Raw genomic sequence first — 72,089 nt, 5'->3', positions numbered from 1 at the left:
CACTGACTACGACTGCTCACTCTTTTAATTGGTTTTGGAGGGTGATTTAAGCGTTATCAACTTCCTTGGCGAGCTAAGACAAGCTCGTCGAACATGAAATTTCAGCCCAGTCCCTAATTTTCCCATATAAACCAACACATACAACTAATACTAGTTTCCCTCCAGCATTACAATCCACCTATATGCTTTTCTATCCTTGGGTACTCAGATTTCCCCCATCCATCACTAAGAATTGGACTCATTGACGATTTTCACTTAAGAAAGGAGTCACAATGTCTGTTATTAGGCAAAATCATGCAATTGGGTCAATACTGAGCTACTCAGATTTCACTCACATTAAATTAGGCATATACCCACCAATATTATCAATTCAATTCAGCAATTGAAGCAACACAATCATGATTCACATCTTTTATAGGCATTCATAATTAAAATCACTTGGGAAATGTTCAATTTCAACAATACAATGCTATCCATTGAAATTAGGCACCTAATCTCAATTAAAGGGATCAAGACCACACCCTATATGTATTCTAAACTCAAAAACAACAACAAGTCGAAAACCCAACCTTAATGCCAAAAAAAAATCAAGAAACTGAGAAATCGGGGTCGGGTTGACAAAAACGCCAAACAAATTCACTCTTGAAGAGACTCACAAAAGACTCACAAACATCCAAAATGTATGAAGCAAGAGAAATGAATCGGAAAGGCTCTCAAATTTCAAAAGTTTTAATTTTTGAATTCGAAAAGACCCCTTGTCTTTTTTATATTAGGCTCGTTTGGTGATCCCGACTAACGTCAATGAAAGTATTCGTTGAATCACCAATTTGAGCTTAAGCTAACCAAACATTCCTGAACAAACACCAAACCTGAAAGTTAATTTGGCGGACCCAATGGAGTCCACTTAGTGCACTTCGGTGAATCACCCTTTGGACTTCTGTTGTTGATATTGACAGTGAACCTTTCCATATTTTCAAGCTCAAAAGGCAAACAAGAATTAGTCCATATAATGCCTTCGGAGGATTTCCATTTGGGTTTTGCATCGCCTATGCTTTCCTTTTAAATTTTCCAACCTCTTCTCAACCTACAGTTATAACGCATGTTATTCGAAAACAATAAAAACAAAAGTAAAGACTTGGGTTGCCTCCTAAGAAGCGCCTTATTTAACTTCGTGGCACGACATATTACTCAAACTCAACAATCATTTTTGGGGTTTGGGATGGTATCACTAGGCAAAGTTCCTTTTTTCCTTGGATTAAGATGAGTGGCAATTTGACCCAGTTGGATCTCCAGCTGCTTGATAGAAACTGAGTGTGAAGTCACCGTCTGAGATAAAGTAAAGAAGTCATTTTTCAAATCCTTCAACACCTTATCTAACCCTACAACCTTGTTGTATATCCTTACAAGCATGTCTTCAGTCTGGCTTCCTTTTGTCCCAACTGGTTCTTTTGGTCGTGGATAACCATGGGGAGGCACGTATCTATCATTTTCCATCTCCTTATCTCTCCATTTTCCACCCCGCCAGTCTTTCCAACCTCCATCTTTATCCTTTTTCCAACTTTAGTTCCCACCTAGTCGTTGATAATTTGTGTGAGAACCCCCCATTTGATTTCCTAAGTATTGAACTTTCTCATTGTATAATGCCTCAAATTTTGTATCTTCCAGAACTGCCGATTGTTGGTTCCAACTGTATTTATCAACTTGGTTACACCTCCCATGACATATTTAGAAAAAAATCGATTTGGGTCATCATTTTGGCCATGTTTTCATCTCTTTTATGGTCCTTCTCGACTTAGTCATATCATCTAGCAACAATAAAACCACATCATACGGTTGTCTCATTAATCCACCTTGGACCAACTGATCAGCCACACATTTGTTAACCTAATCAAGGCTGCAATAGAAGTATTCCAGCAACAAATTGTCTGAAACGCCATGCATCGGACATTGCAAGAGCAACTTCTTGAACCTCAACCATGTTTCATCAAAGGCTCACCTCCAACACTCTTGAAATTTTGGATTTGGAGACGAAGTTTAACTATGTTCAAGGGTGGAAAGAATCTCTCCAAGAAAGCATCAATTAGCTCTTACCACGAAGTGATTGAATCATTTGGACACTCTACCAACCATCTTGTAGCCTCTTCCATTAAAGAGAATGGCAATAACCTCAACCTTATGGATTTTTGGGAGATATTCTTGAACACAAATGGTCCACATACCTTCTTGAAATTCCTAAGGTATTCAAGGGGATCCTTATGAGCTAGACCCCCAAAAATTCCTTTCATCTGGAACAATTGTTTGATAGTTCCAGTGATGTGAAACACAATTCTCCTGGTTGTAGGAGGTATCCAGATTGCTCCCATTGTTTGAATGACATTAATGAGCATATCATTTAGATCACCCATGTTGTCGTTTTGACTATAGTGATTGTCATTGTCACTCTTATGGTCACTCATTTTGTCAACCTGCAAATCATCCAACAACAACACCAAACAACAAGTCTAATACAAATAAACCAAATTTAAAATCTAATTTCTCAATTAGAATTCGCAACCACCACTCCTCGGCAGCGGCGCCATTTTTTATAACGCTCAAATCACTCCTCAAAACTATTAAAACAGTGAGCGATCGTCGTTAATAAAAATACCCAACTAAGATTCGGGGTCGATTCCACAAGGAACAATGTAACGAAAATTGAAAAGATAAAGGCTAACTAAATACTAGTTTGAACCTAGACATACAAGGTACACAAATATCAAATAGAAGGCAATTTTTATAACTACACTTCTAATGGGGGCAAAGACGATATCATGCAAGAGATGTATAGAAATTAGGAAAAGTAGATATTCAATTAACAATCAATGATCCATTGTAATTCAATCCAAGATCATTCACTAATAGGTAGGCTAGGTCATCATCAGTTACGCTAATTATATATCGATCTCAAAGCGTTTTATTGCGATGTCTCCTTTCGGTCTCAATCACACAAATAAAAAATAACCCACCACCTTAACTTAGACCTATTTTTAAAGGAAGCCTTGCACCCAACAATGAAATCCTATTCTCTCATCTCGGTCTAAAATTCAAAATTCAAAGTCAAAATGTTATTATCAATCTAATTCTCCACTCTAATCAATCTGTTTCGAGCATCCATCGGAGATCGGAAGGTAAGATTGAGAATGCACTCTCAACCTAAAAATTCAAACTTGAAAACTAGAGTGAACTTATTTCATGAAATCAAGCATGGAAACAAGGAGCTACAAAAGCAATAGAACAATTAATAAAACACCCAAATAGCTTTGTCTATTTGTAGTACAAATTCCCCAATTTCACACAAGAATTACACCCATACTTATAACAATTTAAGAACAAGGAAATGAAGAAAGGTAAAAGATATTTACTTAGATTGAAACACAATCTTCAAATCCACAATTGATATGCGAGGTGACTTGCCTTCAATGTCTCAACCCCAAATTGAAATCTACAAATTAGTCTTTAAAAAGTAAGCTAATCTATGAAGAATTCTCTATAATCTAATATGGAATATTTTCTCCCTTTGAAAAATGATTGCTTATTCATGTAAGAAGGGGTATGGGAATATGTTTGGTGAAATTCCTAATTTGTCCAGGTGCCAAGTAGTTTACCCTCGCATTCGTGAAAACATGTTCACGCAATTGCGATGAGTAATGTCGTTGGTCAAGCAATCACAACCCCTGGCCATGCGATAGCAAGATCCAAATACTTGTGCAACCCGATTGTGACCTTTTTATCATGTGGTTGTGATGAGTCATTCCCCAGTTCTACTTTCTTCCAATTTAACCTCTTTGTGCTCCCATTCCACATAGTTTCTTCAATGATATTGTAAATCCATTCTCCATTTAATTTTCTAGCAAATATGAAGAAAATCTAATTAAAAGTGAAGATTCTAAACCAAATGAAGCAAAAATAACTAAGAAAAGAGCCTCAAATGAGTGGAAATTCATCACTTATCATGGACCTGTGACCGGTCGAGTGCTGGCCAGGCGTGCAACAATTGTAGCCTTGGTTGGGCACACTGGCAGCACGCCGGTCCAGGCACACAGTCGTGCATGCATTGGATAGGTGCTAGCTAGGCGTGCTCTACCATGTTCCAGGTTACTACATCCCATTTCAGGCATATTGGCGGCGCCTCACGCTCGCTATCCCTTCCTCCAATTTTTTTATTTTCAAAATTTTATGGGACCCGCTCAAAATTCCACCTTAAGTGGTATACCCAACAAAATTAAACCTCACTTTATCTCTATCCCAACCCTACCCGCCACCCCATTTCCCTACAAAAATCAAAAAAATGCTCGATTGTTTCTCCCCCAATGATTTTTCTAACCACAATTCTTCCACCACCAACCAACAAAATTCATAAATCACCAAAGAAAAATCAAACCCACCAAACCCCACCCCTTACTACCTACCCGAACCCCTCTCCCACACCCAATTTTTCTTCTTCCTTTTCTTCAACTTTGTGGGTTCTAATTGCACCTAAAGGAAATAAGTTTGAGGTTGGAGTGGGTAGAAAGTGAAATAAAAAAGGGTCCTTAATCGGAATTTTTAGTCGAGCACCTACCAGATTTCCACCACAAAAATTTGGTAAACAAGCGGTGGAACACATTGGAGAAGAGTGGTATGATTGGTAACGAGAATCAAAGTATTTGAGTGATGAATATGTCAATGAGGGGCTTTTGCAAGCCAAATTTCCCTAAATTTATGCCAAAGTATAGGCCTTGGGGATCTAATACATCTTCTTCGACCAAGGTTAGTGTAACTTGAGTATTATGCGTGAATTTTATGCTAATTGAAATACATATCATTTGAATTGAAGTAGGGGTGATATAAGGGGTAGGCTTGTGTGTTTTGAGTTGGAGTGTTGAATGAATTTTTGGGTACCCCTGATTGTGATCATTCTAAATTTCAAGCTATGAAAGACAGACCTCATTATAGAGATATATACCATACTCTTTATGGTGTAAACTCAACTACAAGTTGGGAAAGAACTAGACATTGCTACTCTACATTACACCCACTTAAATCAAGAGACACGTGTTTGGTTGAAAATTGTGTTTAGTACCTTGTTACCTTCCAACCACACCTCAGAAGTCACTAGATAAATGGTAGTGCTAATATATAGACTCATGAAAGGGCTAACAATTAATGTGGGCACAATTCTACGTCAAATATGCTAAAATTGTAGTAATGAGAAAGGGTGTTTTTGTTATGGGAGCTTGTTAACTCGGTACTTACGTGCATTAGAGATTGAGGAGGAGGTTCATGATGTGTTTCCACCCCGTGCCCCTCATTTAGTGTGTCATCTAGTTGATGTTACAAAGACCAAGACACAAGATGTGTCACATGGACCAGTTTAACGGCTATGGATGGGCAAGCGAGGGAAGATAGTTGGATGAGACAGATGTATGGTATAGTTGAGCTACAATTTCAGATTGGTGGTTGTCTGATCACTAAGGAATTGATGGCACAACATTTCAAGAACTTATTACTGATGACGATGCCACTAGTAGTGATGAGCATGATGGTGAGGAGGATGAGACTGATAATGATGGTAATGATGATGATGATGATGAAACTGATGTTGGTGGTGGTAATACAACCTTGATGACTGCGGATTTTGCCGCGATTGTGGCAACTGCTGATTGAGAGCCTGTGGCCTAGAGGCATAAAGGGAGCTTTCTTTCACTCTTTACTTATGTTTTAATAGTTGCACAGGGGAAAATGCTTGCTTTAAGTGTGGGGTGGGAGATATACTTCCTTGTAAATATTTTACTGCTTTATCGAGTCTTTTTTGTGTTTTAGGTTGGGTTAATCAGCTTTTGTTTTTAGTTATTTTCCTAAGGATAGTCCCTTTGAACTGATTCGAACTAGATTGCTTTTGTTTTATTTTGTTTTGGTAGTTTGAGTTGATTTAGTTGTAGAAGTGACTGATCCCAATGATGGATGGATGACGACCATCTTAAGGGAAAATTAGTCATAGAATTGGTAGATTGTGAAACTGGACTTTTGGTATTTTGAAACCTTGCTTAAAGAGTTAGCCAGACGTCATGGGTAGTTCACACTTGAATATGCAATTATAATGGAAATAGTAACCTTAAGACAAACGCAAGTTCTTTATTTTGACTCTAAATTGATAAAGTTGGGCTTAATTGTGTGGGAAACATGCAATGTGATTTATATGAGTATGCTAAGTTGTTTTTTTTCTTTTGTGTATGTCATGATGCCATGTGTGGTGAGTGTTTGATTGGTTCTTCCATAGAATGGTGTCTAGAACTTTCCCTGTGTGTGCTTAACAAGTAACTTGAATAAGTTACGGAATAAGATTGAGGAATTTCTTTGAATAGCCGATTTAACACTCTTATGTGCCTCCGTTGAGCTGTTTAGCCTATATTTCTTTGATTAACCGTATAATGAGCCAAATTCCTTTTTGTTGATACCATTATTTTGTTTGATCCAAAAATTAGTCCTTAATGCACTATGTCAATGAGCAAGGGTAACATAATGATAGAAGTGAAGTATGGTGAAATGTATTATCTAGTGAAATTAGATAAAAGAGGTGAAATAGCCCATGATAAAATTGGATAGGCACTTGTATGTATAAAAAAAGAAAAAAAAAAAGAAACAAGTCTTGAAAAAGGTCTTAAATAAATAAAAGGTAAAAGATTGAAAAGTGAAATGATTCGAATTTTTGAGGTGTGCACCAAAAAAATAGAAGTGGTTGAAGATGTCTGAAAAATAAAACAAGTGCATTAAGGAGGAATAGTCACTAATTGTATCCTAAATATACCCCTCCCTATCCCAAAGCCAACATTACAACCAAGTTAAGTCCTCTTGATTCCGTGATTAATTTATTGTGAAAGTTAAAGTACACTCAGGTAAAGCCTATGGTATGTTTGATGTGCAAAAATATCTTTTGTGAGAGTGGAAGATTAATTTTTGAAAATAGGTCGTTTGTAAAATAAAATATGTGAACATGATGTATGTATGAGTAAAAGGCTATACCAGAAATAGAGAGGGCATTCATGACATATATTTGGACATATTTTAGGTTGGTTTGTTCTTATATGTTTACATTGGTCCGGAAAAATTAGTGATGAATCATTCATTGAGGTTGTGTTGTGTTGATTGGTATACTAACATAGCAAACTAAATTGTTGCATAAAATGCTACTAACAAAAACATAATTAAGTGTGTTTGATTGATTTTAATAAGGGTAGATAATTCCAAAGGTAGTAATGATGAGTTGATAGTTTAGAGCTTGTTTGAGAATAAACAAAGGTTTAAGTGTAGGGCGGTGATCTTGGGCGTATTTATATGCCCATTTACTACGATTTTTCCGTATTTACTTTAAGTTTTAAGAGCATTCACTATTCTAATTTATATGGTTAGACAATTATTGTGATGATTGCACACTAACCTACATGATTAGCTTTACACAGGATTCCTAAAGATGTATGTGCATAATGGAAGCAAAGGAAACGATGGTAAAGAAAATACTCACCTTGAGGAAGGTTGGCGCACCACGCCTAGGCAGAAACAATTGAGGCATGATTGTGGCGCCCTGCACCTAAATGTGCCCAGATCCTTCCTAGCGCGATTCTGGCGCAGTGCCCTCGATCATTCTGGTGAAATTTCAATCTTTTTAGGTTTTCCAAAGCGACTAGGAGTAAGAATTATTTTCCTAAACTCTATAAATAGGACCTTGGGGTTATTTTGTAAGGCAATAACTTATTTTTCAAGTGCAAGAGCAAGGGAAGAACAATTTGTCTTAGGTTTCAATGTTCTACTCTTTCTTTAATTTCGAATTTGATGAAAATAATTGTATTTGTGTTGTTGATTATTATAAGTGGCTAAAATCCTTTGTTCTGGGGCTGAGCTACAGGCAATTGTTCATAAATTTTTATGAATGTATTTTGTTTATCGTTGTTATATCCCATTTTAACTCGTGTCAAATAGTGTACACCATATTGGTGATTCCTAAATGAATTAACTTAAGGAGTCGTCACTTAATTATTTTTTAGGTAAATTAGGATACTTATGTATCAAACTAAGGTAATGCTAAAATTAATTGAACTTAATAGTCTACTTAACTTATTCGATTCTACGTAAGTATTCTAGCGATCTTGAATGAACGCTTGGACTTCTCCTTTTTCTCCTCTTGAACTTCTCTCTAAAACCCTAAGTGTGTTTAGGAATGACTAATGTTGATACCCAATTTGGGACCTCCACATTATAGATTAATCATCAAGCTACTTCAATTTCAACGATATAAAATAATTAGTTTTATAAAAAAAAAATTAAAAATAAAAATAAAATATATATATATATATATATATATGTAGTTTGCAAAGTTAATTTAATTAGTTTCGTCACTTTCTATAACTTTTAAATAATATATATGTTTTATATAAATATGTATATAATTAATGTATTGTATGAATATTCAAAAATCATCTTAAAAGATTTTATATTTTAAATATTTTATCAGTGATGGTTATAATTTTGAATTAATGAGTTTTATGGAATTCAAAATACTTTCAAGTTATTTTTAAAGTAATTTTTTTCATTTTAATAATTTTAAATAATGAATATGTATATTTTTACAATCACATTATTTTTTAAAATATTTGAAAATAATCACAAATATTTTTCATTTTAGTTAAATATTTTATTAATTTACTTTAAATTATAGTTATAATTTTGAGTTAATTAGTTTGTAATTAAATTAATTATTTTATAATACAATTAATTATTATATTTTATTAAGATTAAGAAACTCATTAATTAATTAATATTAATTCTTCTTATTTAAGTTTTAGTGAAATTTGCTAATTAAACCCAATTTGGCTAACTTCTCAATTTCAATTGGCTACGATTATAATTCATTAGGCCATCTTTTTGCCTTACATTAAAGGGTAAATCACATAGATATGCTATATTGAGAAAATATTTACCATATATGATAATAATTTCTTTTTAACTAAATTTATCAGTTTCATGGAACTAAAATTGTACAACTTCGGACCCATTTTCTTTTCTATTTGTTCGTCTCTTTCTCTACATATGATTTCTCTTTCTTTTTTTCTCTTCTTCTTCTTCAAATTTTTAATTCAAATAACTATCTTTAAATATTCATTTCTTCAAACTTTTAATTCAAATAACTATCTTTAAATATTCATCTCTTCAAATCGATTTATACCCATGTTGCATGATTTACACCGAAAATATCACAAGGAGAAGAATACAAAGACCCAAAAATTATACAAAATCGTGTGCATAAATTGAGATTTCAAATCTCTAAAATTGCAGCAGCAAGCCATTGATGACCATTAAAAAGTTTCAAGCTTTGAATTCATTATTTAGGTTTTACGAAATTGTGATGCTTTTGTGTAAGTTGTTCTTCCATATTATTGAAAATAACAATTTGGAGTTTATATCTTAATTTCAAGGGAGATTCATTAACTTTAGCATTGATTTTAGGAGAAATTTCAAATTAAAACTCGAAGAAGATGAAGAGTTCGGAATTATCTTGCAATTGTATTAAAGTTGAATTAGATCTATTTCATAATTGTATTAAAATTGAATTAAATCATGAACAATACATTTATAATACATATTTCAAATATATCCTCTTCTTGGTGATACAAATTAGAATAATTTAGGTAATTCACTTATAATATATTTATAATACATGCACAACACATATTTAATGCATATTACAAACATCACTTCTTTCTTAATGATATAAATCAAAATAATTTATAAGACACATATAATACATGTTTTATTCACGAACAATGATATAGTTTAATTTAGTTTATAGATCATTGTCTTGTCTTTCGTTAGTTACGTTTTCCATTCATTCTTAATTCTCTCTTCTAATTCAACTTTAATAATGTGTAATACAATTTTAATGCAAATTAAATTTATTTTTGCAGTTTTTTTATTTATTTGTTACTATTGGATACTTGTTTAATTCATTATTGATACAAGTTTAATTCACTCTATAGATCACTGTCTGGTCTTTCATTAGTTACGTTTTTTTATTCATGCTTAATTCTCTCTTCTAACTCAACTTTAATATTTGTGTAATACACTTTTAAATACACGTTTAATTCATTTTGCAATTTATTGGTTGATTTGTTACGATTGGATTACTTGTTTAATTCATTGTTGATACAAGTTTTATTCAGTTTACAGATTAAAGAATGCTCTTCCGTTTGCTACATGTTGCATTCATGTTTAATTCTCTTCTAATAATTCAACTTTAATATGTGTGTAATACAAGTTTAATTCATTTTGCAGTTTCTTATGTCTCTTCATTTGTTACGATTAGATTACTTATCTAATTAGTTATTGATACACGTTTTATTCAGTCTAGAATCATTGACAATTCTACGAAAGAAAGTAGAGAGAAAGAGAAAGAAAGGGGAAAAGAGCAATAGTAAGAAAGGGAGAAAGAGCAACAAAAAATAAAGCAAGCGAGAAAGAACAGCAAAAAGAAAGAAAAAAAGAAAGAAATGGAGAAAGAGTGAGACAGAGAAAAGCGAGAAATTAAAATAGGCGTGAGAGAAAGACAAATCCAATAGTTATATATTGCTATAAATGGTAATAATTAAAGAGTATATTTAAAATAAGTAATTATTTTTTAAAAAAGATCCACACAAGTAATTAATCCTACATTAAACCCATTTTCAAACTATTTTTAGGGCAAAACCCAGCCAAATCGGCCCAACTTACAACATAAATTTCCCCCAATAACCCCAGACCCGGCCCAATACAAAAATAAATCCAAACCCATTTAATTTCCAGCGTACAACAACAATACACACGCGTACAACAATTTTCAACAAACCCCTGTACATCGTTTTCTTCCAGCGAAGAATGCATTCAAATCCAGCAGTTCATCAACGAACCCAGAAAATCTTGGTAAACCCGGACCTCGAGCCCAGCGCATCCTCGTCCTCTCCCTCTCTCCTTATCCTTTCCGTACAAGAGCCATTTGAGAATCGTGAGGTGTCGAAATCTCACACCTCACTCGTCCTTCACTTGAAATCGGACTATCCTTCCCTATTTTCCGTTGAGAATTAGTACAAAACCAGCTTGCAACCTTATCCTCAAGGGGTTTGAATTTTGAATTAAAAATCTCTCAAATTTTCCAACGGATCCCCCCAAAAAATATTGCTCCATTTTTTCCTATAAATAATTCTTTTACACTCAAGTGATTGGAGGAGGCTTTGAGTTCGGTTCTTTGGCAATAGTCGTTTTACACTTAAGAATCTTGTATTTAGCTTTTTGATTCTACGTTCCGAGAAGGTCATCACTCAGATTTTCTTAGCTTGCTGTTCATATTCGAATTTTGTGGTGGAAGTTTCTTCGAGTAGCTCATTCGTCCTAGTCACTGCCCAAAAAAAGGTAAACGACTCTTCTCTACTTCACTGTTTTATCCTCTTTTTTCTGTAATGTTTAAAACCTCTTGTTTCCTCGATGTTTTATTTTCTCAAGATTTCTTATTTTTATCTATTATCTTGTTTGAGCCTTGATACAAATCCATCAATAGCCTAGTTATTTTTTTGGTCTGAACATGTATCTCTTGGTCAAATCCATCAATAGCCTAGTTAGCGATGTCGAAACTTTGTTTTCTTGTAAATCTGGTTCGAATTTGTATCATGAATATGCATTCAGCTCAATCGTTCATATTGTGACCCATTTTCATTCTTAAATGGCATGTTGTCGCAACTAACAACCTATTTTCTGTTTAAGTTAAGATTACCTCATACCCATGACATTATAGTATAGCTAAAACTCCTTTCTCATAATCAACTTCAGACTTGTGGTGATAGAATATGGTGTTAAAAGTTTTCTGGTTCATACTTTCGATTTTATTCTCATAAAATCTTGAATCTGTGACTTGATATAAAAATGATCAAAAATCATTGTATACATATGATTTGATAATACAAGTTGATAGTTTATGTTACATCTTTATAGTATTGTAAGCTGTCTTTCTCACTTGCTAGAATAAATAATAAGCATTATTTGTTGCTCGTATGAATTTTGGTATTGCTAATTGTTTTAGCTCAACTTGTCGAACTTATAAATAGATTAAAATCTTGGTTCTCGATGTGTTTAGTAATCTGTCTTTTATCTGTAGTTACAGCGAAGCATAATTATTGTCCATTTCATAAGAAGGCGTCTTTAGCTCTAGTTAGTTTCTTTTAAAATAAAAAAATCAGTAAGCATGTTAGTACACTTAACCAAATTAATTCTTTATTTGCTTACTTGCATATTCAGTTAATTACTTTAAGTTTTTTTTGTCTAACCTTGGCATAAGATCTTGTCACCTCTCTCGTCATCACTCTCCTCTACTATGCTATTTCATGCTTCGAATACTATAATCATGTTTTGTTAGCTTTTATGTTTGGATTGGTGTGCATATTGCGGTTTATATTTATGCTTTGTTAGAAATTAGTAGCTACTTAAATGTTATATGCGGCCGAGCATATTCAGTCTAATTCTTCTCCTTTCCTTTGTTTACATGTGACATTGGCCAAGTCTATTTGACTCTAATCCTTGCATTTTCTGAGTTGAATTCCTTTCGAGTCAGCCTAGTCAATGTCTGAAGATATTGGAAGCTGAAACAGGTCTCGAAAAGCAGAAAAATGGGATGTATACATCCGATATAAAATGATATACAACAAGTGTATACAAAAACAAAAATTGAACTTTAAGGCTAAAACACAACAGAATTTAGGCCCAAAGAGGCCCAAATCAGCGATAGTTTAGGCCCCAAAAGGCCCAAACTCATCTCTTTTCTCTCCCTTACTCTTAAATTATTTGATTGTGATTATTTATTGTTTCATTGTTTATTAACTCTAATTTTAAAATTGTTAATCAACTTAATTGAAATCCCCAAAGGATGAACTATTTTTTGTGTTGTTTTTTTTTAACAAATTTCAATTTTATCAACTCTAGTATTCTTTACATATTTAAATATTTCTAGTCAAAACTTTCACTTGTCTTTAATTATTTTTAAATTTCTTTATTAACTAAATTGGTTTAAATTATATATCTTTAAAATGGTTCAAATAATGATTACTTAATCTATTTTTGTTAAGGTCATAATTATCTTCATTTATTTCTAGTCCTTAAGTTAAAATTTTCCTTAAGAAAATGTGTCATTTATAACTATTTTCTCAAAGTTAATCGAATATTGTAAATTATTATATATTTTTATTAAAATTATTTCCTAAAAATAGTCAAAAATATTTAACCAAGTCATAGGATAACCGCGTGTTAGCAAACACTTCAAATACTTTTAAAACCTTCTTGAAGTGTAAATAAGAACTTTTTACTCATTTTCTCTAAATTTTTAAAGGTTTATCTGCTAAAATATTTTTAAATTAAGTTTTCTTATGTTCTTTAAAAAATTAAGTGGCAACTCTTCTTTAAGTAGTTTTCTCAAATTACAGTATACTTAGAACATTTCAAAAGTAATTTTTCTAAAGATAGTAAAATTACGGCGTAACAGAAATGGCAACTCTTTTCTAAGTATTTTTCTTAAATCGTTTTATACTTAGAACATTTTTGAAAAGTAATTTTTCTAAAGATCGTTATATTACGGCGTAACAACTAAAATTGATTCCAATCAGTTTAGACCCCTAAAAGATTAACAAAAACGAGCTAGGCTATAGGAGGTATGGAAAAGACCAAAATATCCCTCTTTGAAACAAATGAATTTTCTTAATCGGACAGGCTAAACTCAAACGAGCATATATCCCTCATTCGAACTCGAAATTTAGTAAACTTGGTGGCGTTTGAAAGAGGACTGATCAGAGATCTTTTATTTGAAATCTGATGGGCAACCTAACTCATGGTTTTGAAAGTTATGGTCGTTTGAAGTTAACCCAAAACTCACAATTGAAGTCTAACTTGCACAAATCTCAAATTAGCTCTTTACAATTTAGTTCTTTCTAAAATTAGTTGTTTCTAAGATCGAGGTGTTAGAATATCTCTCCATTGGGAACATTCATCCTCGAATGAGATCACTCTGATTAGAACTAAGGGTGTCAATATCTAACACCCAGCTCAAACACCCAACATGCAATTTAACACAACATATCATACGATTTAAAGAGTGTTTTACAAAAAGTCATTACCTTGGTCTGGAATTTCTTCGGAAGGAAAGAGATGTGGGTATATCTTCTTCATAACCTCTTCAAGCTCTCAAGTAGTTTCCTCAACAAAGTGATTCCTTAAACCTTGACTGATGCTACCTCCTTGGATCTCAACTTGCGAACCTGACGATCAAGTATCTCAACGGGTACCTCCTCATAAGATAGGTTGTCCTTAATACTAATATTTTCAGTAGGTATAATAAGTGAAGGATCACCCATACACTTCTTCAACATAGAAATATGGAATACTGGATGGACAGTTGCTACTTTGACGGTAGCTCCAACTCATAAGCTACATTGCAAATTATTTTGGATATCCTGTAAGGACCAATATACCTAAGACTAAGCTTCCCCTTCTTGTCAAACCTCATAACACCCTTCATGGGTGAAACCTTCAAATAAATCCAATCGTCCACCTCAAACTCCAAGTCTCTTCCCCTAACATTGCGTTGTTTTCAACCTTTCTTGAATGATCATCACTTTCTCCATAGCTTGATAAACCAAGTATGGCCCTATCAACCCAGCTTAACCAACTCCAAACCATCCAATAGGATATCTACATCTTCTTCCATAAAGAGCCTCATAAAGAGCCATCTGGATGCTAGAGTGATAACTGTTGTTGTAAGAAAACTTAATGAGAGGTAAGTTTGATCATCCAACTATCCTTGAAATCGATCACACTTACCCTCAACATATCTTCTAAAGTATGAATTGCTCTCTGCTTGACCATCAGTCTGAGGATGGAAAGTAGTTCTCAAATTTACCTTCGAACCCAAACCTTCTTTCCAGAATTGTGCGGTGAATTTCGCACCTCTATCTGAAATGATGGACACCAGAATTCCATGAAGTATGACTACCTCTTGAATATACAATCTGGAATAATCTTCTGTTGAATAGGTATTCCTTATTGGCAAGAAAAGGGTTGATTTAGTCATTCGATCTACAATCACCCAAATCGAATCATGTTGCCTGCGAGACCATGGCAAACCAGTAATGAAATCCATATTGATCATCTCCCACTTCCATTCTGGAAGATCTATGTTCTGAGCCATACCATTGGGCCTCTGGTGCTCTACCTTGACTTGTTGGCAATTCGGGCACTTAGCAATGAACTCTGCAATACACATCTTCATACTACTCTCCACCAATAGACTTCTCTCAAGTCATGGTACATCTTTGTGGAACCCAGATGGATAGAGTATCTAGAGTTATGAGTTTCCTCCATGATCCTCTCTTAGAATTCATCCACCTTTTGCATACACAATCTACTTTGATAACTCAATATACCATCTCCCCCTTGTTTAAAAGCCGTCACTTTCTGCTTATGAACATTTGCCTTTAATTCAAGAAAAATAGGGTATTGATCTTGTTTCTCTTTCACTTCGGACACTAGTGATGATTCAGCCCCTCTCATTACCATTACTCTTCCTTCATTGGAATCCATTAATTGGACTCCCAATCGTGCAAGTCTGTGCATGTCTTTGGCTAACTCTTTCTTGCCTTCCTGAACATGGGCAGTACTACCCATAAATAATCTGCTCAAAGTATCAGTAACAACATTAGCCTTATCTGGGTGATACAGAATACTCATGTCACAATCATTGAGTAACTCCAATCACTTCCTCTAAGCTCTTTCTGACTGAATACATATTGAAAACTCTTGTGATCGGTGAACACGTCAACATGAACACAATAGATATAATGACACCATATTTTCAAAGCAAACACTACAGCAACCAACTATAGATCATGGGTTGGGTAACTCTTCTCATGAATTTTAAGATGTCTAGAGGCATAAACTATAACTTTGTCATTCTACATCAATACACAACTAAGTCCAACTCTGGACACATCACAATAAACAACAAAGCCTTGGGTACCTTATGGTAGGGTCAACACTAGGGTAGTCGTTAATCGAGTTTTCAGTTCCTGAAAGTTTTTCTCACAAGCTTCAGACCATTGAAACTTTGTTATCTTCTAAGTCAACTTTGTCAACGAAGATGAAATAAATGAAAACTCCTCGACAAACCTTCTATAATAACTAGCCAATTCCAAGAAACTCCTAATATTAGTTGGAGATGTGGGTTTGGGCCAGTTCTGCACTGCCTCAATATTTAGAGTGTCAACTCAAATCCCATCACCAGAAACAATGTTGCCTAAGAACGCCACTAACTCAAGCTAAAACTCACACTTAGAAAATTTATTATACAACTCTCTAACTTTGAGAGTTTGGAGAACTACTTTGAGATACTAGCATGATCTTACTCATTTCTCGAATAAATCAGAATGTCATCAATGAATACGTTAACAAACATATCAAGATAAGGCTTAAACACTATGTTCATAAGGTCCATGACGTTGCAGGAGCATTATTCAAACCAAAAGACATGACTAGAAACTCATAATGACCATAGTAGGTCCTGAAAGCTGTATTTGGAATATCACTCTCTCTTACTCTCAACTGATGATAGCCCGATCTAAGTTAGTCTATTTTAGAAAAGCAAGTGGCACCCCGAAGTTGATCGAAAAGATCATCAATTTTCAGAAGGGGATACTTATTCTTTATGGTAACATTGTTCAATTGGTGGTAGTCAATACAACATCCTAAGAGAACCATATTTCTTCCTCGCAAATAAGACCAAAGCGCCCCAAGGTAAGACACTTGGTCAAATGAAACCTTTATCAAGAAAGTCTTTCAACTGCTCTTTTAACTCTTTCAACTCAGCGAGAGCCATTCCATATGGCAAAATAGTGATAGGTCGAGTATTAGGAAGAATATCTATATCGAAGTCTATTTTTCTCTCAGGAGAAGATCATCTAGAAAGACCTCTGGAAACGCACTCACAACTGGAACTGACTGAATAGGCAGTGTCTCAACACTAGAGTCATTAACTCGGACTAAGTGATAGATGTACCCCTTGGAAACTAACTTTCTGGCCTTAAGGTACAAAATAAAATGACCCTTAGGCAATGCTGAACTACTTCTCCATTCTATAATTAGCTCATTAGGAAACTGGAACTTAACTACTCGAGTTCTATAATCAATTGAGGTATAACAAGCATAAAACCAGTCCATACCTAGAATAACATCAAAGTCCACCATATCTAACTCGACTAAGTCAGCCATGGTGTCCTTCTGAATAACAAAAATAGTACAATCACGATAAACTCTCTCATCTAGAATAGACTCACCAATAGGTGTGGAAACACTTAAGGGCTCAAGACGTTGCTCGGGAAGAATATCAAAATTCATAGCAATATATGGAGTCACAACAGATAGACTCGCACTTGGATCATGCAATGCATATACATCAAAAGTAAAGACTTTGATCATACCAGTGACAACATCAGGTGAATTCTCTTGCTCTTGGCGGCTGGTAATACCATACAGATGGTTTGCTCCTCCATTTGTTCCTTAAGTAGCTCTTCTAGGTGCAGCTCTGTCTGGCGGAGCTACTAAAGAAAATTGGGCTTTATTGCCCATTACCACTACCCTGTCTATTCTTAGGGCACTCTATCATGAAGTGACTTATCTGACCACACTTGAAACAACCAGTGGATCCATCACGACATGCTCCTGGGTGGTTCCTACAACACTTAGCACATGCATGAGTCAAGTTAGCCCCTTGTGCCACACTACCTTGAAATTGAGCAGGTCTAGCTCTAAAGTTCTGCGAATTTTGATTCCTGAACTCACCTCAGTTCTTCGGTGTAGGTGCGGTAGCAGATAATGGGGCAGTTCCATTTGTCTTTTGTTGAAAAGATGACCAATTCACATTACCCTTCTGCTGCCCGAACTCATTTCATGTTGTCTTAGCCTTCTTCCTGCGGAACTCTTCCATATCTCTCAACTTATCCTCCTCAACTTGCTGCACTTGGATCATAAGCCTTTCTATGTCCTTGTCCCCTATCAACTTAGCAGCCTTACCATCTTTGCTTGACAGACGAGACAACCCAGACACAAATAAGCTCATCATGCTCCTCATATGAGCAACCATCTCCGGGAAATAGCGGGACAGTTGAGTGAACTTGAGATTGTACTCATGCACACTCATGGATTCATTCTTAAGAATAAGGAATTCTTTTACCTTTGCCTTTCTCCGTTCATGGGGAAAGAAATTCCCCATGAAGGCCTCTTCGAGCATAGCCCAACTCACAATTAATACCCCTTCGGCTCTACCCTTTTTCCATTGGTCGTACCAGACTCTAGCAACACCCTTGAGTTAGTATGCAGCTAGTTCCACATGCTCAGCATCTGCAGCATGCATCACCTCAAATACTTTCTGCAACTCTTCCACAAAGTTTTATGGATCCTCAGTGACACTTGAACTAGTGAAGTCTGAAGGATTCATCCTCAAAACTCGCGGATCCTGGATGTATCAGCCACATCCTATTGATTCCCTCTATGTTGCCCATCTTGGTTGGTCACAACTTGACTCAACATCCGGATAGCATCCCAGAACTCAACGTTAGTGACCTCTCCTTGGGGTTGCACTTTTGGTGCATTGGGAACCCCTTGATCGTGGGGATCAACATTCCTCCTAACAAGAAGACCTCGAACAACTCTTCGTGGAGGCGTGATCTGAAAGATACGCGCAAGCACGAATTAGAAGAAAACTTTCATAGAATTGAACTTTATCGCAAGAAAAGAGTATGAAAGAAGTGTGATAGTTCCTAAATGTTGTAGCCTCCTAATTATAGATATGGCGCGCTTCATACCAATAAATAGGACTCTACAAACACGGCTTCATAGATACCCTAGGGCTTTTGAACTCTGTGCTCTGATACCAAGTTTGTCACGCTTCGAGCCTACACCATTGACGTAACTAGCACTCGAGAACTATTGTTGGCCCTAAGCGAACCCTTGGCCTGATGCAACTCTCAGAGGAAGACTTACTCGACAATAAATTATGAACCTTAAAAGTAAAGATTTAACTCAATGTCTCAAAATAGATACTCAAAATATTTTAAAGAAAACATTCAATTGGCCTAAAGAGGCAACTCAAGTCTTAAACATTTAAAAATGGAAATGAAGAGACTCTTCAACTACTACTGTCTATAAAGCCTCTAATAACTATGATAGATGTCGGGACAAGCCCAACGACATATTAGTAAGGTTGAAAATAAAAGTTGAATCCTCTGAAAGCAAGGAGGCTCACCAAAGAAACTCTGGAAATGCAAATGGTATCAATGAAGCGTTGTTGATGACCCTGGTTACTTGTATCTGCATCATGAAAGATGCAATCCAAATGATGTCAGTACATGGAATGTACGAGCATGCAAGGGGAACTCTAAAGCACATATATAAGCTTGAACTGATAAAAAGGAAGAACATACTCACCTCATCTCAACTCAACTCAAGGATACTCAAACTCAGAAATACTAAACTCAATTCAATATAAAAGCAACAATAAAGATACGACATATAGAGAGCTTTTAAAATAGTAGATAATAACTCAATGTATTTAAAAATACAATAATAACTCTTAACCGACAACATCACTATGAGCTATGTGATGATATAGGGTCTCGCCCACGCTGCTAGAATTGTCCTATACCTTGCCAAAGTATAAGACATCCTCAACTAAGTGGAACCACTAAGTTATGGTTGAAAAGCAATAAGGAATCATCTAAATAATATGACCCTTTTTACCCATGTTGGCATGCATGGTTTATGAGGACTTTGAGTTGTCTGAACTCGTCCCCATATTAGTCCTCAATACTACTCCCAATAATAAAACTCATGCTCATATGTTTATAAACATTTCCTCATCCTCAAACTTTGAGATTATTACTCAAAAGGTTCTTTTAAAAGAGATAGTGCTCAGAACTCCTCATGAACTCATTTGGAAATCGAAGTTTCCTCTCATTTTAAATGTAAAAACATTTACTATTAGGAATACTTAGTTCCCTTATATTCATTTTTAAAACATGAATTCAAATCTTCTCATCCTCATACTCCAGTACTCAAGTATTAAAACTAGTTTTAAGAGTTTGAAAAAAACTCTCAAAAAGACTCGAAAGGTTCTCTCAAACTTGACTCTTAATCTTTTCTTGAATTTGAAATTTGAATTCAAGAGTTATGACTCATGATATACATGATCTCTCGATGATTAACGAAGGTTTAAATAGTTAGGATTAAGAAAGGAATGAAAGCTCGACTCAAAGGAACAAGTGCGGAGTGAAAACGAACAAGAAAAGTGGTATGACACTTTGTGGCACCGGGGTGGCACGCCGCGCTAGACCGTCCCTTACTGGGGCTGGTTTCTGGTGCATCAGGGGCACGGCACCCTTGCCCTTTTCCAGAAAATTCAAACGAATTTTTCTTCTCGAATTTTGGCCCTAATTCACCTAGAATCGATTGATTTCTTCTAAACTCTCGTAGATTCGTATACCCAACATACGAAAATGAAAATCTATTCAAAAACAACCTTCAAACTCAAGCTCTCGCCTCAAGAACTCATCAAAACCCCATTTACAAAGAATGAAGAACGAAACTATCAAGAAACTGATCACGAACTTCAATACATGGATTTTCATGGACGAAATTTAATCAAGAAACTCATGATTGGCGTGAGGGTGAACGAACCCATCACTATGAAAGCTTACATACCTCGTAAGGATCAAATCCTTGGCGAAATTCCTCGAAGATCGGAAGAATCTTGAATGAACGCTTGAACTTCTCATTTTTCTCCTCTTGAACTTCTCTCTAAAACCATAAGTGTGTTTAGGAATGACTAAAACTGATTTCAATCAGTTTAGACCCCTAAAAGATTAACAAAAACGAGCTAGGCTAGTGGGGGTAAGGAAAAGGCCAAAATACCCCTCCTTAAAACGGATGAATTTCCTTAATCGGACTTTCCAATCAAGAAACATGTGAAAGCAAAAGTAATTTGCAACTTAATTCTATTCCTATTCAATTTATATACAAATATATGCTCATAATCCTTAATTCAAGTGTCACTTATTATTTAATGATAATCTCTCTTTCACTAATTAATGACAACCTTTACAGATCCTATATATGCTTTCCTATTGGCTGTGGCAATTCAATTATATACTACCTTATCTACCTATCATCTCCAAAATGCCTTTTGTCTTTCTCCATTAGCACTTAGAAATGACAATTTAATTTTATAAATATTTCTCCTGCAATTCACTCACTAAAAGCAATCATCAATAATCGCCACATATGATCCCTTAACTTGCAGCTTTCAATCTTTTAATTTTCTTTCACTATTCAACATGCGCAGCCAGTAACACTAATCAATCAAAATATCTATGATTAATATATGCTAAAAAGAATTAAAGTTAAAAGGAGTTACTTGAAGCCGTCCTTTCGATCTTTCTTTACGATCGTGCGATTATTATATTTTCTTTTTTTCTACAGATTATTTACTACCCTAATTATTATACATGATTCATTATGGGAGTGGAATTAGTGATCCACTACTAATTTTAATGTTATTTTCTTTAACCACTAATTAAATTAATTATTAAAATTACCCTATTAATTATATAATTATAGTTACGAATAATCTAAAATACCATTTAGAATCTATTGAAAAAGTCTTTTATAAAATAAGAAGCTCTGGTACTCAAAATAACCTAATAGGTCGTTACCTTAAATACTCATGTTGTTGAATTTTTTTAGGATAGGGAAAAATTATGTAAAGCACACCATATGAATCTTTTTAATTGGTTAGACTTTTTCGTCTTCGTTACTCTTGAAAGTGATGCATAGAATTAGAAGTCAATGAGAGTTATTGAGAAATGACAAATATGCTACTTGAGTGGTGTGAACTTGAAATTAGGAATGTAGAGCACACAAATTTCAACTCTTGACACCGCGTTAAGAAAACAAAGAACTAGAAATTAGAATGCAGCCGTTTAAATTGACAAAATAAATAACAGTACATAATAATTTAATAATGATAAGGAAATGATTTGCAAGAATACACCCCCACTTTTCATTTAATACAAATTTGCCTCCACTCTTACGAAGAAACTATTTATCCGCAAAATTGGTGGCATGGGCGGATTTATATGTATGGGTGGGGTGCTACGGCACCCGATGATTTTGGTTAAATTTTGTATATATATGACTAGGGGTGTTCACGGGTTGGTTTGGATCGGTTACTGGTTAAAATCAAAACCAAACCAATTTAATCGGTTTTAAAATTATCAAAATCAAACCAAACCAAATTTAATATAGATTTATCGGTTTGGTTGTTATCGGTTTGGTTAGGTTATTAACCATAGACAAAAATAAAAGAAACAATTCATTCAAAACGTGAAAAAGTGACAACAACCAATTCAAAACAAAAATAGACATTACACAACTTTCAATCATTGAATTTACTAGGCATAAAACTTCAAAATTCATTATTTTGGCCTAGAAGGAAGAGACATTGACATTTTCAATCTCATAAAGAATTGTCATAGACACCGTGAAACCAATAAGATAAATATTCTCACTTTAGTATTTTTGCTTTCATAAATAAATTATAAATAAATTTTGATTAAAATACATATAAGATCTTTAAAATTGTTTATGAAAATAATATATTATGTATGTATAATAATAAAATATATGTATATAATTTGTCGGTTCAATTTGGTTATTTCTTCGGGTTTTTTTCGAACAAAATCATAACCAACCCAAATAATATCAGTTTTTAAAAATCTAAAATCTAACCACACCTAACACAAATAAAATCGATTTATTTAATGGATTTGGTTTAGTTTTTTCGGTTTGAATCGATTTTTATCCAAACCGTGAACACCCCTATATATGACAAATCAATTATATATTATACTTGCCACCCTTTGAACTAAATGGTGAATATTGCGAGTGTTAAAAGACTTAATACTACACGTGAGTGTGGGTTTCACTTTAGTTTTTTGCCCCATTAGTTCTTTTATATTTATTATTATTTATTTATCTAATTAACTATTTTTTGCCTGACTTGGTTCTTGAATATATTTTATTGACTCTCTCTTTCACTAAGTATTAATCTTTAATTGATACGAGTGTAATGTGTGTATTCTATATTTATTATAAGTTAATATTAAATTTTGAAAGTCCCATAAATATTAATAGAAGTATTTTAGATAGTATTTATTTTTTAAAATAATGGATATTATTATCTTAAAGCTTTTGAATTTAAAAGTTCTTCGATCTTTGACATCACTCTAAGTGGAGATAATTGGGTTGAAGCTATTTTTTTTATCTTAAAGCTTTTGAATTTAAAGGTGCTTTCGATCTTTGACATCACTCTAAGTGGAGATAATTGGGTTGAAGCTATATTTTTTTTAAAAAAAAAAAGAACTACCTAGGTGAATATCTTTAATATTAGAATATCTAAAAGAAAACATTACTGGATATGCACATTTGATCAATTTGTTTATAAAAATCGAAAAAACTAAGTAGCTCGAATTATAACCTAAAATTGAAGGAACCAACTCGTTTACCCTCTTTAGACAATATGACATTCATAACCTTCGAATCTTGAATCCGCTTCTGATTATTTGATGGAATATATGGCTTGTCTATAATAGGTTATGAATTTGGCTCCTCTTCATCTTCTTTTTCTCCATTTTTTCAAGTTCTTGTTTGGATGAAAGACACACATCATAAATTTAAATCAGTGATGGAGATCTAATAAATTAAGAATAAATATTAACCATGATTAAAATAATTAATTACTCTCATATATTTGTTTTCAAACTATTTTTTTAGTCCCACAATTTTAGTTGTACATAATATCTTCTAAATATATTTAAAACTTTTCTTACTTTGCCTTCAGTAGAAAAGAATTGTACTAACTATAGAATTTTCTCAATTTTCTTTTCTGCTACTTTTTTTCATTTCAAATTGTTTTTAATCTAATTTGGATGCTTTAGAAAATAATTGCAATGTTTAATGAAAAGATAAATTTGGATCCTTTATACTTTAAATGGGAAAAGGACAAATATACCTCTGAACTATCGTAAATGGTATGCAGATACCCTCCGTCATACTTTTGGGACATTAGTGCCCCTACCGAACAAAAACTAGAGCATATATGCCCTTCACACTAACAGAATACTAAATAGGGACACGTGGCACAATCTTATACGTTGATCTGATATTTAATAAATGTCAGGTCGGTGGATAAGATTGTGACACGTGTATGTCCGTTAGTATAAAGGGTATATATGCTCTAGTTTATGGACAACAGGGGCACTAATGTCCCAAAAGTATGACGGAGGGTATATGCATACCATTTATGATAGTTTGGGGGTATATTTATCCTTTTTCCCTACTTTAAATAAATATATAACTAAATTTTAGTGTAACTTTTTTTTAGTCGGTTATATGTTTTAAAGAATATTGTAATCAAATATTTGACAAAATAGTTATTAATACAATAAATCTTCGAAGTTTTCTGATTGCGCTACTTTAAAAAGAGAAAAATAAATAAAGAATAAATTTAGTAGCTAAAATTGTGGGATTATCTTATATTTTGGAAGTAATTATTAAATAATTATCATCTTAATCATGATTAAGACGTATCTTTAATTTATTAAATTCCAACCATTGATTTAAATTTGTGGCGTGTGTCTTTCATCCAAATAAGAACTTGGGGAAAATAGAGAGAATGGAAACAAAGAGGACCAAAATCCATTACATATATGCCAACATTTCCTGAGGAGAAAGAGTAAGTAAATGGTGAACTCACAAAATATTCTTTTATTCCTGTTCAATGGAGGCAAAAAGACTTGAGTTCGGAACCTAAAGGACAAACTTTTTTTTGCTAATATTCCAAAAGGGCAACAAGAAAATGGTAGAAACCAAAGGGACAAAGGCTGTCACAACCCAAAGTATACCTAGACATGACATGGCGTATAAGGCCCCGAGAGGTCCTACACAAGCTGTCACGATCCGAGCCTATACCCTGGACGTGGCCGGCACTCGAGAACCATTGCTGGTCCCCAAGAGAACCCTCATCCTGGCTGACTACAAGCGGAAGACTAACTCAAGCATACATAAGCATCAAATTGAAAGAAACATTTAAAAACAGTTTACTGAATCTCAAAACTTCACTAAATATACTGAGTATGAAGCATAAGATTTAAATGAAATATCTGAAATTGAAAAACTCTCGAAAATTGTCTATCTATTAAGCCTCTACTGTATAAAGATCGGTGTCGGGACAAGACACACCACTCCTCAAAAACTGTTACTAATAACTCACAAAATTGGAGTCCTCCGGAAGCAAGGAGGTCTTACTCAAAAGTTGACGAGCGGATGAAGTGATCTCAAAAGACTCTTGTTGAGGATCCTAAGAACATGTATCCACATCATTAAAAGATGTAGGTCGAATGGCATCAGTACATTGAATGTACGAGTATGTAATATAGTTGAATAACAAATAACTGAATGAAAGGATTGTTGTAGATATAGATATATACTCAATTGAATGTAAATAAATAAAGAAGTGTAATCATTAAAACTTTACAAAAATATTTACTCATCTCGGAACTCAACATATTAAGTGATATAATAAAAATACATTTTTAACTCTATTTGGGATTTTCTCTAACCGACAACCATCACTATGAGCTATGTGATAATACAATGTCTCGCCCACGCTGCCAGAATTTTCCTATACTTATCAGGATATAGGACACCTCAACTAAGTGGATGCACTAAGCTCTGCCCGAAGGCACTTAAGATTCATCAAAAAAGTATGATCATGTACCCATGTTGACATACATAGTTTATGAGAAATGTGAGTTGTCTGAACTCATCCCCATATCGGTGCTCAATACTACTCCCAATAATATATACTCATGCTCAATGTTTAAAAAGCATATTCTTTCTCTGGTTTGAGATAATTGCTCAAACTGTCCTCTTAAAAGAGCTAACTGCTCTTGAAATATCGTTGAGTTCATAACTCATTTAGAAATCAAAGTTTCTCTTTTATCAATGTAAAATTGATATCTTTGGAAATACTTAGTTCCCTTATACTCTTACTCAATTCATATTTGAAAACTCTTTCTCAAAATTATATCAAAATCATATTGTGATATGATCATTGATGACTCGGGAAGTCATACTGCATATACATTGATGACATAACTAGATACCATATTGCTTAAACATTGATGTCATACTCGATTGTCATACTAATCATGTTTTAGAAACTCTTTCTCAAAACTCATCTTTACTTCCTCAAAAACTCAGTTTAAAACTCAAGTGTTGGCTTTAAAAAGCTTCTCAAGATTTATAACTCAATTCATAGGGTTCATGCGGAATAATGGACACGAATGACTCAACTCAGGGATCTTGATAGCAATATGGAAACTCGGTACTCAGAACTCAATGATACTACTCATCTAAAAAAATACTTAATTCATAGGATTCATGCTGAAATATAGACATGAACATATCAACTCAAGGATCTCAATAACATATAGCAATTCAATTATTAGGAATAGAATTTCAAAAAGAATCTGAAACTCAAGAACTCAAAATCAACTTATTTCAAGAATACAAATCTAGGGATAGAATCCTAGATTACTCTTTTACTCATTTGAAAATAGATGTAGGGCATGAGGACGAACTAGTCCAACACTGTGATAGCCTTACATACCTAGAAGAACAAGGTTTTTGAAGAATCTTAAATAAGAAATTGATTAGAAGCCTTGAAACCCTAGCTTGAAGGTAAACAATCAAGAAAACCTTTCTTCAGATTCTTGATTTAGTTTCTTGAAATCTCTATGACCAAGAATTATGATTTTCATTAGTGATTCATAATTTTATGGAGGAATTTGAGTTGGAAATAATGGAATTCTTAGAGAAAGACATACCTTGAAGAAGAATCTTGAAAAAGTCTTGAATAGAGTCTTCTACTTTGATTTTCCCTTATGTTTTTGCCTTAGGATTTGAGAGAGAAAAGAATGATGTATTAAGAGATGAAAATTTGATTGTTTTGGGTCTTTGATTAATCAAGAAATTCGTTTAGGATTTTCTTATAGGTAAAAGGACAGCAACGACCCTTTTTAATATTTTCTCGTCGGCTAATTCATCATTGCACTGTATCAGGTTACTAAAATGGTCATAACTTTTTACTCAAAACTCGGATTATTATGAAATTTATGGGGTTGGAAAGAAGATTCAAATACCTTTAATTTGATATGTTAAGGGCCACGTAACTCTTTATATTCTAAGAGATATGGTCATTTGAAGTTGACCCAATTAAAATCTTACATCATAACTTAATCGGTAAGGAAACTTTCAACTCAACCTTCTGCTAGGAGTTCTAGTGACCTTAATTCATAGCTAAATTCATTCCCACTCTAAAGAATTAAATTTTAGACATATGTGCAATTTAATAATCACCCGGTATGATCTTATTCACAAATGAAGAATGGTTCAAATCTTAACATAGAATTTTTTGGGGGGTTACACAAGCCACTTGACATGCATATACACAATATAATAGAGAAAAACAAGAAATCTCATAAGAATTAAAGAGTTCGACTTAAAAGCGGAAGTATATCAAAGTCTTGACAAATCATATATTACATCAAAGAGAGTGGTCGAAATGTAACTTGTACACCATGTACTATGTCTGAAACTAAAGCATAAAGACATAAGAAAAGCAATAAAGGTGAAACCTTCCTCGGAGTATGAGAACTCCATTAGTCCTCAAATCATTAGAAAGATCAACTAGCCATGATCAGTAGGAGAAGGAGCGTCGAACCGTACATAATGAAACAATGTAGGAACAAGTATGCATTAGTACATGAAATGTACTAAGTATATGAAATATGCATAAAAAATGCAAAACGTGATCATAAGGGGAAATAATCGAAAACATTTAATGCATGAGTAAAATCTTTAAAGAAGAATCATAATCATGAACATGGTCAATTCATCTAAAGATTATGAGAAAGAGGTCAATACAAGGCTATAGGAGATCATGTTATAAGTTTAAATCATTTCATTTTGACGTGTAGGAGAGACCATTAACTGGCATATAACCATGATAGCTAATCACAAAGTTCAATGTATTACCCCATCGAAGAGGGCCTAAATATTTTGTCAAGACATAAAGGATCATTTTCATAACTTTGAGACTTGGGTACTCGCCACTAGTCCCTTCAAGACCTCAAGCATTCTTAGTTATGGGTACTCAACTCTATTCTCCTTTCATGCATGAACACTTCCATATTATATGACTTTTCTATTTATGGTTAGTCATGGTATTTTACCTGGATAGGGTAAGAGGAGGTAGATAGAGACTTGGGGTGGTGTGACTTCCATATTGTATGACTTTTCTATTTATTTTACATCATATTATGTGGTAGGTTTGGATCGAACAATGATGACTATCAGTATGTGTTGTTTGCACTGAAACTATTCTTGATATGCCATTTGACATAGTCTAGTTGAAGGGCAAGTGATGTTTCATAAGTCAGACGACAATAATCTCCAACAACTTCCATGTTTCCTTCCCTTATGGTGGGAACCGTGTCCTATCTTCTTGTATAAATTGTACTTCCTTAGTAGCTCTTGTACCTTTTAGACTAATTCCTAAGGGGTGTTTTTCAGTCTTTGCAAAAAGGTTTTATGAAAGTTTGGTTCTTCTCAAGGTTTACTAAGCTAGTAGTAAATGATTTAATTTCCGCATGTTAATCCAGCTTGGGTGGTAAGTGTTCTCCTATCTAGGTTTTACATTAGGTGTCTGCACAGCCCAATGTATTGGATCGTGGCAACTTGGTATCAGATCCTAGATTACCGGTCTCCCAATACAAGAGCAAATATCGAATGGAGTCCTAAGAATTTGTGTATTGACGTCCACATTTAATATTTAGGGGGCTATAGAGCATTCTAGGAATTCGTATGACTTCTTCACTCTTTCCGTGTGGTATGGGTTGAGCCCAATTGATATCTCTTGATTCCAATTGGTATTTGTCCTTGGGGGTCATGTGAATTTATGTCTGGTCATTAGGGATCATTCATGATGCGATTAGGTTGTCATGATCTTGACTAAAGTGGTGTTGAATGCGTAAGCTTGTTATTATGTGATTACATTGCTTTCTTGAATAACTTTCTATGTGTGAAGTGTACTTGCCTGAATGATTGAATTTATGTGGGAAGTGCGATTACTTGTATTTATATGATATTGTAGACAAGGAAAAGTCTTGACTTGATTTTGTATGATGAATTAATGGTAAATAACTATGTGAATTACTGAGAATGTTTGGTATAGTACAACCCTGAGATTTTATGGCAATGAGGCAAAAATTGTATTATACATGTTTGGGTGTGATGCTAGGATTATTTTAAAGTGGCATAGGCTTACCATGGGTAAAGATGGTAAGGGATAAAGGAATGGATGTGATTGTAGGTGAGCTAGCCACACCGGTGAGAGTCAGTGATGTCAGAAGGTAACAACAATGGTAGGGATCCCTCACTCCTACCAGTTTTTGTCTACTCATGTGGAACTAGAGGTTTTCGTTGACATCTGCTCCTGCGAGCCCTTCTCTGTGCCAGAAACGTCTCTCCTGCGACCATAGGTCTGCTAGGGCGACGATCATTTGGTGGTTATATATCTCTCTCTCTTCTCTCATTTTCTAAGGATGAACATCTTTCATTGTTGAGCTCGGGTTTGAGGTGTTTCTTTCATTTCTTGTTGATTTATTGTGATTCAAAGGTAATTCTCTCCCCTTCACTTGTATTACATCTTTAAGCTTCAATTACATGTTTTTATTTTGATTTAGACCTTAAATTTCTTGTTTTCTGGTTATTTAAAAAAAAATTGGGCCATTTGAGGTCTGAATTAACTTTTGTGATAGTCACATCGAGGGAATATAATGACGAAGTTAGTTTTCTATTTTGTTGTTGAGTTTTGAGGGTCACCTTTTGACCATTTTATTATCTAAATTTCACAATATCGATTTGAGTATCGTTAGTCTCATATTGACATGTACTTTCTATTTTTGATAGTGTGACAGCGATTCGAGACTCTTCTATTTCTTGAGTAGCATGTTGAGTGTAGTTTTGGCTTCAATGTAGGTTACAACTTTCTTCTATAGACTTAGCTTAGTTAGATTATGTATAAATTAAGTTGCATTATCGTTAGAAAGGTTCTAGAATAAATTTTAGGCTTGATTGATTCTTAGTTATGATTTAGCCATTTTGGAGCTTTAGACTAATGGCTCAACCTTAAGTCTTAGTTTAGATTGTCCTTAACCTTAGCTTGACTTGTATAGAATCCTTAGAATGCTCTTGGGGGATTTAAATTTAGTTTTAGAATTGTTGGTTGGTGAAAGGATTAAGAAGACTCTAGCTCTACTTTACCTTTCTAGATCCAAAAACTTCGCTAAGAAGAAAGATAATAATTTAATAGATGAATCCATGAAACTCTACTAACATCGCATGACGTAAGTCCATCAAAGATCAACTTGTGTGACAATCGATGCAATTCTCTAATATCCCTAGCAATCATGCAAGCAATTGTAACTAACATTTCATCTATAGAGGAGCAACTTGAAAACTTGGCAAATGTGATAATGGATTTGACAAAGTACATGCAACAACAAGATACTAAGCTTTTCAAGATGACAAATATAATGGACAGAATGGCTAAGAGGGAATCAAGTCAAGCACCTATGAAGCTTCCTGAAATTAAATAGAAAGAAGAGTCCTCCATAAAGCAAACAACAATGATCAAAGAGATTCAAATCTTCGTTGAAGGTTTGATTCCTATTTAGCAACTGAAGGACTTCATCACAGAGGACATTAAAGATAAATCTGAGTCCTCATCCAAATTTTCTCTCAAATATGCAAAGTCATATGCATAAGTGAATTATAATTTAAATATACATGCTAGCTATCAACCTCCTAAGGAGTTGTTGGGCAAAAATATCCTTAAATTATATCCCCAACTTAAACTACAATGGTAAATTATCTTTATAAACAAAAAATATTCGTCAAGTACGGAAACTCAACAACTTTCATCTTTTTGTTAAAAAAATTAATGAAATCCACACAAAAACATGTGTAGTTCATACTACTCCCAATAAAACTACATAAATCACCTTAGATTAAAAAATTCTCTTCATTCTGAGATACATCTAAAATATTGTTGTGGATTTATTTGGCAACAATGCTTAACATTATACAAATTTTTTTATCAACAATTTTATTTTCATTTATTTTTCATTTGATTTGATATCAAAGAACTATCAGATGAAATATTTTCTTTTCATTGAATCTGCAATAAGTGGTGTCGATCTGAGACTTTTACTTTCAATAAAGGAGAACGAAGCTCGAGTGCCAGATACGAAAATAAGAATCTTGATCACCTCAACTATCATATTTTCACAAAAAAAAAATGTTGATCTAATTTCATTTTGACTTTGAATAAAGTGAAGATGATGTCAAATTAAACTCAAACTTCGTTCAGTTGGTAAAGGAGAAGAAGAGCAGATAATGTCTCTTTGCAGGTTCACACTGTCCTAACTTTAATTTTCAACAAACAAGGGTCTCATATACTTTAAATTTCTTTTTTTTTGGGAGCTTTGTCCAACGATAATGAATTATGGAGGAATTTTTTTGTTGAGTGTAGTGTGAACTATACATGTTTTTGTGTGAAATCCATTAATAGTTTGATAAACTTTAACAAAAGGATGAAAGTTAGTAAGTTTTAAATACTTGGGAATATTTTCTGTTAAGAAGGATAATTCCAGGATGTAGTTTAAATTGGGGTATATAGTTTAAGGATGCTTTAGCAAAAAAAAACTCGCATCCTAAGTTTTGTTGAGAGTAGTGTGAATTGAACATGTTTTCGTGTGAAATCCATTAATTGTTTGACAAATTTTAACAAAAGGATGAAAGTTGTTAAATTTTAAATACTTGAGGATATTTTCTATTAAGAAGGATAATTAATGATGTAGTTTAAGATGGGGTATAGTTTAATGATGTTTTTGACAAAAAAATTCATCTCCTAAGTTCCACCAAGTTGATGCAAAAGAAATGCTAAACAACATATAATATATTTCATCGAGACTTTCTATAATGCTCAGACTTATAATAATTATGTCATCAAATAATTCGTTTGATCTCTCATTTTAAATGCTTTTGATTGATACACAAATCTCTAACATGGTTCTACAGATAGTTGGGAGCAATTGGAACAAGAATTCCTCAATCATTTCTATAATAAGGCGTATTGTGAGTATGATAGAACTTACAAATGCACGTCAACGTAAAGGTGAGTCGTTATTGACTTCATCAATCATTGGAGGAGCTTGATCCTCAACTTCAAAGATTGCCTTAATGAAACTTCCAGTAATGAAATGTGCATTCAAGAAATGTTTGAGGTCTTCACTACATTTTGCAAGAGTTAAAGCCCAATACATTTAGAAAGTTGGAGACCCATGCACATGATTTGAAATTGAGCATGTCTAGAAGTGGAGATCAATGGTTACATGTTTGTGAACCCTCCAAATATGAATATATAAAATAACTCCACAGTGGGGACAAGTTTGCATTTCATGATGAATTAGAGAGTCCATGTATATATCACATGAGGCTAAACTGCAAGTTAAAATACTCCTAATTGTATAAGCCTAAACTACACGTTAAAAAGCTCATCATCGCACAAGCATAAACCATAAATTATATAGCTCATCATCACATAAGCCTTAATTAGACATTAAAATTCTCATTGAGATATATATATCGCATGAGCCTAAACTACAAGTTAAAATACTCCTAATTGTATAAGCCTAAACTACACGTTAAAAAGCTCATCATCACACAAGCATAAGCCATAAATTATATAGCTCATCATCACATAAGCCTTAATTACACATTAAAATGCTCATTGAGATACAAGTCTAAATTGTATGTCAAGAATTTCTTCAGTTTAGAGCTAAATCCCAAGTTGGAAGATCTTCAAGTTTTAGTAATTCTTTCAAATTGGAAAGCTCTTTAAATTTGAGCTTAACTCTTCAAGTTGCCATTCTCTTTGATGCATACGCTTATATGGATATTGCAAAATTTCTCACATTCAAAAAAATATTGAAGTCAAGTTAAAATGCTCTAGGACGCATGAGCCTAAATCACTTGCTTTTCAAATTTGAGCTTAATACTTCAATCGAAAAGCTCTTTAAAATTTGAGCTAAATCTCCAAGTGGCAAAACTCTTTTGAAATAAATCTTCAAATTGTAAAAGTCTTTAAATTTGAGCTAAATATACAAGTCACAATGCTCCTTGTTGTACGAGTTTAAACTATATATCACAAAACTCCTCAAAGTCAAGCCAAATATTGAAGCTGTAAAGCTCCTCAAATACAAGAAAAATCTTCCGGTTGAAATGATCCTTAACGCACGAGTATAAACTGCATGTCACTCTTGGCTCGCAAGAGTATAAATTATGCATCGTCCAAAAAAGGTCTGCTAGGATGAAAATCTCGAAAGAGGCGGACTAGACAATAGTTAAGATACACACACAAGAAAATCACTCTTTATGAACTACATCATGACTTGATCCTCTACACCAATGTACGTAGGCGCTTAAGATTTCATTCTAAATTTAGTCACATAAGTTCCTCATACACTAATTAATCTTTTACTAAGATTCTTAATATGAAATACTCCATTCGTTTCAATTTATATGATGTAGCTTGACTTGGTGCAAAGTTTAAGAAAGAAACAAAGAATTTTGAATTTATGATCTAAAATAAGTTAAATTGTTATGAAATATAAAAATGTATTATATTTTTTAAACCGACTAAAAAAATGAAGAGCAACTTACAAAAATAACTATATTTATAGGGTTAATGAATACCAATAGCTATAAGTATGTTATTTACAATAAATGACTACAATTTATATCACTTTTTTGCTGTATTTTTGTATAGTTTTTTATTTTTTTTATTTATACATTAATACATCTTTAAGTACAACAAACTAAATAAGGAATTGACTCTAAATATAACCCACTATCCTTACATTACGCCCATACAACGAGCAACTTTCCATAATTAACTTTATAACTAAAAATTACTTATTTAAAGACATATCAGGTCATATTCTTTATCAGCTTAACAAAAATTGTGATACATCATACTCAATTTTCTTGTTGTCTCCATATTTCTTATTCTGACGTTGTAAAGGTATTAATAATTTTTTTTTTGTTAATTCAAGTTTTTGTATGTAAGCAAATTGTTGAATTTGTGAATGAAGGTTAAGTATTTCGATTTTGAATAGGTGAACTACATGGCAATAGATACACTAGTTGTTAAACAAAAAATGAATACACCAATATAGAATACAATGAATACATTGTTGTTAAACACAAAAATGAATACGTTGGATACAGCTAGACTTGTATTCCCAAATCAATTTTTTTATCTTGGATATAATACTTATCTATCTAGATATAACTGTATTCACAAATCAACATTTCAACTTGTGCTTATATAACAATACAAGTATCTATGTATATAAATATGGATACATTTCAACACTGTTGTTAAGCAAAAATATGAATACATTAGACAAACGAGCAAAAAAGATACAATTAGTGCGTATTAAATTGTATAAGTATGGATACATTAGACAAACGAGCAAAAAAGATACAATTTGTGGGTATCAAACTGTATAAGTATTCTCTAAATAAAATTTTGAAAAGGCCAACAATATAGTATTGATGTATTCAACTATACTTGAATTCCCTAATCAACTTTTTAAATTTGACAAAGTACTTATGTATTCAAATATAATTGTATTCACGCATCAACAGTTCAACTTGTGGTTATATAATAATACAAATGTCTATGTATATAAGTATTCTACTATATACAAAATTGACAATCAAAGAACCCTCAATCTCTTTTTTGTTCATGTTCTTCTTGTACTCATTTTTTAACAACTATATACATACGAAATCAAATTTTCTGACAATTTAAATACAAGAGGACAATCCATAATGACAATGACACACAATACATGTGTTGAGAACTTGAGATAGATAAGTAAATGACATTAAACTAAAAAAATAAAGCATACAAATCTCAATTTCCTTTTCCTCTTGTTCCTGCACCCACTTGAATCAATATTGTTGACTTTTCTCCTTTTTTCAATATTAGTTTTCACTCCGGAACCTTTTTTCCTCTTTACTAATTTTGCATGTTCGATTTCTTCAAGCAAATTTAAGGGTATATGGTCATTAACCTTTTTTGTTCTTCTTTCATTCTCCATTGTAGCAATAGAGCCTGGATTTTTGGCTTGTTGTTGAGTAATACACAAATCAAAAGAAGGTAGTTCATCCAACAATTTGTCAAATAAATGTATACCTCTAGTAACCCTCCCCGGAGTATCAATTTCAGCCATTGAAAAGGATAAACAAATTCTTGAATCAAAACCCTATGAAAATAGAAGAAAGTGTAGATGTGTAGATATATAATGCTCATAAAAACGAGATAAATATGCAATTAGAAGATACCTGATGGATACAAAATCACAAAAATCGCTCCTGCAGTGATGTAAAGGATCTTGAATTTGAATGAATTTGGGAGGGGGGGGGGGATAAGAAAATATGTGATGTATGAATATTGATGAAAGAGAAAAATTTGATGATGGTAAACATGGGAAAAGATCACAAATGTGCCTGCCATAATTAATTAGGCATTCAATAATTACTTTCCTATTTAATATTTATTTATTATATTAAATATATGTAAAAAATATTTATTTGTATATAATTAACTTTGCTATTTATAGTCTAATTATATCCATATAACATGAAAAAAATAAAACGTAGCTATTTTTCTTGAATATATATGAATGTTTGCCATATTATGAAGTTTTTCCAAAAATGAATCATATTGATTAGGAGGGAGGAAAGGGTTAGAGCGCAATTAGTTGTTAGGTATAATTACTCTAGTTTTGATATTGTTTGTAAGTATGTTATTAATAATTAGTTGAGTAAGCAAAAGATTTAGGGGAGATGGGCAAATAAGGTAAAATAGAGGAGGTGTTAAGTAATTTAAAACGTAAAAGACAAGATGCAGCCGTTGCAAATGGAGTTAGTCGTAAATATCTTTATTTTATAGATAGAGAGAGAGAGAGAGTCAGAGGACAGCTATTGAGTGCAGAGCAGAAGATTCTCTGCGCAGCAGCTTCTCTCTGAAATTCTTTCTACCTGTAAGTATTTTGATCCTGTTTTTTTTAAATTAAAAATGGTGGAAAATTCAAGTTACAGATCTGAGGAGGATAACCTTGGTGTAGGGGGAAGAGATTTTCTTGGAAAATCGGTATCAGAAATGGATGGTGTTTCGAAAATAACTCCTCCTAGCTGCCAAGAGTTGACTCTTAGCTACCTTTGTGAAAACTCGAAACTTGGGTTTGTGAGCTATAAAGGGAAAGAAGTGTTGGAGGAAAGTAACAAGAGATGGGTTGAAAGGGATTTTCTTCAAATGAATGAGAGTAGTACTAGTAAAGGGGTTAATGGTAATGGGAATTCATCTAGACATGAGGAGGCAGAAAAAATTGAAACCCCCCTTAACCTTTCTTTGGCTTTGCCTGATGTTTCACTGTCTTTGGCTGGTTCAAATAGATTCGATCTTCAACCATCATCGCATAATAATACTCATTCCGCTTCATTGTCATGCTCTTACTCCCACCCTTTTTCCCACAATATGAGTTGCTCTCTTACTCGGAATTCGACTGATTTTTCTGTTGATCACATCTGGAATTGTGGAGAAGGAACTAATGGTTCAGTTCATAGCCGATTTAGGCCAATTCCTACCAATCAAGTTTTACCTAAGGAAACTTCAGATAACATTTCTTTTTTTCCATCTGAGTTGCCTGCAAGACCAACAATTGATGATTTACAAAGTCCAGTGAAGATTTCTAGGCCTGAAAGAATCCTTAGAGAAATTGTTTCTGAATCTATTCCTCTTATGGCTCAGATTGTGCAAGAGCTTCCCCATGAAACACTTGAATCAACAAAGGAATACTTGAGGAACCTAATTGAGAGAAAAGATGACCATTTAGTTGTCCTTCAGAACAGATTAAATAGGAGATGTGATCTTACCAATGAGACTCTCACAAAGTGTCACAAGACTCAACTGGAGTTTTTTGTTGCAATAAAAATGGGTGTTGGAAGCTTTTTATCTAGCAAAAAAGTCATACCAACAACTGAATTGGCGGAAATTTTCTTACTTGAAAGGTGTCGAAACATAAATTGTATGAGGGGTTTACCTGTTGAGGACTGTGAATGCAAGATATGTTCAACAAAGAAGGGATTCTGCAGTGAATGCATGTGTCCAATATGTTTGAATTTCGATTGTGCGAATAATACTTGCAGTTGGGTAGGGTGTGATGCTTGTTCACACTGGTGTCATGCTGTATGTGGTATTCAGAAGAATCTCATAAAGCCAGGTCCAACCGAAATGCAATTTTACTGTATTGGATGCGGTCATGCATCTGAAATGTTTGGATTTGTTAAAGATGTCTTCACCTCTTGTGCAAAAGACTGGGGTAAAGAAACGTTGGTGAAAGAGCTTGATTGTGTTCAGAAAATTTTCCAACGGAGTCAAGATTTTAAAGGCAAGGAGTTGCATCTTAAGGCTGATGAATTGCGTATCAAGCTACAAAAAAACATGATTTCTCCTCCAGATGTCTGCAATTTCATCATTCACTTTTTTAATTGTAAGTACTACATAACTTTATTTCTCAATTCTTCATAGCTAAATCATTACTTTTCGTAATTTACAATGTATATTTACCATTAATTCTTTGGATATGAAGAATGAAAAATTAGGAATCTTAGTTGTTTTACCATAAGTTGCTCGGACTCTTCACTTTTGGTGCCGCATCCGTGTCGACGCGACATTGGTGTGGGTGTGGGTGTGGAATCTGTGTCCGATTTGGTCAACCAATTTTGGGTACTTTGACCATAATTGATGGGGAAAGTCTGGACAGTTTTAATGATTTCAATAATCAATACAAAAGCTAGATGAAATTGAAGAAAATGGAATACCTTTTATATAGAAATTTCTATGTCACTCCTTTTTCTTTAATCTCCTTCCCCGATTCTCGTCAAGTTCTCCACAAAATATCTTATAATAGGTTTTATAACTCTATTTTTAGATATTTTAATTATTTTTAGGCGAATCCCCGCACCCGTATCCATACATGGATCCATATCCCCAAATCTTAAAAATTAGATCATGAAGGATCCAACCTCTAGATCCGCACTCGTATTGGACGCCCACACCTGTGTCCGAGCAACTTAGGTTTTACCTAGCAAAAGAACAAAAGATGGATTTTGTTCAAGTCTACTGAGCAGACCATTATATTTCGAAACACCAACTACACAAGCGATACAGGGGATAAAGGCTGTAATCAATCTGCTTAGAAACCTTCCTTCTTCTTTTTTTCCCCATCTATTGAACTAAAAAGCTGGACCACTGAAGATGCAAATTATATTACTCATTTTCCTTTGCATAAACAGAAGGTAAGGCTCCTTATGCCTCAAGAAGAAACAAATTTTGAGGATAAAATTGATATAATATCATTGCTTCAGGTGTACTAGTTAATGATTTCCATATTGCTTTCAGTGACTGAGCAACAATGCCTCCTGGAAGTAAGAATAACAATTTCGTATATTTTGGAAATTAAGTGGCTAAAGTGTTGAGAGCTGCCTTATAATTCTCTGTTTTCAACTGTTTAGTATAGTTGGTTCTGAAGAATTTCTTTACCAGGGAAAATCAGTTTGTTTAAATTAATAAGAACCTTTGGGAAATCATCTACCCATAAGCAGGCTTTGTGTTTTAGTTGTGATCTATCGATTATGTGCTTATTGAGCATGAGATGATTGATTGTTTGTTTTCCGAAAGGCTATCTAATTTCGGTTTAACTTTTTTCTTCGATATCAGACACAGAAGGCCTGTCAGAGTTTCCTGATAAAGACTTTAGTGGTAGAAAAAAAGATGTTGTTTCTCTTCCTGCATCTACTTCCGTTGCTCCGAAATCTTCCCCGTACAACATAAGTTCTTCAAGCGGAAGAAAAGATGTGATATTTGATGAGCATCATCAGCAGAAAGATGTTAAGCCTTCCTTCATGCCTGAAAAAATAGTTGAAGATGAATGGTCTGTGAAGCGACTAAAGAAGGATGAGCTTGCTAGCTTGGAAAGCATTGTGCGGATCAAAGAAGCAGAAGCAAGGATGTTTCAGAATCGAGCAGATGATGCTCGCCGAGAGGCAGAGAGTTTTAGACGGGTGGCTAGAATGAAAAGTGAGAAATTGGATGATGAGTATTCAGAAAAACTTGCTAGACTGTGTTTGCAGGAGACTGAAGAAAGGAGGAGGAAAAAGTTGGAAGAGCTTAAAGTATTGGAGAATTCACATTGTGATTACTACAAGATGAAAATAAGAATGGAATCTGATATTACAGGCTTGCTTAAAAGAATGGAAGCAACTAAGCAGTTGTGGGTTTAACTACAAATATTTTTCTATTTATGCAGTAAGTAACATTGGCAAACTAGATGACATATGCTAGTGACTTCTGTCTCTTCTTGTTTTAGACTTTACCTGACTCCTTGATTGTGTAAGTTGAATGTTGGTGAACTATTGTAAAAGCTTGAATATTTTGGAATTTCGTTTTGGCTACTCAAGAGCAAGTATAGCCTTCAATGAACTTATCTTTTCCAAAGATTGAAACATTATGTAAAACGTCGAGAAAACACCCCCTGGACTTGGCAGGACAACTTACTTTAGCACTTTAACTTTACATATAATTATTTACCCCCTACTCTTATTTGTAATGAATTTAATATCACCTTAAGATTATAATACTAGTCTCACGGTGGCAAGTGCATCTCATACGCGCCATGTCATCAACACATCAATGCCATGTCAACGCCACCTTGAAAATTATTTAAATTTTGATTTTTGAGTTCTTTTATTTCTTTTTATTTATTAACAATTTTATAAAAAAAATTAGGAAAAAATGAAGATTAATCTAACATTAAAAAAATAATTCAAGTTCATCACCATTAATATAAACAGTGCCATAAATAGTGATTTTGAAGCAACAATCTTCTCTTTTCAATTTTCAAAATTAGTGATATCAATTTTGATTCGGATCTTGGAAAAAAGAAGACCCTCTTCTTAAAATCGAAATTGATATGAGTGAAAGATCAAAAGTAAAGAAAAAAAAAGGTGAGGGTTCAACGACGAAGGAGAAAAAAGTGAGAAAAATGGTGATTGAAGGCAGGGAGATTCAATTTGGAGCAGGAGAAAGAGGGTGGAGTTCGAAGAACAAGAAACGGGGTAGGGAGTTTCGAAGAAGAACAAAGAAGGGGGGGTGTTTCAAATAAGAAGAATGAGGTGGTGCAACGGTGGCTGAAGGCGGCAAGGGGTGGTGGGGTGTGGGGAAGAAGAAACGGTGGTGTTGCTAGTAGCTAAGGGTGGGGTGGGGGGGGGGGGGTGTGAGGAAGATGAAGAATGAAAAATAATTGGCTAAAAAGAAAAAAAATGGGACCCACTTATATTCTCTCTTTAATTTTTTGCCAACACGCGTTTTTATTTTAACTTGTCGCGTCAGCGATTTGGGTGCATTTAAATTCACTTGATATGAGATTATGGGGATAAATAATTACACGTAAAGTTAAAGTGCTAAAGTAAGTTGTCCGGCCAAGTTTAGAGGTTTTTTTATGTGCTTTCTCTAAAAGGTCCTATCTTTTTGCATGGTTTTTGGAAATGTGTGAAACCCAGAGTAGGAGAGTAAGTGTTGCCTCTGTGAAGTCCTGAAGGGTTGCTTACCAACATGTATGGACAACAAAAATTATTTTCAAAAAAAATGGTCATATGTATATATAATGCATCGATAATTATATAAATAGTATATAATCATGTATAGGTGATGTATAACTATGCATAAATGGTCATATGTATATGCAATGATCCATATGAATATAAATGTATCGATATTGTATAAATAGTATATAATCGTGTATAGATGACGTATAATTATGTATCAAAGATGTATATACATTGTTGATACAATAAAGTATACATTGAAAGTCGACTTTTTTTCCGATTTCAACCAACTCAAATCTCCTTTTAACAATTCTAAAATTTAGACAAGAGTTCATCTGAATGTTTTATATCTTGATATATTATTCACTCAAAACAATTTATGTTTGCGCCATGGACAAGCTTGGAATATGAAAGAAGAACGAGGAGCAGGAAGGATGGAAGAATCATGAAAGCAGCAAAGAAATAAGGGGGAAAATTTAGAAGAAAGGAGGAGGAAGAGAACAAGGAAAGAAAACATTATTGGTTGGAGGAAAAAGTCAAAGCCAAAAGGAAAAGTAACAGCGAAAAAGAACTGCCTTTCAAATTGAAAATGGTATAATGACCATTTTATGTAATCAATAATAATTAGATTATTTTATTTAATTTTACCTTTTTTTAACTTAACTTAGTCTAATTGTTAATTTGGAAATCGTCACGACCTGAGAACCCATCCTAGACGTGACATGACACTCGAAACTCCATTAGGATACTAATCTGCTTAACCCGGATAATCTAATACAAATACCAATTTAAATACCAATGCGAAAGATAAGACTCATTTTAATTAACATTCAAAATAGGAAAATCAATTCGACTCTTGATTAGAAAATCAAATCCAACTAACAATAGATCTACGAAACCTCTACTAACAAAATAACAATATCTACATGGAGACATGGCTCCCGACATACCATGAAAACCAAAGGAAAAATTGATAAAAGAAAAGTCCACTTTCCAGAAGATTGAAAGCTCACCACAATGATAACGATTGTCCCTGAATGATCTTCTGCTGCCCGGAATCACAAACATGTGTCTATGATCCTACATCATAAAACGATATAGCGTCCCAGGACGGTCAATACGGCAACAACTGATATGCAACCTAGGGAAAAGGACGAATAGTATAGATACATATAATATAACCATAAAGAAAAGGCAAAATCATAAGCGCAGACCTGTTCACATCAAATTTTCATAGTGTTGAAAATTAACTGTAAGAAAAATAAATAAAAGAAAAATGTGTTTTTTTATTGATGAATCGTGTGAGTACAATCATGTTGTTCTCTTGATTTATTTCTCCTAAACTTCTCTAAGATTCGAGGGCCTTTAGTAGCGTACTTCTCGAACTGTTGGATGATGTAGACCTCCTTGAGATGTGGTTGATCTCCGAAAACTTTGTGAATCACTTCATCGTTTCAAGTTGATCTCCGGGAAGAACTCTGTTGATCACTCCTTCATATAGCTATTTAGTTGTTGTTGTAGCTTTCTCCAATCTTTGCAAAAATGTTTGTTGAACAGTTTATGAGAATTCCCTAGAATGTCATGTCTATCCCCTATTTATAGTTGTAGGGGGTGGACAAGGTTGCTTATGATTGGCCAAAAGATGTCATTTTGATACTTGACATATTGTGATTGATTCTTGAATTTGACTAGATTATCACATCATTGAGACACATGGCGTCACCTTGTTGGTCTTGGATGCCTAGTCATTGTGACACATGACATGGGTTTGGGCTTCAAGGTGGAATGAACCTTGGACTTGAACTCAATAAAATGCACTTAATCATTTATAAATCCCAAATTATTCATTCAACCCAAATGCACATGAATTTAATTTAAATTTCGTATGAATTTTAATCCAATAAAATTTATGTGTCTACAAATGCCCCTTACTTCAAAACTTGTTGACGTGTAGGCTTGCCGAAACTTGATCACGAGACTTGAAGTATTCATAATTGTGTTTTCATTTTCTGAGACTTGTCGACGTGTAGTCTTGCCGAATTTGACGACGAAATTGTTGAATTCTTCATGAATGTGTTTTAATTTTTGAGACTTCTCAATGTGTAGGCTTGTCGAAACTTGACAACGAAAGTTGAAATCCTTATGAATATATCTTTTTGAGACTTCAAAAGTATTTGTTTCTTGTCATCGCATTCTAACTAGGTCACTACAAATGATTTGTTTACGGTCATTCCAATTATTTTTTTTTTAAAAGCATTCTTGCTCGAAAATAACATGGCCCCTTTATATTGATTTGAAATAGATGGATCGAATGAGTGATAACATTTTTTTCCATGTGATCTTTGTCGCGAGAAATCAGAAAACAAGAAAATTAATTAGATTTTTGAACCAAATAAAAATAATATTAACTTTCCTTTGGTATCCAAGTCAATTAATGAATCTAAACTAAGGTATTCATTTTTCCTTAACTCTTTGGTTCATCCTTTTCATATTTGTGCGGTTAAAAAGGACGGTGTATCAATCAACCCAAATCAGATTTTCTTCTTCCACATTTACCTTAACATTCCTTGTGGAAGGATTAGAAATGTTTCACAAGAATCTCTATATAATCCTCTCCAATGCACAAATGATTTTCATCACACAAAACTTCAGAAGCTGCAAAGACAAATTGTCCGAGTGTGTTTAACTGTTCAGCTGCGACGCCGCTTGGTTTTATTAAATCGAGAGATGTAGCCTCCATCATATCTCAAAAACTTCGAGCAAAAGTATTATTTATATTTTCTCAGGTAACTATAAAAGCTTGTTTAGCAGTAACTCATTTTTTATAGTTCAACTTTGCGCATCTATAGTGTAAAATCCATATCTCATTGTAGAAAAATCGAAATCGCAAACCGTTTGATTTTTCTGAAACTACAACATAGAAAAGATTCGCAACTAAATTCCTCTTCCATTGCTATAGTTTTGATTAGGGGTATCAAAAATGAGCCCAAATATAGGTAACCCGCCCAGAATTTTAAGGGTTGGGCTCAAGATAATTTAAATTGGGTTCAATATCAACCCATTCAAGCCTTGACCCATTTTAAGAGAATCCTCAATTGGGCCCAATTTAATCTTCAATTTCAACCCATTTTAAGACTCTTTATTTGCATTGATGTAATGTATGTTCCTATATTGAAGTGTATGCATTGCTATTTATTTTATATATTTAAACTTATCTATCCATTTGTATTTTTTTTAAATGTTCTTTAGTTGAAATTCAAATTGTGGTTATAAAATTAACTAATAATATTTTAAAATTATTCAGATTAAACGGGTCAAATTGGGTAGATCATGACCCAACCCAACTTTGAGCCCATTTGAGCCTAACGTAAACTTCGATAGGTCAAGACCCAACCCAATTTCTATTCAATCCATTTTAATATCTCTAATTTCAATCTAACCCTCCCATTTGACACCCCTAGTTTTGATTTTCAATATAAAACCCGTTTTTGATGGTCAGATTTGCGCGTCTGTAGTGTAAAATTCATATCTCATTGTAGAAAAATCAAAATAGTGAGTCATTTGATTTTTTGAAACTAGAAACATGAAACTACAATGTAGAAAAAATTTGATGACAAATTCCTCTTCCATTGCTTCAATTTTGATTTTTTAATGTTGAACTCAACTTCAGATATTTTTGTCTTTTGATTTCTCCAATTGTGTTTTAACCAAAGTAACTCCCATTTTTTGCAGAGCCACATTTTTGCAATCTTGATTACTAGCAGTGACGATGAATTTTAGTGACTGAGAGGTGCCATACCTTTGCCTTGAGATTGTGGAGGATAAGCAATATTCACTTGCCAAAGTTCTCACCTTGAAGTTCATCTTCGGGTGATTGGCGCCTTTCCACTTGTTAGAAAGCTGCTGGAAAGTTCTCATCATCTCCCAGAGTGGTCGTAACAAAGGACGCCATGGACAACTTCTCTGGCAAAGTTACAATTGAAAAAGTTACCCTCTTGAAGTCTTCTACTCATCAAAATGTTATTGTTGTCATCCATTCTCACTGTGATGATAATCTTAGCAGTTGGCGTGTTCCTCCTTTTGGATTTGTTGAGGTTCGTTATACGTCTGACTATTGGGAGTGAGTAGAATTGGCGTCCATCCACCAATACAGTATCTACCTTTGTCGAAGAGTTATCTATATCTTTATGTGATTTGAGAACCATTGGAGGCATTCCTGTTTATGGGTCCTTTATGATGAAGTTATACACTCGGCTAAGGAGTTGACACATGTAGATGACCACATGCAGTCTTTTCTCCTAGGAAGACGGTCCTACTTATTTTCGGTGTTCTACCGACTTATCAAAGGTGTCATCAACAAAGTCTTCTTTCGAGAATGAAAAAAGTTTTGGTTTAGAGGATCGAGAAAATATGTTAAGACTTCACCAAGGGTGTCTAAGAATCGTACAAAGCCAAGGATGAATCATGATCCTTTTGGAAATATTGAAATGAGTTTTTTACCATGAACCAAAGAGGAGAATTCTCCTTTTGTCGATCTAGATGTGGAATAATCACTTAGAGATGAGACTTATCTTCGGCTTTTCTGGCATGTTGGTTTTGCAAGTTTGTGCTTTCTAACAAGAAAACTGATTGCATTTGTGCTAGTGTCTTCAAAGTTGCAAGATTTATGGCTCATGGGAAAAAGTTTTCTTTGGCACTTCCATTCCTTGCAAGCATCTATCGCGGCCTCAAGGATATGTCCACTTCTTCAAACTTGGGTGCTTGCGACATACTACTTCCCATTCATTATGTATATGGATGGATAGATGAGTATTTTGAGACCTATTACTGTATTACCCGCCCCAACAAGGTGTGAGAATGTGGCAGATTTTTGGAGAAAAGATGAAAAAATATTTTGACTTTGTTGACGCACTCAAGTTATTTCAACAAGTGAATGTGCATGCTCCATAATTTGTTCATGCTACAAGGAAAAAAGCTATATATTGATGATAGTGGACAACTGTCCAATTCCAAGAGTGATTTTTTTATAGGCCTTCATTTAAGTTTTGTCACTTTGGGGCAGGATGATGATCTGATTGTGGAGGCTTATAGCCCTCACCGATTTAGTCAACAATTTGGGTATTATCAAGATGTTCCTACTGCTCTCATAGAGCACCATTATGATGATTCACTGCTAGCTTTGGTCTTTTGTTTTTAGTTGTTTTGAGTCAAGTATGTGATTATGCAAATCCTATCTTTAGTGTAATTGGGCTTTAATCCTATGCTTAGTGATTGTTTTGCTTTAGGACAAAGAATAATTAAAGTTTTGGGGTTTGATGAGTTGGTATTTTACCGATTCATTAGACTCAAATTTATGAATTATTGTCATGCTTTAATGCTAATTGAAGGAGTTTTAGGCCCTAGTTCTCTTGGATGCAAACATGCTTTGGAATAAACAAGTTTGACGGATTTGAACTAAAAATTCACGAAAGTACATCAGCGACGGAACTAGCATCCCGTAGGAACCAACATGCATCTAACTGGCTAAATGTCTGCTTGAATGGAGCAAAGCTGCCTCAGTATTGGTGTTGCAACTAGCACAGTATAATGATTGATCGGTGATTCACCGGTCCAGTGCAGATGCTCTTATGAGAATAGAAGGTCGAAGCGGGGAGGTGAGTGGTGCTTCACAACTCTTGATCGGCGTTCTGTCGGTCCAACGCAAGTCTAAAGATGGAAGTTAAAGGGCAAAACCATAATTATAAAAAATAGTGCTTTCTTTGGAATGTTTCAAGAATAGAATAGAGATTTGTGCAATTGTATATGTATCATCATCTTCTTACCAATTAGGGATAGAGAGGAGAGACCAATTATTGTGAAAGTTATTGATAGAGTATATTGAAGAGATTTTTAGCTTGCAGAGGAAGAAACCTCATATTTGTGTCAATCTAAGCTTGAAATTCAGTTTTTGGTTATCAAATTATCTTGGAATGGAGATTTCCTACATGAGTATTGTCTTTATTTCTTCTTTTATGAGAAGCTAGACCCTTAATTAAGGGTGTGTATGCTAGATGGGGGTGTAAAATACTGAATGTGTATTGATTAATTGGCTCTAATTTTAATTGCATGACATTGATCTATTGTTGTCTTGAAGTTTTAATCTAAAAGTACGTGGTTGCAAAAATTGATTGAGCTCTCTAACACTGTTTTGACTTAAAATGCAAAATGGAGTTGGGTAAGACTCAATAGTGAGGACTTGCTGAAATTACTCAATGGATTTGAGCCAGAGATGGGATAATCCGAATGATTTCACATTTAATGATATAAGCTAGGGATAATCTATCTACTCAAGTAATGTTTGATGTTTTGTTTGAAAGGATCTTGGAATTTGGAAGAATCCAAAGATAGTGCGGAAGAATATCAAAGCGTAGCCTAGATCAAGCGTTATCCATGTATCAATTAATGTTGTTTTGGTTAATATTTGTCTATTCAAGTTGAAACCCCAATCTCTATGCACATACCCCTAGTCCTCTCCAAACTTGTTAGATCGTATTTGTGTTGATTCCCTATTTTTATTGCTAACTATTGATGAAATTTTAGTTATTAGTAAAATTCTCTCATGTATTCATGTTTGTTGAGAATTCAATTTGCTAGTTTGTTTCGAATTGTGAAATGAATAGAAGAAGAGTCACATTTGACAATCCTTATGGTTCGACCCCGACCTCATAAATTGGCAATTGTTTTGCATACGACTACTATGTACTGGAATATAGGACATAATTTTTTGTTTATCATAAAAGGGGCCAAATAAATGGTAACTTATGAAAGGCCGAGTCTGTTACCAAGGAAGACCCCTATAGGTTATTGCCCAGAAAATTTGTGTTCTAATTAGTAAGGATATGCTTCTTCTTTTTTGCCATCATTCATCTTATTTGTCCCTTTCTCTATCATTTAGATTTCACACTCTGTGCCATCTCTTCATAATTGAGATAGTTATAACGTTTAAGAACAATTACTACTAAAAATAAAATAAATAAAATAATTGATTTTATTTTGAAGTTGTAAATAATAGAATACATAATTTGACAATGAGGGAGTATTATGAAAGAATTGAACTTTAAAGAGAAAAGGAAAAACAAGTTAATGATAAGGCATCTGTAAGTTGAACGAATGTGAAAAAAGTTAGAATATGTCATAAATAGTTAATTATTTATAGGAGTAGGTCTAAAATAATTCTTTAACTATACTTTTGTCTGATATAGTCCTTTAACTATTCAATAAGTTATCAGTTTTAATCCCTTAACTATACACTTACCGGTTTTAGTCCTTTAAGTATTCAAAAACTTATCAACTTTGGTCCTTTAACTATACACTTATCAGTTTTAGTCCTTTAAGTATTTAAATACTTGTCATCTTTGGTCCCTTAACAATACATTTACCGGTTTTAGTCCTTTAAGTATTCAAAAACTTATCAGCTTTGGTCTTTGTCCATTTTTTTTATACAAATAACTTAAGTTTATATTAACACATGTCTTCATGAAATTAAATCTTTAATCCATTTTTAAGTTGTTTCTCTATCTCCGCTACTTTTTCTTGAAATTACTCTTATGAAAAGAAAAATAATCTCAACGATTCAAAATAAAATTAATGAGGAAAGAAGATATGAGTCCTAATTTTATTCAATGGAGGATAAAATAAAGCATATAATTGTTGCTAATGACTTGAATATGCTATGTGATGAGTCTGAGATTTGGACTCATTGGTGCTTTGTTTATATAGATTTAGTGTCCTCAAATGCTTAATTTGTGCCATAAACTGATGTTAAAGCCTTGATTTTAAGGTATATGGATTGAGGAACAAAGCGAGGACATTAACCGGCAAAAAGGAACAAAACAAATTGAAGAAATGAAAAAAGGCAAGCCTGGTGATCGCCAAGAACACTTGACGAATCACCGAGTGGCTAAGTTGACCGCCTAAATTTCCGCGTGCTAGCCCTGAGGGAAGAAACTAATTCGGCGATAAAAAGAGGCAGTCGGCGAATCACTGAGCAGTTCCGCGATGCAAAGAGAGATCGCCCAAAGTTACAGGACTTGAGGATGCTGAGAGCCAAGACAAAAAGGAGATAGAAGAGAGCATTGGGTGGTTCACCGAGTGGTTCGGCGAACTCGACTTACCTCGCCTAATGGTCTTTCATGGCTTAGTTTTGGCGGCTATAAATTAGATTTTGAACAGTTAATTTAGTATGCTGAGTTAGTTTAGAATATTCCTCTCTTTAGTTTTTCATAGTTTCTCATGAAGGATTTTGGAGATTCAATTTGGAGATTTTGGAAGTGGGTTTCGAATTTTCTGCAAATTGAAGCATTATAGAGACTAAATTACTCTTACCCAGTTGATGTCTAATCAATTTGGTAATCATTTTTACGTTTTTATGATGCTTGGCTAAAAACCCAATTCTTGGGGTGTGATCATGTGATTATGGGCTGAATTAGTTTATGGGTATTGTTAATTACTAGTTTAAATGCTATATTGAAGTGAGTTTAATCATTAGTTCTGGTTTAATTTATGAATTGTAGTTGCAAATGCATTTTTAACATTGTGTTCTTAGGCTGCACGAGAGAGAGGTTTTAGAACTAAGATTATTGATTAATGATTTGTAGGTATTGGGTTGAGCTGGGTTCAACACGAGAGAGTGAATCCTAAACCCAATCCTACCCATCTAGCTCGAGAGAGTCGATGAATTAAGGTGTGGGTTGTTCTTCATTGCTATGTTTGCTGATGTTCGAAAGAAATCACCTGATTCGAGATAGTTGTTCGAGAGAAAGCTATCTCCCTTATAGTCTAGCCTACTCACTGATTTGTAGATGTTTACTACTCCCTCTGTCCCTAATTACTTGTCAACTTTTGAATTGACACACATATTAAGAAAATAATTAATGACATAGTGAGTTTACCATTTTATCCCTATTAATTATGAAGTGGATGAAAAGTTCTACATTTTTCAAAGTAATTAGTCATTTAAATGAGGGTATAATAGGTAAAAAAAAATTGTCCTTTCTTGATTTATCAAAGTGGACAAATACTTAGGGACAACTATAACAAGAAAAGTGGACAAGTAATTAGGGACATAGAGAGTAGTAGACTACAAGAATACAGACTTTTAACGACCACTATTCTGCGAGGGGACAATATTCATGTCGTTATAAGTATATCTATTGTGACCAAGTCTTTTTTCAGTCGTTAAAGGACAATTTTAAATCAAACAATATTAAAAGGATAAAACTCAATCTTTAAAATAATTATATCCGGTGGTTAATACTTCATTTTTTATAAAAAATGGTTCTAGAAAAATAATCCTTTAAACTTCTTTTAGAAAAAATTTAAGCAAAAACAATTTCTCACTCAAAATATTTTCTCAAAAGCTCCCCTATAAACTATTCTTTATGTTGCTTATGTCGATACATCTAGTCTAGGGCTTCAACACACATAAAAAAAAAATTCTTCACCAATTTTTCAAAAAACAAGTAGGGATAGCAGACGTTGATCACAAGATGTCAAAGATCTGATTTAGGATTTCTTCTCAAATATGCATACGGTTTGTTTAAGTTAGTATTTGATTTATCTATACAAGCAGTTCTCGGTTTTTATTTGTTATTTGAGTGTAACTGATGAAATCTATTCAAGCATTTCAATTTCCATTGAATATAAAGTAAATTGATCTCTCTTGTAGTTTCTTATACTGTGTTTTCTTATGAAATTTGAAATTGTTTTTATTTAATTCTATTATGAATCTGCATAAAATTTCGAAACGATTTGTAGATCTTTAATGTATTTGTGTATGGATAGATTAGTCGCAGTCTTTGCGTGGGTGATTTAGAATCGTTATATCACAATTTTATTATACTATGCCTTTTTTGGTGGTTTGATTCTCTTGCCTGAGTTTCAAACTCACTAGCCTTGACTGAATGACCTTGAATCCCACGCAAGGTGTCAACACATGACTATACTTCGATTTCGAGGTGTTTCTATCCTTGGTGTCATCAAGAGCTTGTTGTCTGGAGTGATCAAGGTTGTGTGCTAAAAATATGGAACACTTAGTCTTGAAGTTGTGTTCATGATCTCTGAGATGATTGTAAATTCAGATTCTTGGCCATCTCTACTGCTACACACTTCAAATGTGAAAAATCCACCCCTCTTAGCATGTTTTGTGTACTCTTCCTTGACCCTTACTTGTTATGAATCACATATGAGCAATGATATCATAATAGTTTTTTGTGATTTATGCAAGCTAGCATGTATTTTCGTAACAGATGCATCCTTATTTTTGTGGTAATTAATTACGCCATGAACCTGCATTTGACGGATCCTCTCTGTTGGAATTTTAGTTAAACAGTCTTATGCTTTTCTCCTTTATTCACTTAAATTTGTAGTCATATTAATGTGCGCTGTAAGAGATGGAAGTAAAATATGATTTTCCCCGAGCGTGTGGGGCAATGATAATACTGTCAAGGATGATTTCCCTTGCTTGTTTTCATTACCTAGTGGAAAGATTAGAACTTATCATTTTTCTTTGAAAATTTGGTGTTGTTTGTCTTATATTCATTTGAAAATTCATTCATGAGAAAATTCCACGATGAATTGTACTACTATGGCTAGCCTTTACAAAAATGTATGTTATCTATACTTGTTTATGCTTGATATGTGATGTAAACCAATACTAATAAGGATTCTTTGTTTAATTACAAGATTTTTGTCAGATAGTGAGATTTAAAAAAGTTCCTTCTTCTAGATAGTTTGATGAAGTTGGCATTGAAATCTCAAAATTTATATTGTTTCATTAGTCCTGATGAGTTGAGTGTTAAGATGCTAATGCTATATCAAAAGTTATAGGTATGCCTATCTTCCTTTTCAGGGCCATTCAATTTATTTTAGTAGGGATACATTGAAGATCATAACTGACAAGTTAGATGATGTATTGAATTTCTCCCCTAAATTTCTCCTCATATTGGAATTTCATATTGTGATCATGATTATACAAGCTGATTACTTTTTCACCAGGAAACACTACAGGAGGCTAGCTACACATCATAAGGAACCGAGCAAAGCTTGTCAAGAAGATTTAATTTTGTATCAAAACATATACTTGATAAAAATGAGTCAGATTCTAAGTAAAAGGTTCTAGCTGATGTAGGTATCTCTACAAATATTTGGAAACTAGACAAATATAAACTTGATTCGCAAAGGATGGAAGCCTACTGGTTTGACTTTCCTTTCCTATACAATTTTTCTTGATTTCTTTTGGTAGGCCTTATGAAGCTAAAACTCAACCAACTCTACTAAGATGCTAAAGTTATATTTCAGCTCACCTTGTTGATGAAATCATTGTATGTTGATTGCTTTGTTAAAGTGATGTCATGATCAATTTTTTTGAGCTCATTGTTTTGCACTGCAGAGATGGTGGTAGGCTATGTTTTGGATGAACTTATTTTAACAATTTGAGCAACTATTATCAGGAGATGCTTCTTTCCTTTGTACAGATAAATTATGTAAAAACAGACATGTCCATTTAAAACTATTTTCATAATAATACTAAGGTGGCAAAGTAGTCATAGAGAAATTTATTTTATTTACAAAAGGAAAACTTCTAGAATTGTTCGGGCAATTTTTTTTAGAAGGTGATTATGTGGTACTTACACATAGTGACCGGTTATATGCATAAAACTCTAATTCAAACAACGGATTATTGATGCTATATCTGTTAGTAATGTCTTTTGAAATGCGTTGAGAAAATAAATACATATACATGCTCTTGGTAAGCTTAATCATTTAGGATGAGAACACTTACCATCGACTTATATATAGATGAAATATTCTTGTAATATTTCTGATAATGGTCATATAACATGCATTTTCTCCTAGCTTCCAATGTGATATGGAATTTTATCTTTGGCTTGCCTTATGTTTAATATTTCTTTCCTTGCTTTAGGTAAGATGCTTGGTTTTAGAAACTTCAGTATCTATCCTAAACTTTTTTATATTAATACATCTTTGAGTTAAGTTTATAATTTCGAACTTACTAAATCTAAAATGAAATAACTATTCAAAAGATACACAAGAATTGACTACGAAAAATTGAAAGTTTAATTTACTATCTTAGTAACTCAATTATTCCTAATTTACTATTTCACTGTTGGTATATATATTTTTCTTTTCAATTCTCATGACCCTCCTATATGAAACCAAATGTGAACAGTAAAAATCACCTTAGTCTTTAGTCATTTGCTAGTGTTTAAGTCACTGCGTAGAATACAAATTCCTCAAGAGAAGAAAATCCAATGTACAACCTTGAAATGATGTAGAAGGATGGAATTGATGTGGATGATCAGACCTCTGTCATGTATTCAAGTGTTTTGAATTTTGAGAACTGAAAATTCAATGGTATTTTAGTTGTTCTTTGTTAGTTGACTTTTAGACTTGGGGAAAAGATAGCTTAGTACGTCAATTATGTTGTCTTGTAAGAGAACTTGTTATTGTTTTGTTTGTCACTTGCATCTAACTCTTGAGTCTGCAGCCTAAAATATGAAGAGCATAGTACATGTGATTGATTGAGAGTACATCTTGCAACGATGGGTAAGTTTCTGTTTGATCAAACTACTCTCTTGCTTGATGAATCCCTTTCCTTTTGTATGGTACAATATCAGTAACTCAAAAATAAATAAATTATAGCTTCTGCATTTTCTAATATCTAGCTAGAGTGTTGATTTATTCTACTAACTAATGTTACTTTTTTTTATACTCAAATTTTTTAGTATCTCATGTTCATGTCTAAAGTATCTAAATTTCATCCTATTGAACACAAGATATACTTTCTTGAAGCTATTGATCGGCTGCATTTGTTTGATCAGAAAAATATTTTTCCAATTATCTAGTTAGTGATTAAATTATTCATTTATTTTCTAAATAAAGTAGCTTGTAGAAATCTTGTTCCTTAGTTGACATGAAATTGTTCTTATAGCAGGTCAAGAATTTGAAGTACGAAGAATATGTCATTTGAAGAAATTGGAGAGCACATTCAAGCACAATATATTTTTGTTTTGTTATTGGTATTTTAACGATTTTATCATTTGTATATATGCTATAAGTTTTTTTAAGGAGTTATAAATTAGTATCATACAATTTTGATGGATTAATTTTATTGCAATAAGTACATTTAGTTCTTTGTAATTAACAATGAAATTTTATAATAATATGATTATGTATATTTTTTTTTATGTGGGTGTGTATTCGTAATTATATTTTTTGATGTGGGTATTTATAATTTATCTAATTTATTTAATATCATTTGACATTAGTGAAGAAAATTCTGGGTTTTAAACTTTATAACGACCGTATTATCAAATATTTTTATGGACATTGGTGAGGGGAAAATTGGTCGCAGTGAGATAAATAGCGACCGGAATTTTTTTGACGTAAAAAGTTTTTAATGACCGGACTTTAAATCCGATCGTTAACTTTTAACGACGGAGCTTTTAACGACCGGTGACGACCGGATTATTTTTGGTCGTTATTGACTTATAGCGACCGGATTTCGACTTTTAATGACTGTATTTCCCTTCGTTCAAGGTCATATTTCTTGTAGTAGTTTCAATTACCCATACATCAAAATTTGCCTATAATCGATCACATCTCAAGAATTTCTTTCCTTATTGTTGTTTCCACTTATTTGTGACTGCGTTGTAGTTGATAATTGCAAACCAAAATCCCCGGCCCCATCTGACATTCGTGTCATCCCTGCTAATTTGTTTCATGTCTTTTTTGATAATTTCTATTCCTACATCTAGTTAGATCACATTCATACTTCTTGATTGAATTTGAACACATACCGCTCCCTGTGGGATTCGACCCCAACTCATTTGTTGAGTTATATATTGCTTAACGACCATCTACACTTAGAATTGGATGAAGTGTATTTGATTGACGTTAAAAACAAATCTTTAATCAAAATGGCGCTGCTACCGGGGAGTGGTGTTGTTTAAAATTCTTTTGGTGAAGTTGAATTATGATCTTTTTAGTTATAGTTGAATCTACTTATTTTGGTTTTTGGTTTTGTATTGTTTGTGTTAAATAGAAGAGGAGATGAGTGTTAACGGAAGGAATGGTAGCCAGGTGGGCTGATGAGTCCACAAATTGGACTCATTTAGGGCTATATTTTGATAGAATTAGTGTCCTCAAATGCATTTTTTGTCTCAATATCTGATGAAAACCCTTAAGTTTCTGGTATTTAGAGTTTGAGGCAAAGCATGGACACTACTTGGTAAGAAGGGAACAAAGCGGCTGAAAAGAACAAAGAAATGAAGGCATGAGGATCGCCGAGCCCAGTTGGCGTGTTGCCGATCGGCCTGGAGATCGCCTTTTGTTCCAGTATGCTGAGCCCTGAAGGGAAAGATCAAGTTGGCGATGAAATGGAGCAGTCGGCGTGTCGCCGAGTAGTTCCGCGAAGCAGTACCATATCTCCTAGCGACTCAAAGCGTGAAAAGACTGAAGGCTAAAGCACGAAGGCGATGAAATCGACCAAAAGGCGGATCGCCGAGTGTATTGGCGATCCCGACTAACTGCGCCGAGTGATCCGCTATAGCACAAATTTTCAAACACTATAAATACTTGTTTAAATTTCTAGCTTAACATCATATCACTATTATTATTAGAATTTTTTTACAGTTTTTGGGAGAGTTTAAGTTTTAGAGGGTTTTGGAGACTTTGTTCTAAGACCTTGAAGATTCAAAGGGTTTCAACTCCAAGAAATTGGACTTAGGTCTTGAAGACTCTTCACTCTTGACGTGTTTTAAGACTTAATTCTTCATACCCAGTTGATGGAAACTGATATTGGTATAAATTTTTATCTCTTTTACATGTCTAGCTAAAACCCCATTTCTTAGGGTGTGATTTTGTGAATATGGGTTAGATTATATGTTGGGTCTTGCTTGTTGATGATGTATTTGTTTGTTTAAATGTGATTTTGTTTAGTAGTTGTGTATGAACTTAATAGGATTATAGTTGCAAATACGATTTCATCTTAGTGTTTTTGGCTTGCTCGAGAGAGAGGTCGTAAAACTAAGACTACTAAACTGATAGCCGGTGGTATTGGGTCGACATGGGTTCAACTAAAGAGAGTTAACCCTAGTCCTTTTCCCACACATTCAGCTCGAGAGAGTGAATGGGCTAAGGAGGAGGTTGTGCTTAATGCGACAGCTCGGTGTTCGAGAGAAATCGAGTTGATTCGGGGTAAGTTGCTCGAGAGAGAATTTATCCCCACTATAGTCTAGCCTAGTCACAAATACTCAACAATTTACTATCAAAAGCATGTACCCGATAATTTAGTCTATCCCGTATTCCTATCACATCCCAAGAATCCCGTCTCTTTATCTCATTTTCGTATATATTTGTTGTTTTTAGTTGTTAATTACTACAAAAACCCCGCATTAATAATTGACGTTTGCGTCACCCCATTAGATTTAATATGTTTTTAATCGTTAATATCTTTAGTTATGACTAACTAGGACTAGATTTTATTTTTCTATTAATTGTCAAAACCACTCCTTGTGGGAACGATCCTAACCCTTGGTTGGGTTATATCACTACACGCGATCGTATGGCACTTGAACCAAACTAGTGTCAGTTGATTACGTCCTTAAACATCATGGGCCACCAAGATAATATTGGAAACCTCAATGACGTAAATGACCCAAACGTCAATGACCCAATTCCATTGGGTGGTGTGGGGGAAATTCGTCTACCTCCAAATGAAGGAAACATTGTTTTTCACATTACTAGCATAATGCTTCAGCTCCTACAATTGAAAGGTTTGTTTAGGGAGCTGGCTCATGAGGATTGCCATTAGCATATTCGAAACTTTGTGGACGTCTATGGTCCATTCTCATTCAAGAACATATCACAAGAATCAGTCTGTCTCAGGTTGTTCCCATTTTCTCTGATGGGAGAGGCTAGTAAGTGGTTGACTGAGTTGCCAAGAGATTCCATCACTTCTTGGGACGAGCTTATTACCGCATTTCAAGTGTAATTCTTTCCCCCATCGAAAATGATGACTCTTAGGGATAACATCCAAGGTTTTAAACTCTTGGAAGGTGAGCCAATCCATGAGATGTGGCTAAGGTTTAAGAAGTTGGTGCTACAATGCCCTACTCATGGACTTCCAAATAATGTGTTGTTGCAATACTTCTATAGGGGCCTCGACTCGGTGAACAAAGGAGTTGCTGATCAACTTTTTCCAGGTGGTATAATGCAACAATCCTATGAAGTAGCATCTCAACTCCTTGATTGCATGACCAAGATCAATAGGGAATGGTACACTCGTGAAGACCAAGTCTCTCCTCTTTAGAATGACAAAAGAGCATATCGAAAAGGATCAAGAGAGAGACCTAAACATGGCCAAAATGTTGACCCAGCTGGATATCTTGTCTAAAAATGTCATGGGTGTTGGTACAAATAGTGTTAATGTTGTGGGTGTTGGTGGAGCAAACCTCGATAAAGCACAATTTGAAACGTTGTACAATGAGGAAGTGAACTACCTAGCCAATCAAGGAGGAGGTTATCGTGCCAACTACACAAGACTAGGTGGAAATCAAGGTTAGAATAGAGATGAGGGATGGAGAGACCGTGACAGAGATTGGTGTGATCGCAATGCCACTTAGAAGGAAAGAGAGGGGCACAAGGATAGGTATGTTCCTCCTCATGAGCGTCAAAAGCCCAAGGAATCTGGAGGTGCCGTACGGAAGACACGCTCTCATGCATTCTCAACAAAGTTGAGGGATCAGATAAAGTGTTAAAAGAGATGAGGGAAGATGTCTCTACACTTAATCAGACTGTCACCTCTCATTCTGTGTCTATTAAGCTGCTACAGACCCAAATTGGTCAAATTTCTTTACATTTGAATCCAAGACAACAAGGGGTGTTGCCTAGTGACACAATTGCAAACCCCAAGAATGAAGCTTGAATGGGTACTTTCATCGTGCCACGATGTTAACTAAGACGCTTCTTGGGAGGCAACCAAGTTTTTAATGCTTTAGTTTTGATTTTTAATAACGGGTGTTGATTGTGCAGGTTGAAAGTGAAGAGTGTTGGAAAATGGGCAGTTTGGTGAGCCAAAAGTCAGTCGGCGATCCCGACTTGGACTGCCGTTTGGACCCCCAAATTCCCTTGAGGTCCTGTAAAACTTGGAGAGGTAAAGCACCACTCGGTGCATCGCCGAGTGGTTCGACATGGACGACTTACTCCACCGTAAGGGCCGCGAACATAAAGGTTTTAAAGGCCAAACGGTTTAAAATTTCAAAATATTTCATATTCTCTAATTTCTAACCCCGTGCACTCTCACCCAAACTTTAAATTCTTCTTATTTTGTTATTATATTCGCATTTTATGTGTGATCTCGTGCTCAAAATTGGAATACTTTGTCGCCTAGCTTTTCAAATTCTCAATTCGGCATATAGGTTGGTTTTCCAAACCCCGTATATTTATTTAGTGGTTAAACTCAAATGAAATAGGTAAATGTATGTTGATGTGTGTTGGGTAACTGCTTTAATCGTATTATATGTGTCGGATTGCCCGTAATGTGTTTGAACTGGTGCCTAAATGTTTAAATTAATGATTTCCCATGTTTTGTGCATTAAAATTGGTCCTAAGTTGTTGGGTTGCGGTTATTTTGTATTGGGTCTAGTTGGGTGAAGTCTGAGTAACCCCTAATTGTGCCAAATAAAGTAATTTGCCCAATGATCGAGCGTTTGACATCATTCTTAAGGGCAAAAGTCGTCAAATGGCCAATTTTGGCATAATCGAGGGAAGTATGAGTACCCCGAAGGCGTGGGTCATATGGGTCTGGTACTAATTGCATAGTGTGTGTGTTTGATCTTGAATTCAGGGGCTGGGGGATTGATTTTGGGAAATGGGGTTGAAAATTGGCATGTTGGGCTGTTTGGCGAGCTGCGTCGAGCTCGCCAAATGATTCGGTGGTTCGCTGAAGTCCCCCTAAGATCGCCTTTAATTTAATTTGTGAATTGTCCTGTAACTTTCGTCGACAAGTCTGAGCTCGCCGAATTCACTCGGCGACTCGCCGAAGTGTTCCTTAGATTGCCCTTTCTGTGCCCCTAACCCCTAAATGCACTGTAATATTCGACGGGCTAGTCTAAGCTCGCCGATAGGTGTCGGCGATTCACCAAAGGACCTTGAACATCACCGACATGCCTTTAATCTGGAAATATTTTGATTTCGTCCTTTCGGTGAGCTTGATTTGGCTCGCCTAAGCGACTCGGCGACTCATCGATTAGTTCGGCGAGTCTTCCTACGACTTAATTTGTGCAATTTTCTTGAACGAAATCTAACACTTTTCGATGTATTTTGCAGATATGGATAGAATCAAATTGGATGATATTGGCATGCCGCTTCGAAAAAGGGCACGGGGTATTGTGATCAAGGAGGGAGCAGCTGCTCCCAAAGCAAAGAGCAAAAAGTCACCATCGAAAGGAGGCAAGGGCAAAGGCAAGGCGCCCGTAGTTGAGAGATGGGAGAACAACTCCGACAGTGATGGGGAGTCCTTTTATTCTTAGGCTTCATACTCTAAGCCTGAGGATGATCAATTACTACAGACCCGACGAACATAGATTCATGCAAAAGCTCGTTAAGATTCGTCTAGGATTCTGGAGTTGACCCCTCCTTCTGCAGATTCAGTGCCACCTCCGGCAGAGACGGTTGTTCCAACACCAATAGTTCAGGGTCCTCTTCCTCGGTTGCTCAACCGGTTAAAGGCCGATGGGTTGAGGACCATCCTAGAAGAGAAGTGATTGTTCATGGATGGGGTAATGGACATATACACTAATATGTGGGACACTCTCCGATTCTACAGGTTCAAGATCTTTACCAGTCCCCATGGCCCATACATTCCTACATGGGTCAGAGAGTATTATGTTACTTACAATGACTTGGTACCCAAGGGAAAGAAGAAGGCAGTGCCTTTATACCGGTGGAGTCTGTGATGGTTCGAGGGAGGATAGTGAGATGCAGCAGCGATGATATTAACAATGTACTTGACAGGGCTGCAACCTTGGAGCACGAGTACCAGAGCATGATCACAGCACAAACCTTAGATGACCTAAAGGGATGGCTAGCTTCCCTTACTTCTGACACCACCCCGAGGTGGATTGAGGCTGGAGCACCTATTAAGAAGAAGGACTTGAACATAGCAGTTCGGTACCAGTTTAGATTTATCAACAACTCTATCATGCAATCACAGAATAAGTCCATTCTCCGCCACCCAAAGATGGCCTATCTCAGATCGATCATAGTTAGGAAGAGGTTGAACTTGGGGTTGATTATAGAGTAGGAGATGGCCTTGAGGGCCAAACAGCGCCAGAGGTCCCTTCCATTTCTAGTACTCATTACAAATTTATGTCATCTGGATGGAGTTCCTCATGACGAGAAGAGGGATATTGAGGTTACACCCACATCCTCTACTGACATCCAGTGCATAGAGGTCGAGTACACACGGGATGAGGCGGATAGGAGGAGAGCAACTTCGGTGGATACATCCCTAGAGGTTGAAATTGATTTTTTACCTACAGAGGCAGCCTTGCCTACTCCGGTCTTCAGGTACATCTACATCCACTCCTTCCTAGGCCCCGAGTTCTTCTGCTACTTCCCAGGCCCTTAGAGCTACTGCTGGTACTGCCTCGAGGACTCCGATCACCCAGGCCATACTCCTCAAGATAGGGCACCTAACCCATTCTGTCGATATACGGGCTTCCCAGCTAGAGGCCGAGGTACCCTGGATGATTAAAAGAGCCATTACAGCTGCATTGACACATCTACGGGATTCCATTAATGCTCTGATGATGAGGGTAGAGATTTGCGAGAGAGGATGGGGGGTTACCACAGAGGTTACGGATTTGAAAATAGATGTTTCAGAGCTGAGGAAGGATGTGGACCATCTGAATTCCACAAACTTCATTTCACTATTTGAGTCGGCAGAAGTCTCTGATGTCCCGAATGCAGATGTTCCGACCTATTTTCAGATGCCTCCACCTACCACCTGAGATGATATTATGGAGGTTACCGCTGCTGCTAAGTTTGAGACTGCGACAGATGAAGAGCATCTTGAGGAGCAAGATGCAGTTATTTATGAGGTCCTGGCCGATCTAGAGGGGGCCATGTTTGAGACAGCCCGACATGCATCTTTGACAGACACTAAGATGGCCGTCTCTAGCATAGCTACAATTGTTGCTACCCCGGGCACTGATGTCCAAACAGATAGAGTGACTGATATGCAGACTTCACCCAAGCTTAGCCTGGCAGGATGACATTTTTACCTCCCTCTCTGTTATTTCTATTAATTATTTTTGTTTAAGTTGCATTTGAGGAAAACTGCTTTTCTTTTGTGGGTGGGGTGAGGTATTTCCATACCTACCTCTTCTGATTCTATTTTGTTTGTGAATATTGGGTTTTGTTGATCTATATATGTGTTTTGATCTTAATCGTGTGGATGCTTAAGCTTGTGGCCCTATGTTTTGAATGGAAATGGTTGTGAACCTATTTTTAAAATTTTTGCCACCTCTATTGTACGTGATTGTGGTTGTTCTTGTGCGAATTTGATAATCGGTTATGATCAATACCGATGACTTTAATAGTGCTCTTAATTGAACAAAATGATTTTGCAACTACGATGAGGCCAATGAACTTGCAAAGACAAGGTCTGAACTTTTAGCATCTCGTTGTGACTAGCCAGTTATCAAATGAGTCTATTGTGATGAACATTGCACACTAGCTAGAAACTGTGGAGATTTGTTTGATATTGGTGCTAATGCCTTGTGTGAGGAAATTACTTTGAATATTGTGTGTGATTACACCTAGAATTTGCCCCGCTGATCCGGTTGACTAAGTGATGCAAGCACTTGAAATGATCTTAGGCAACAATTTTGAAGAGTGAAACAATTTGACAATATACCACTTTTGTGTCCAACCTTGTGAGATATGTGAACCTTGCTTGAACCCTCTTGAGCCTTATCCTTTTCTTGGAAGAAACTTGAACAATTGTGACCTCTCTTTATCCATTCACCCATAAATTTCATGAAGTGTGGTTTGTTTGAATAGATAACCTAGTCCAAAAGCCTAAGTTGGGGGTGTGGTGAAAAGAGAAGGAAAGACAAAAAGTGTGAAAAATCCCCTTTTGAGTAATGATTTTGAAAAAAATGGTACCTCTCCATGTAAAAAAAAGAGAGAAAGAAAAGAAGAAAACAAAGAAAAAGAATGAAAAAGTTGTGAAATAAAGTAGTAGAAGTTGCAAAAGAAATGAGGTATCCAATAGTTCATATGAAATTGAATAATGGAGTGGATTATGAGCATGATTGAAATGGTAAAGAAAAGGAGGAAAGTGATGTTCAGACCATACTTCATGAAGGTAGAAACCACTAAGTCTAAATGATCATACCTTTACACTCAGCCCCGTTATAAGCCTTAAAAAGACCTTTGTGATCTTGTGTGAGGTGAAACGAATGTTGATTGGAAAATAATGGCAAACCTATGGTTGAAGTCATGCATGTGCTCATCTTTGTGAGTGTGAGAGTCGTATGTGATTCCGGAACTCTAAAGTGTTGAAAAATTGTGTGTAAATATGGAATCATCTTTGTTGTGAGGGCCTTTGAGTCCCTTTGTTGAGATTGAACTTGCATTTGAAGCAAGTATTGTGAACTTAAGCATCTTTTATAATTGTGAGTCATAATTTGAATCTTTGAGTGCGCACTTGATCATTGTATGAGTAAGTTGAACCTTGTTGTGTGCATTTATGTTGAGTCTTATGTAGCACTATTTAAGACATCCTTTTTTAACTGCTGATCTTGAGTTTTATTTGAGGAAAAGCAAAAGTTTAAGTTGGGGGTGTTGATGAGTCTGAGATTTGGACTCATTTGGGGATTTGTTTATATAAATTTAGTGTCCTCAAATGCTTAATTTGTGTCATAAACTGATGTTAAAGCCTTGATTTTTAGGTATATGGATTGACAAACAAATCAAGGATATTAACCGGCAAAATGGAACAAAACAAACTAAAGAAATGAAGAAAGGCTAGCCTGGTGATCGCCAAGACCACTTGGCGAATCGCCGAGTGGCTAAGTTGACCACCTAAAGTTTCAGCGTGCTAGCCCTGAGGAAAGAAACCAAGTCGGCGATAAAAAGAGGCAGTCGGCAAATCGCCGAGCAGTTCTGCGATGCAAAGAGAGATCGCCCAAAGTTACAAGACTTGAGGATGCTGAGAGCCAAGGAAAAAAAGTGATAGAAGAGAGCAATGAGAGGTTCGCTGAGTGGTTCGGCGAACCCGTACCTCGCCTAATGTCCCTTCGTGGCTTATTTTTGGCAACTATAAATTAGATTTTGAACAATTAATTTAGTATGCTGAGTTAGTTTAGAATATTCCTCTCTTTAATTAGTTTTTCATAGTTTCTCAAGAGACTTGGAAGGATTTTGGAGATTCAATTTGGAGATTTTGGAAGTGGGTTTCGAATTTTCTGCAAATTGAAGCATTATAGAGACTAAATTACTCTTACCCAGTTGATGTCAAATCAATTTGGTAATCATTTTTACGTTTTTATGATGCTTGGCTAAAAACCCAATTCTTGGGGTGTGATTATGTGATTATGGGCTGAATTAGTTTATGGGTATTGTTAATTACTAGTTTAAATGCTATATTGAAGTGAGTTTAATCATTAGTTCTGGTTTAATTTATGAATTGTAGTTGCAAATGCATTTTTAACATTGTGTTCTTAGGCTACACGAGAGAGAGGTTTTAGAACTAAGATTATTGATTAATGATTTGTAGGTATTAGGTTGAGCTGGGTTCAGCACGAGAGAGTGAATCCTAAACCCAATCCTACCCATCTAACTCAAGAGATTAGATGAATTAAGGTGTGGGTTGTTCTTCATTGATATGCTTGCTGATGTTCGAAAGAAATCACCTGATTCGGGATAGTTGTTCGAGAGAAAGTTATATCCCTTATAGTTTAGCCTACTTACCAATTTGTAGTTGTTTATTGGTAGTTTCAATTACCCGTACATCAAAATTTGCCTATAATTGATCACATCCCGAGAATTCTTCTCCTTAATGTTGTTTTCAATTGTTTGTGACTGCATTGTAGTTGATAATTGCAAACCAAAATCCTCTCATCTGACATCCGTGTCACCCCTGTTAATTTGTTTCATGTCTTTTTCGATAATTTCTATTTCTATATCTAATTAGATCACATTCGTACTTCTTGATTGAATTTGAACACGTACCGCTCCTTGTGGGATTCGACCCCAACTCCATTGTTGGGTTATATATTGTGTAACGACCGTCTACACTTAGAATTGGATAAAGTGTATTTGATAGACGTTAAAAACAAATCTTTAATCATAATGGCGCCACTGCCTGGGAGTGGTGTTGATTGAAAATCTTTTGGTGAAGTTGAATTGTGATATTTTTAGTTATTGTTAAATCTACTTATTTTAGTTTTTGGTTTTGTTTTGTTTGTGTTAAACAGATGAGAAGATGAGTGTTAACAGAAGTAATGGTAGCCAAGTGGGCCACCAAGATTATATTGGAAACCTCAATGACGTAAATGACCCACACATCAATGACCCAATTCCATTGGGTGGTGTGGGGGTAATTCATCTATACCTCCAAATTAAGGAAACACTAGCACAATGCTTCAGCTCCTACAATTAAAAGGTTTGTTTTGGGGGCTGGCTCATGAGGATCCCTATGAGTATATTCGAAACTTTGTGGACGTATGTGGTCCATTCTCATTCAAGAGCATATCGCAAGAATCAGTCTGTCTCAGGTTGTTCCCATTTTCTCTGATGGGCGAGTCTAGTAAGTGGTTGGCTGAGTTTCCAAGAGATTCCATCACTTCTTGGGACGAGCTTATTACCGCATTTCTAGTGCGATTATTTCCCCCATAAAAAATGATGACTCTTAGGGATAGCATCCATGGTTTTAAACGCTTGAAAGGTGAGCCAATCTATGATACGTGGCTGTGGCTTAAGAAGTTGGTGTTGCAATGCCCAACTCAAGGACTTCCAAATAATGTGTTGTTGTAGTACTTCTATAGGAGCCTTGACTTGGTGAACAAAGGTGTTGCTGATCAACTTGTTCCCGGTAGTATAATGTAATAACCTTATGAAGTAGCATCTCAACTCCTTGATTGCATGACCAAGATCAATAGGGCATGGTACACTCGTGAAGACCAAGTCTCTCCTCTAAATTTTATAATTACAAAAGAGAAGATCGAAAAGGATCAAGAGAGAAACCAAAATATGGCCAAAATGATGACCTAGATGGATATCTTGTCTAAAAATGTCATCGGTGTTGGTACAAAGAGTGTTAATGTTATGGGTGTTGGTGGAGCAAACCCCGATGAAGCACAATTTGAAGCGTTGTACAATGAGGAAGTGAACTTCCTAGCCAATCAAGGAGGAAATTATCGTGCAAACTACCCAAGATCGGGTGGAAATCAAGGTTGGAATAGAGATGAGGGCTGGAAAGACCGTGACAGAGATTGGCGTGATCGCAACACCACTTGGAAGGAAAGAGAAGGGGAGAAGGATATGTATGTTCTTCTCCATAAGCATCAAAAGCCCAAGGAATCTGAAGGTATCCGTATGGAAGACATGCTCTCTCACATTCTCAACAATGTTGAGGGATCGGACAAAGTGTTAAAAGAGATGAATAAGGATGTCTCAACACTTAATCAGACTGTCACCTCTTATTATGTGTCTATTAATCAGTTGGAGACCCAACTGGGTCAAATTTCTTCTCATTTGAATCCAAGACAACAAGGGGGGTTGCCTAGTGACACAATGGCAAACCCCAAGAATGAAGCTTGAATGGGTACTTTCATCATGTCATGACGTTAACTAAGGAGCTTCTTGGGAGGCAACCAAAGTTTTTATTGCTTTAGTTTTGATTTTTGATAACGGGTGTTGATTGTACAGGTTGAAAAGTGAAGAGTATTAAAAAATTGACAGTTTGGCGAGCCAAAAGTTAGTCTGCAAGCCCGACTTGGACCGCCGTTTGGACCCCCAAATTCCCTGGAGGTTTTGTAATACTCGGCGAGGTAAAGCACCATTCAGCGCATCGCGGAGTGGTTCGTCATGTATGACTTACTCCACCGTAAGGGTCGTGAACTTAAAGGTTTTAAAGGCGAAACAGTTTAAAATTTCAAAATCTTTTATATTCTCTCATTTCTAACCCCATGCACTCTCACCCGAACTTTAAATATTCCTTATTTTGTTATTATATTTGCATTTTATGTGTGATCTCATGCTCGAAATTGGAATACTTTGTCGCCTAGCTTTTCAAATTCTTAATTCGGCATATTGGTTGGTTTTTCGAACCATGTACTTTCGTTTAGTGGTTAAACTCAAATGCAATAGGTAAATGGATGTTAATGTGTGTTGGGTAAGTGCTTTAATCGTATTTTATATGTAGGATGGCCCGTAAAGTGTTTGAACTAGAGCCTAAATTTTTAAATCGATGATTTCTCATGTTTTGTGCATTAAAATTGGTCATAAGTTGTTGGGTTACGGTTATTTTGTATTGGGTCTAGTTGGGTGAAGTCTGAGTACCCCAAATTGTGCCAAATGATGTAATTTGCCCGATGATCGAGCGTTTGACGTCATTCTTAAGGGCAAAAGTCATCAAATGGCCAATTTTGGCCAAATCGGGGGAAGTCTGAGTACCCCGAAGGCATGGGTCATATGGGACTTGTACTAATTGCATGGTGTATGTGTTTGATTTTGAATTCGGGGGTTGCGGGCTTAATTTTGGGAAAAGGGTTGAAAATTGGCATGTTGGGCTGTTTAGAGAGTTGCGTCGAGCTTGCCGAATGGTTCGGGGGTTCGCCGAAGTCCCCCTCAAATTGCCTTTAATTTCATTTTTGTGGCTAAATTGTCCTATAACTTTCGGCGAGAAGTCTGAGCTCGCCGAGTTCACTCGGTGACTCGTCGAAAGGTTCCTTAGATTATCCTTACTGCGCCCTTAACCCCTAAAATGCACTATAATATTTGGCGGGCTAGTCTAAGCTCACTGATAGGTGTCGGCGATTCACTGAAGGACCCTGAACATCGCCGACATGCCTTTATTCTGGAATTTTTTCGAGCAGGTCCTTTCGGTGAGCCCGATTTAGCTCGCCTAAGCGATTCGACGACTCACCGATTGGTTCGGCGAGTCTTCCTGCAACTTGATTTTTGCAATTTTCTTGAACGATTTCTAACACTTTTCAATGTGTTTTGAAGATATGGCTAGAACCAATTTGGATGATAGTGGCATGTCACCTCGAAAAAGGGCACGGGGTATTGTGATCAAGGAGGGAACAGCTGCTCCCAAAGCAAAGAGCAAAAAGTCACCTCCGAAGAGAGGCAAGGGCAAGGCGCCCGTAGTTGAGAGACCGAAGCACAACTCCGGCAGTGATAGGGAGTCCTTTGATTCTCAGGCTTCATTCTCTGAGCCTAAGGATGATCAATTACTACAGACCCAGCGAGCACAGATTCGTGCAAAATCTCGTTAAGATCCGTCTAGGATTTCAGAGCCGACTGCTCATGCTGCATATTCAGTGCCAGCTCCAGCACAGACGGTGGTTCCAACACCACCAGTTCAGGGTCCTCCTTCCCGGTTGCTCAACCAGTTAAAGGCCGAGGGATTGAGAACCATCCTAGAAGAGAAGCGATTGTCCATGGATGGTGTAGTGGACAGGTACACTAATGTGTGGGACACTCTCCGATTCCACAGGTTCGAGATCTTCACCAGGCCCTGTGGCCCATACATTCCTACATGGGTCCGGGAATTTTATGCTGCTTACAGTGACTTGGTACCTAAAGAAAAGAAGAAGGCCAGTGCCTTTAGGTCAGTGGAGTCTATGATGGTTCGAGGGAGGACAATGAGATGCAACAGGGATAATATTAATAATGCACTTGACAGGGCTGCAGTCTTGGAGCACGAGTACCAAAGCATGATCATGGCACATACCTTGGATGACCTAAAGGGATGGCTAGCTCCCCTTATTCTGACAACACCGTATGTGGATTGAGACTGGAGCACCTATTGAGAAAAAGGGCTTGAACATCGCAGCTCGATATTGGTTTGTGTTCATCAGCAGCTCTATCATGACATCACAGAACGAGTCCATTCTCCACCACCCAAAGGCGGCCTATCTTGGATCGATCATAGGCAGGAAGAGGCTGAACTTGAGGTTGATTATAGAGAAGGAGATGACCATAAGGGCCAAATATCGTCAGACGTCCCTTCCATTTCCAATACTCATTACAGAGTTATGTCATTGGGTTGGAGTTCCTCGTGACGAGAAGAAGGATGTTGAGATTACACCCACATCCTCTACCGACATCCGACGCATAAAGGCCAAGTACACATGGGCTGGGGCGGATAGGAGAAGAGCGGCTCTGGTGGATATATCCCTAGAGGTTGATATTGATTCTTTACCTCCAGAGGCAGCATTGACTACTCCGGCCTCCGGGCCTTCAGGTACATCAACTTTCAGTCCTTCCCAGGCCTCAAGTTCTTCTACTATTTCCTAGACCCCTAGAGCTACTGCTGGTACCATTGTCTGAAGGACTCCGATCACTCAGGCCATGGTCCTCAAGATGGGGAACCTAGCCCATTTTGCCGATGTGCGGGCTTCTCGACTAGAGAATGAGGTAACCTGGATGATTTAGAGAGCCATTACAGTTGCATTGACACCTCTTCGGGATTTCATTATTGCTTGCACGGCGAGGGTAGATATTTGCGAGAGAGGACATGGGGTTACCACTGAGGTTACGACTTTGAAAGCTGATGTTTCTGAGCTAAGGAAGGATGTGGACCATCTGAAGTCCGTAGACTTCACTTCACTATTTGAGTCGACAAAGGTCCCGGGTGCAGATGTTCCGACCTATTCTGAGATGCTTCCGTCTACCACCGGAGATGATATTATGGAGGATACTGCTACTGCTGAGTCTGAGGCCGACACAGATGAAGACCAACTTGAGGAGCGAGATGCGGCTGTTTATATGGATCTGGCCGATTTAGAGGGGGCCATGTTTTAGACAGCCCGACAGGCATCTTTAAGCGACACTACGATGGTCGGCTCTAGTAGAGCCACAATTCTTGCAACCCCGGGCACTGATGCCCAGACAGATGGAGTGACTGAGATGCAGACTTCACCCAGGCTTAGCCAAGCAGGATGGCATTTTTACCTCCCTCTCTGTTGTTTCTAGTGATTATTTTTGTTTTAGTTGAATTTGAGGACAACTGCTTTTATTTTGTGGGTGGGGTGAGGTATTTCCATACCTACCTCTTGTGATTCTATTTTGTTTGTGAATATTGGGTTTTGTTGATCTATATATGTGGTTTGATCTTAATCGTGTGGATGTTTAAGCTTGTGGCCCCTTATTTTGAATGGAAATGGTTGTGAACCTATTTTTAAAAATTTTGCCACCTCTATTGTCAGTGATTGTGGTTGTTCTTGTGTTAATTTGAGTATTGGTTATAATCAATACCGATGACTTGAATTGTGCTCTTAATTGAACGAAATGATTGTGCGGCTACGATGAGGCCAATAAAGTTGCATAGACAATTTTTGAAATTTTAGCATCTCGTTTTGAATAGCCGGTTATCAAATGAGCCTCTTGTGTTGAACATTGCACACTAGCTAGAAAGTGTGAAGTCTTGTTTGATATTGGTGCCAATGCCTTGTGTGATGAGATTACTTTGAACATTGTGTGTAATGACACCTAGAATTTGCCCCGTTGATCTGGTTGACTAAGTGATGCAAGCACTTGAATTGATCTTAGGCAACAATTTTGAAGAGTGAAACAATTTGACAATATACCTCTTTTGTGGCCAACCTTGTGAGATGTGTGAACCTTGCTTGAACCCTCTTGAACCTTATCCTTTTCTTGGAAGAAACTTGAACAATTGTGACATCTCTTTATCCATTCACCCATAACTTTCATGAAGTATGGTTTGTTTGAATAGCCAACTTAGTCCAAAAGCCTAAGTCAGGGGTGTGGTGAAAATAGAAGGAAAGTCAAGAAGTGTGAAAAATCCCCCTTTGAGTAATGATTTTGAAAAATATGGAACCTATCCATGTAAAAAAATAGAGAAAGAAAAGAAGAAAGCAAAGAAAGAGATTGAAAAAGTTGTGAAATAAAGTAGTAGAAGTTGAAAAAGAAATAGGATATCCAATAGTTCATATGAAATTGAATAATGGGGTGGATTATGAGCATTATTGAAATTGTAAAGAAAAGGAGGAAAGTGATATTCAGACCATACTTCATGAAGGTAGAAGTCACTAAGCCTAAATGACCATACCTTTACACTCATCCCTGTTACAAGCGTTGAAAAGACCTTTGTGATCTTGAGTGAGCTGAAACGAATGTTGAATGGAAAATAAGGGCAAACCTATAGGTGAAGTCATGCATGTGTTCAGATTTGTGAGTGTGAGAGTCGTATGTGATTCCAGAACTCTAAAGTGTTGAAAAATTGTGTGTGAATATGGAATCATCTTTGTTGTGAGGGCATTTGAGTACATTTGTTGAGCTTGAACTTGCATTTGAAGCAAGTATTGTGAACTTGAGCATCATTTATAATTGTGAGTCACAATTTGAATCTTTGAGTGCACAATTGATCATTGTATGAGTAAGTTGAACCTTGTTGTGTGCATTCATGTTGAGTCTTATGAAGCACTATTTGAGACAACCTTTTTGAACTGTTAATCTTGAGTTTTACTTGAGGAAAAACAAAAGTTTAAGTTGGAGGTGTTGATGAGTCCGAGATTTGGACTCATTTGGATCTTTGTTTAATAGATTTAGTGTCCTCAAATGCTTAATTTGTGCCATAAATTGATGTTAAAGCCTTGAATTTCAGGTATATGGATTGAGGAACAAAGCAAGGACACTATCCGGTAAAAAGGAACAAAACAAACTGAAGAAATAAAGAAAGACAAGCCTGGTGATCGCCAAGAGCAATTGGTGAATCGCCGAGTGGCTAAGTTGACCGCTGAAACGACCCCAATAATGCCCGAAAATGTGCTTCGGAAACACCTATAATTGTAATTTCCATATATCTCAAAATCCGTGCATGATTTCGGAAATTCGACTTCATATTCTTATTCAGGGGGTAAAATTGAGTGGGAAATGGGTCTAACCCGAATTTTAGAGCAACCGTATCAAAATTCGAAAATCGCAAAAAATGCGATTTTCAGGGTCAACTTTAAAGGGGCATATCTCTTAGCACACAAGGAACTGGAAGGGCCACTACCTATTAAATTAAAGCCCTTCGAGTTATCTTTCCAATGCAATTGGTTTCACCTCATTTCGAGTTAGGATGAAGGAGTTATGACCATTTTCGTAAAACCTGTCGGAGCAGATTTGCAAATTCCAGTGAGCTACGTTACTGTAGCGGCTGGGACGTTTTTCTTTTATAAAAAAGAGGATTGTCCCATACTTAGTTATATTTCTTTCTAGCTTCAAAACACTCAAAAACACTCACTAATCCCTCTCCAAAATTCCACCAAGATCTTCAACCAAATTCAAACATCTCAAGTTCTAATTCCGGATTCAAGACTCAATCTCAAGCATCAATTCTCCATTCCAATCTTCATCAAGGATTCTCCAAAGTTGAGGTATGTGGGTTGATTGTGGAAACCTTCCTTTCCACAAGTCCAACCATTTATCCTCTATTTTACTTCAAGTTTATGGGTCCTTATGATCATTTATGAACTCTTGAATTATGGAATTACTACTACACATTCTATTATGGTCTATTTTTGCATATTATCATGAAATGGAATTATTATGTGATGTTTATGGTTTTCATGCTTCCATGATCAAATTATGAAGGTTGATATATATATGTATGTTGTTGGTGGGCTGATTTATATGTATTTCGGAATTGGTTGGACTTAATACTCTTGAAAGACATAATTTTATCTACATGAACAATAGCCCACCATGTGTTTGATAAAATGCCATTG

General features: G+C 35.4%; 1 protein-coding gene and 1 long non-coding RNA gene across 2 annotated transcripts; both read left to right on the top strand.

Moving 5' to 3' along the window:
* Positions 1-36,341: 36,341 nt before the first annotated feature.
* Positions 36,342-39,902, top strand: LOC125868542 (protein OBERON 3-like). The gene is made up of 2 exons (XM_049549168.1): positions 36,342-37,937; positions 39,167-39,902. The coding sequence occupies exons 1-2, from the start codon at positions 36,464-36,466 to the stop codon at positions 39,727-39,729; spliced, it is 2,037 nt and encodes a 678-aa protein (XP_049405125.1). The 5' UTR covers positions 36,342-36,463; the 3' UTR covers positions 39,730-39,902.
* An 11,876-nt stretch (positions 39,903-51,778) lies between these two features.
* Positions 51,779-54,177, top strand: LOC125868569 (uncharacterized). The gene is made up of 3 exons (XR_007446740.1): positions 51,779-51,918; positions 53,600-53,658; positions 54,044-54,177. It is a non-coding gene; the product is annotated as an uncharacterized LOC125868569 (long non-coding RNA).
* The last annotated feature ends 17,912 nt before the right edge of the window (positions 54,178-72,089 follow it).

This window comes from Solanum stenotomum, chromosome 6, assembly GCF_019186545.1.
Source record: "Solanum stenotomum isolate F172 chromosome 6, ASM1918654v1, whole genome shotgun sequence".
NCBI lineage: Eukaryota > Viridiplantae > Streptophyta > Magnoliopsida > Solanales > Solanaceae > Solanum > Solanum stenotomum.
This window is presented reverse-complemented; position numbering and strand designations above follow the sequence as displayed.

Excerpts from the sequence above, each read along its gene's own strand:
- LOC125868542 (XM_049549168.1), top strand. The coding sequence starts at position 36,464 with ATGGTGGAAAATTCAAGTTACAGATCTGAGGAGGATAACCTTGGTGTA. Across the intron at positions 37,938-39,166 it reads CATCATTCACTTTTTTAATT|ACACAGAAGGCCTGTCAGAG; the intron begins GTAAGTACTACA and ends CTTCGATATCAG.